Here is a 70,059-nt window from a genome sequence, read left to right as displayed (position 1 = left end):
CACGGTGCCTCATTCCATTAGGAGTAGGCAGCATGACTAGAAACCTAGCGTGTATTGGAAACCATTTTGGGTGGAACTGCATTAGGAGCTGGAATACTAGATGCCACTACAGAGGTACTAGCAAACAAGCACAGCTGAAATACAAGAGTTGGGAAAGCCTGTCAGTGCATGCTTATCAAAATTAGGGATGGGACAACAATTATTTTCTAGAATATTGCCAGTATGTCAATCACAGGAGGAAAAGGAAATGTTACTGTTAGCAGGAACTAGGGGATCAGTACAAGAAAATGTGTCCCTAGGATTAGCCTGTACAAAGGCCCAGGAAATAAATCAGCAATTGATTATTCAAATAATCTGGGAAGGTATCCAAGGAAATTTGCCTTTAGAAATAAGAAAACTGTTGTGGGAAAATGTTACAGAAGGGGGGAGACAATAATGGCATGGTGGAAATTGGTAAGTTTTACCCTAAACAAAGATCAAACCGTTCTACAAGCATATGTAGCAAGTGTATACCCCAGCACAGGGTTGGAGAACCTTTCCGGGGGGGACTGCTGACCCACAAAAAAAATTCAGTTAGGGGCTGCACAAAAGCGAGAAACAAAAAACCAAACAACAACAACAACAACAAAAAGAACCACCTCACTGACATGGTCCCCGAGAAGGAGAAAGTCATTCCTCACATTCCCCTCGCACACCACAGCCTACATGGGCCCAGGCTAATAGATTGTGTAGTCCAGTTCTATGGTGGGGCAGCAGGGAAGCTGGAGCTCCAGTGAAGGCTCCCCAATGCTTGGGAGGGGGGCATGAGCCTTGGGTGCCACATCCAGCCTCCAGGCTTGAGGTTCCCCACCCTTCCCTAGCCTAACTATTAATATCGATCCAGGGGTATCTGTGGGAACCAGTGGACACCCCGTACAGAAGGGGACCCCCCCACCCCACTACCCCGCGCTTGGGCACAGCCCCCCGCACCCTCCCTCCGCCTTCCTATTCCCCTGTACCCGCCTCCCTCCCAGCCCCCGGGGCCAACCCGCCCTCTGAGCCCCCCCTCACCTCGGCGCCTCCGACCCCTCCTGGCCTCCCCCCTTCTCAGACGCAGCCGCGCCAAGGGGGGGGGGGGCCTTCAGAACTCGCTGCGCATGCGCAGTAACAGCGCACGGGCCGGGGGAGGGGGAGAAACTAACGCCTCCCTCTGCCCGCGCGCGGATTCAGATGCTACTATGGACTCGCAATGGGGGTGGGCGGGGCCTGAGCAGGGGCAGGGAGTGACGGAGGGGAGGAGGCCGCGGGACGCACTGAAAAGCGGCCGGGGAGAGGAGGAAAGGGGGGGTAGGGTCTGTAGGTGGGTCTCTGCGCACGCGAGCTGTGGTGCTGCTGTAGCCGGGACTCTGCCCCAGAGGGCAGGGGGGTGAAATCGGGGCTTGTCCCGGGGCCTGAGCTCTGGCGGAGCATTTCTCGCAGCCGGGTGGCTGGGGGCGGGGGCCCTGGAGAGTCTCCGGGAGGAAGCCACGTGCCCCTCTGCCCGGAGTATTTCACGGACCCGGTGGTCACAGCTCGCGGGCACCATTTCTGTCGCGCCTGCCTCAGCCGGTGCTGGTGGGGACCCGGTCTAGTTGATTCCTGCCCGCAGTGTAGGGCCCCGGTGTAGCAGGGCCCCCTCCGGCCCAACAGGCAGCTGGCGAATATGGTAGAACTAATCAGACAGCTCCGTTTGCAGGCAGTGTAGGGAGGGGGCGGGGTGTGTGGGGGCACCAGGAGGCGCTGAAGCTGGTCTGTGAGGAGGATCAAGCCCCCATCTGTGTGATCTGCAGAGAGTCCGGGGTGCACCACACACACAGTGGTTCCTTTAGAGAAGGCTGCCCAGGAGTACAAGGTAGGGAGCTGCTGCCCTGTCTGCTGGGGAATTACCCTGGGTTTTAGTCACTAACCAATTTTCCTGGCCCAATGCCACTCACCAACTAGCTGAAGCCTGCCTTGCCTGGGAGAGGCTGTAAGAAAAGAAAGGTTCTGGTGGCCGGTGGGGAGGGGGAGGGCAACAGCTGCAATATACCAAGTCTTTAAACATACCTGCCCTGGGAAAGTTTTCTCTGAAATGCTGACCCCTTTTCTAAGGCAGCCCCTGCTGTGGAAATGTGGGAACTTTGCACACAAGGGCAGCAGTTAAGTGAGGTGTGGATGAGAAGAGCTGCTGGCTGGGTTGTGACACCGCAGATGGGAAAGTTCCAGTCTCTGGTTTTTAACAGAAGGGTGTTTAAGGGAATTGGCTATTTTTATTTGCATCACAGTTATTGGTCCTTAGGGACCAATGAGGGGGCATAAACCACAATGAGGGGACAACCCTGCCTGGAGCAGGGCACTGCTGCCCAGAGCTGTAGCAGGGAGTGGGGCAGCAGGTACTTTCCCAGGGGGTGTTGCCACTGCAGGGGTTTAGGACAGTGCTTGGCAAGCCCCCCATCATTCCTTATACAAACCTGCATATCTCATTTGGGGGGGTGGAGGAGCTCACTGACCCATCCACAGAACACCCTTTCTCTCCCCCCCCCCCCCCCCCGTGCCTGCCTGCTGGACCCACCCCCACCTGCATTGGTTGGCCTCTGTGGGCCTGTCCCTCACTTTGTCAGGCTATTCCCACCTACAGCATTCTGTGTGGAGGTGCCACCCCCTTCTGCCCCCACCCTCACAGGTGTTCTGCTGCGGCCTCAGTCTCCTCCTGTCCCTTTCTCACCAGACACGTCCAGAGCTGAGTCCCCAGCAGACAGGGACAGAGCCCCACAGAACTGGGACTGTGCAGTGTGAAGCCAGGCAAATCGCCTCCTGACATCTCATGGGGTTTGCCTTAGGACTGAGCTTCCAGACCATAGTTCAACCAGGGTGGTAAATTTAGATCAAATTTGCATTTGTTTGTTAAACCTTCTTTACAACAGGTTTATTGATTCACGCCCATGTGACACGCTGTGCCACTAATCCACCAGTACACACCAATCCAGCTTTATGATGATTGAGATTTCTGTCTAATTAATAAAAAGACCCAACCTGAAGGGGTAACAGTGAGAATATAAAACACACTTAGTCTGTACTGATAGGCTTTCATCTTCTTCAGACCTTGATGTCACCAAGCCATTAGGAAGAGCAGTCATCTTGGGCTGTGAGTGGAAAAATGCCCCATTCCACACCCCTCTCAGCTCTCACAATGAAATCTCCCAGCTCATTTCTGGTTCTTCAGGAAACGTGTTAGGCCCATTTGAAGACTCTGAGGGGAGAGAGAGAAAAGCTGCTGGGATGGAAAGTGAGGGGACAGGGGAGAAGCCAGGAGTATCTAGTAAGTGCCTCTGGCTATCAGTGGTGTAGCAAGGGAGTGGGGGGAGGACACCATTCTATGGGGATGCCAATTTCATCCCCCTCTGCTCCCTCTATCATCCCTCAGCTCACCTGCTTCTCCTCCACCCACCACCTCTGGCCGGAACCTCCTCCCCACCTCTCTGCCCCCAGCCTGGCCCTCCTCCATCTCTGCTGGTGGTTTAGTGCATGCAAAAGCCCGGCCCCAAACCAGAGGGGGTAGGGGAAGATGCAGTACAAGCTCCCCCACCCTCCCAGGTTCAGGCTCAGCTGTGCACCAGGTTCAGGGCCTTCCTGTGCAGCAGGTTGTGGGGGGCCACACCTCTGGTGGCTATGGATCGGCAGGGTCAGGCAGTGTGAGGGCTCTCTGTGCAGGCTCCTTGTGTGGCCTTGAGGAGGTGGATAGCGAGTTTCTCCATGACCATGGATTGCTGGGTTAGATCCATGTGCAGACAGGCCCTGAGCTTCCATGGCAGGAGATAAGTGAATGTCCAGCCTTGTGGTTTCCCCAGAAATCCTCCCCCAGTGACCTGCAATGTCCCTGGGAAGGGCTGTCTGCTGGGTCTGCCCATTTCCTGTATTAACATCTTTGTTTTTTCTCCCCTGGCATCTGTGTCTGGGTGGTGCTGAGTCCTGCCTCCTGCTGCTCTGGGTCTGAATTCCCAGTGCCCAGGAATAACAGAACATGCTGCCCATGGCAGACATGGGGACAGGACTTTCGGGGATAACAAGGTGGAGTTAAATGTTAGTAATCTGAGAGTTTTCAGAGAAGCTCTTCCTGCTGTGCACTCAGCTCCCCATGAAAGGGCCCCAGGCTCCATCAATGCCCCGACCAGCCTTTTCCCTGTTTTCATACAGGGTGTGTCTAGACTACAGAGTTTTGTTGACAAAAGTGGACTTTTGTCAACAAAACTATACCTGCGTCTACACTACTGCTGAGTTCTGTCGACATAACATCGACAGAACTCAGCAGTTTTGTCGACGCTGGTAAACCTAATTTTACGAGGCATAACGCCTTTTGTCGACAGAGTTCTATCGACAGAAGGTGTTATTGCACGTAGGGTTGTGTCTAGACTACAGGGTTTTGTCGACAAAGCAGCTTGCTTTGTCGACAAAACTGAATGTAGTCTAGACGCTCTTTGTCGACAGAAGTTTTGTCAACAGATAGTGTCGACAAAAGCCTGTAGTCTAGACGTACCCACAGAAACAGACACAAGCTGAGAGGCAGAAGGTTATGGCCGAGTTTCAGCAGCTGTGGCAGTTCCTGAAGGAACAAGAGCGACACCTGCTGGCCCAGCTGGAGAAGCTGGACGAGGAGATTGGGAGGCTCCAGACTGATACTGTCGGGGAAACTCTCCGTGCAGATTTCCCATCTCAGCGAGCAGATCAGTGAGCTGGAGGGAAAGTGTCAGAAGCCAGCGAGTGAATTCCTGCAGGTGAGACTGAGGGAGAAACATTCCAGGTCCCCACATGGGGAAGGGAGGCTCTTGAACCACTGGTGCTGGGGTCCAGCCATCAGATCTGAGTGTAACTTGGCATGTGCGTTACCAGGGTTCAACAATGTATGTATTTGTCATGGGCGAGTAGATTATAGTGTGGCACTGCGCCGCAGCACTGTCTGCGCATGCACAACATGGTGAGCCATGTGGCTGGTGAGCAGGGCTTGCTGCCGCTTGGTGAGCCCTGTGCATTACTGCCATGTGAGTGACTGTTTTGCTTTGCAGACACAGAGCTATTAGAGATGGCAAAGCATGTTTTCTCAGGGGATCCATGGCCCTGAGGCCAGGGGAGGACCCTTGTTGCCATGTTTGTAAAATCCCTTCCCTGGATCCCTTGTGTGTGTGATGGGTCTGAGATTCTTTTCTCTCTCTCTCCTCTAGGATGTCAGAAGCACTTTGAGCAAGTAGGTGGCTCTCACTCCCCCTCACACTGCACAACGCAGGGGAGGATCTTGGAACTGGTTTTGCACAACATCTCCCCAGGGGTCTCCAGCCTTTTTAAGCACAAGATCACTTTTTGAATTAAAGTGCAATCCAGGGTCTACCTCAAACCCAAATGCCCTTGCTACACCTCTGAGGCCCCCTCCATTCTGTGGAGATAGAACACAGTGTGGGAGGGGGCACCCTGACATCAACCCCTTCCCTGTACTGCAAGCAGGAGGCTCCTGGGGAGGGGAATCTCCAAGGCAAAGGGCAAGAAATGAGCAGCACTGGGGGGAGGGGCAGCTGAAGTGCTGACACTTGGTAGCCACTTGGCCAAACCCATCAGGATCACCTGTCAGAGACTCTAAAATCTACCAGTAGATCCTGATTGACTGGTTGGTGACCACTGGGCTAGAGCAAAGTGTGTGGGGAAGGTCACATGTTGGATAGAAATGTCTCTGACTCATTTAATTTTGAGGGTCTCCCCCTGGCCCAGCAGACTCTGGAATTCCCCATTCAGGACACAGTCCGACGTCAAGTGTCTCCTGGAGCTGTCACCTCCATGGGGACTGGCTGCCTCAGGGCTGTGGAGTGGGACATGGGCCTGGCACTGCTGGGCACTGGGCACATTCAGCCCAGGGCAGCAGGGACCAAGAGTGTCCCACCCGAGAGCTGTTTGGAGACCTATGGGGATGGAGTTGGGAAGTGGGGAGCTGGTATTTCAGTGTAGTCCCTAGTGGGCAGACTGCTACAGCCCTTCCCTTGGGAACCTCCTGTCCCTCAGCGCCTGGAAGCCAAGGGGTGAGTTGGCCATGGAGACTCAACCCCTTGAACGACAAGCTGTCAACTAAAGGCCATTTCTTAGAACTGTCCCTAGCCCATCTTACTCCTAAAGCGTAAGAGCCAGGATGGCTATATTCGGTGCATGGCTTCCTCTTGTTCTAGCTCAAAGCAAAGTCAGGGTCTGGTTGTGCCAGGACAGTGGGATGTGCACAGAATGGGATTGCTTCCTGTGACACCAGAAAACAGACTCAGTAACCAGGCAGGTGAAGGGGGCTGGCAAAGAGCACAGTCCCCACTCCAGGACTGTCCCACACCGGAGAGTCCCACCACCTAGGTGCCATTTAGTGAGTACCGGGAGCAGGGAGGCTCAGACTCCCTCTACCCCCGATTCATACAGGAGCATTGCTGGCAATTCCCCCTCGTCAGCGAGTGAGGGGGAAGTGCACAGTTTGCTGCACTCCTCACTCCAGCTGGAGCTTCCCCAGCGGGGGGACATGCACCGGGGCTGCAGCAGCCATGGAGAGGGGTTTCTCTTGGCCCAAAGCTAGTGCAGTAAGAGAGGGCTGGGGTTGTCCTCCCCAGGCCAGTCTTCTTGCAGGACCCCTCATCTGCAGCACCGCCCCAGATCAATGATTTAAATGAACCACAGACATTTTCTTTTTATTAAAAAACCCCACAGAAATGAATTAAGGAGCCGAGTCACACCAGTTCTATCTTCTAGTAAAGAATAGTGCACAAAAAAACCAGAAATCTTCTGTTATTGATCACTTCTGTCTGTCTTGGTCTGTTCCTCTGTCATAATTGAAATGCAGTTCTAGCAGTGTGGAGTGGGGGTGCTGTTATGAAAGCCTGAAGTCTCACCTCTCTGATCCCTTCCCCCACCAGACACGCTGCCCTCTGCACTGGAGAGAGCAAGAGGAAAATCCCTGGGAGCTTTCAGACAGGGTGGCTACATCTACACTGGCATGATTTTCCGGAAATGCTTTTAAAGGAAAAGTTTTCCGTTAAAAGCATTTTTGGAACAGAGCGTCTAGATTGGCATGGACGCTGACGGAGAATTTAATCCGAGGGTTTGGATGGGGGCCCAAAACCCCTACCAAATCAATTCCAGACACCCTTCTTAAGCAACCAGCTTTATTCAGGAATGCATTCCAGGGCAAAAATCTTCAGGATACTCAGGAAAAGTTTCTGCAAAGTTTCTGCAACTGCCCAAACAAAAGGCAAGATCTTTTGTACTTTCTTACATGGTAATTACCCCTCTTTTACTGACCACTTACAATTGCATGCATATACAGGTCATGCCCCTTTGCACCAAATTCCCTCCAATCATCATTTGTCCCCTCACAGTTCTTTTGCAGCCGTAACAACAGGTTCAAACCAGTTTCACCTGTCCCCTCCTTTTGTATACCTGTGTTCAAGCACGTACCTCTTTACAAAGACCAGACTTAACATCCAGGTCACAGCAGGGGTCATACTGACAACAGTTAAGTTTATCCTTCAACACTTTTCCGCAAAAAAGCCCCAGTTGCCATTTTCGTGATTGGGGCTTTTTTGCGGAAAACAAATCTGGGCTGTCTACACTGGCCCTTTTGTGCAAAAGGACTTTTGGCCGAACGGGAGCAGCATAGTATTTCCCCAAGAACACTGACAATCTTACATGAGATCGTCAGTGCTTTTGTGGAAATTCAAGTGGCCAGTGTAGACAGCTGGCAAGTTTTTCCAGAAAAGTGACTGATTTTCCAGAAAAACTGGCCAGTCTAGACACAGGCAATGGGTTTGCAGGTGGGGATTCTTTAAATGAGAAAATTCCAGTGAAAACATCTTCATGGGATTGAAGCTAAAGTTACCAAACCCCCAGTGACCACGGCACACAGAGTCCCAAAACTAACCCGTTTATTGGTGAGGCGACCCAGGGGCACGGGATCCGATGTGACCGGGGGGTTGTGGGCTTCCCACTTGAAGAAGTGAGATGACCAGGCCACCCTATTTCCTCATATGGAGATAGTTTGGGGCCCACAAACTGCAGCCCTTGTCCATGCTTTGAGCTTTGCAGGCTGTGGCTGCTCTTTGTGGTGGGGCCCTTGATCAGCTTCCCACCACAAAGGCAGCCCTGCCTGAGGCAGCACCTTCTTCCCTGTGATGGCCCCTCCCACTGGCCACACCCCAGCTCCTCTTTCCCTAAAGCCCTGCCCCCCATCTTGGGCCCAGCTTACCCTTTGAGCCATGGACCCTGCACCTACTCTGAATGGTGCACCCCAAGGAGCCTTGTACCAGGCTAGGGGCAGAGCCAGGGGGTCCCCACAGCGGCCAAGGCTCCCTGCCAGATCAGGAGGCAGGGCCTCACTCACAAGAGGAAAAGGGAGCAGGGCCATGGAGGGGTAGGGCCACAGGCTGTGGGACCTCCCCTCTCTTCCCCCCCCATTCTACCAAGGTTCTGAAACTGGGGGAAATCCCCAGCTGACATTACACGAACACGCCTGACACCAGCCCTGGGGCTGAGTTCCTGCCCAGGTTGCTGCACAGAAACTCCCTCCCTGAGCAGCTGTCAGCCGATGGTCAGGGCAGTGTGTGTGTGTGTGTTTCCAAGAAAAGGTTTAATGTCCGTGTCTTTACTGCTAGGACCGGGGTCCCGTCACAGAGGGTGGCCAGCAGGCCAACAGACGCCCCTTTATATAGGAAGAGCTTATTACACCTTAGATTTTAGCTGCTAGAACACAGGGTTCCTTTGCAGTGGGCAGCCTGAGAAAGGCTGAAAGGTGCCCCAATGGATCTGTCACCTGGGAGTGACACAGATCCAAACGCCCAAGCTCTTTCTATGCCTGTCCCTTTATGACCGGCTGAAGTTCTTTTAAATTGTGCTTGGTTCTATTACAGCAACTGAAGGAGTCAGGTTAAAATCTTAAACAGTTACAGGTTTATTAAAAAGACCTATAAAAGCATATGGTTACAATGGCTATTGCTCTCTTTCTTAACTGTTAGCAAATACAGATTTTAAAAAATAGTTACAAAGAAAATAAAGATAGAAAATAGAAATAATGGTACCAAGTGACAGCTTAATCTTTAAAGAGCTCTAAGTCTATGTGTACACTTAAGACAAAGGACCACATCCAGGTACAACTGTTACCCCTTTCTGTGCCTCTCGACTCCAGCGTGTCAGGCCAGGGCCGGTCTCTCAATTCCTAGGAAAGACGAATACAAGGTGGGTGTCCCTTTGGAACCTCGGGAGATCAAACACCTAATCCAACCAGCAGATAGATTGTAGATTGAAACTCAGAGTAAATATGCTGCTGGACCCATCTTTATACCCCTGGGGGCCCGTATCCTCTTTCTTATCTAAGATGCCGAATTGTACTGGTCCGTTTTGTGGCACCAGTTCTTACAAGCAAGTTTCAAGTTAATTTACACTTACAAGAGAGATAACTGAATTGTGCATACTAGACGTTTTTTTACTGGGCGAGAGATTCCTCCCCCCGCGGACGGCTGTGTGTTCGTATCAATATGGGTTAAGTCAAGGGCACTCTTCAGCAGCCTCTTGGTCAGCAATTGGCATATCTCTGTTTATAGCCATTCACGGTCACACAGCCTGGGCCTTCTGTTCTGTGTGCCCTGCATGCTCCAGGCAAGCAAAAATGGATGTTACAAGGGGGGGTTCCTGTTTGGCTACGGCAGCTCCCACATGGAGCCCTGAGTGGCCACCTCCCTCTGCTGTACCCCCCATTGATCTTCTTCCCCATCCAGCCTTTCCTCTGGGCAGGGCTGGGCTTTCCCATTGGAGCTGCTCACTGCCTTGGGGTGATGCTCTGCCTGATGCTGGCAGCTCCTCCTTTCTCTTGGGGCTGCCCCACCCAAAGCCACCCCCTCCCCTCTGTGCCGAGCCAGCTCTTTTCCAGCACTGCCCCCCTCCCCTCTGTGCCCTGGCCTGGGAGTGGAGGCTGCAGTAGGGGTGGGTCTCAGCTCCTGGGGCCCAGACCTGTCCCAACCAGAACAGGGCTGCTGGGAAGGGTGAGAAATGGCCCCATTCATCCCCAGAGCTGAGCTCTGTCCCTCACACTCTGATTCTCTCTCCCCAGCGACTGTGACTCTGGATCCAGACATGGCAAATCCCCAGCTAGTCCTGTCTGAGGATCGGAAACATGTGAGCTGGACAAATACTCCACAGCGAGTGCCTGATGCCTCTCAGAGATTTGACTCTGAGCCCTGTGTGCTGGGCTGTGAGGGCTTTGGGGAGACATTACTGGGAGCTGGAGGTGGGGTACTGGGAGCTGGAGCACTGGGTCATGGGGGTAGCTAGAAAGTCTGTGAGCAGGAAGGAACAGATCTGTGTTAGGCCTGAGCAAGGGATCTGGGATGTGGAGCGGTTGTCAGGTCCTCTTTGTGCTCTCACCATCCCTCTCACCCTCCTGCCCCTGTACCTACGCACCAGCAGGATCCGGGATTGTCTGGACTATGACTGGGGGCAGGTGACATTTATCGAAGCTGTTTGAGGCCCCAATCTTCACTTTCCCACTGGGCTCCCTCCCTGAGGAGAGAATCCGACCCTGGTTCCAGCTCTGGGTTACAGACGCCTGCCTCAGACTGTGCCCCTGAAATGAGGGGGAGGGCAAAAGAGAAAGAACATCCCACTGAAGACCCTGAAAGCAGCCTTGCTAGGCCCATGCAGTCTCCATGGCCTCTTCCCCTGGACTTTTTGCCCTGCAGTCTGGGCGACTGGAGGTTGTGTGGGGTCTCTACCTGGGGTTATCATTGGGGGGCCTGGTGCAGGGTGGGGGCAGGAGTTGGGCTCCCCTGCACTCACAACCCAGAAGCCCGCACTGCAATGCTGCCATCTCCCATCCTGTTATGCTCTGCTTTACTGCAGCCAGCTGCTGGGTTGCTCCAGCTCCTGCTGTCGTGGTGAGTGTGAGGGGTAGACACCTGCTGCCCTGCACCAGGCCCCAGGTAACCCCCTGGCTCTCATTCACAGAGAGAGCCTTGGCGAGGGGATACTGGGGGTAGGAAGGGGTGGAGCTGTGATGGGGCAGAGTTTGGGGTAGGGGTGGAGTGGGGGCCCCATGCCCAACAACAAATGGCCCTGGATGGATGCAGTCTCTGCCCTGGAAACCACAGACTGCGCTGCTTGCTCCCGGGTTCAGACAGTGTCACTGAGACCGGGGGAGGGGGAACAGCCACAGGAGTGAAGAAATGGGCTGCTCCAGACACAGCCCTGCCTCTTCCCTGATGTCTGGCCCAGCTCTGCACCCCAAAGGGCTCCTGTCTCCCCAGTTGCTGATCTATGATTACCCAGAGGCCCTCCCCTTCCCTGCAGCCCCAGGGATGTGGGGAAAGAACCCTGGGAGGGACAGAGGGGCCCTGAGGGGCAGAGATGGGGCTGCTGGGTTAGAACTGTCAGAGAGGCTGGGGAAGAAGTGATGTGAGTGGGGGTAGGGAAGAAGCCCCAGCTGGGCTGGAGACAGCCAGATGTGGGGGGCAGGGACACAGAACCATTCTCTAGGGTTTGGAGAGAAGCTGCTCCTTGTGTTGCCATTGCCTATCCCAAGGGAGTGGAGAGGAGGGTCACTCTCCTTGGCTGCAGGAGTTGCAGAGGTTGCACTATTTTGAAATAGCAGGAGTGTGGACACTCCACTGCTGCTATTTAGAAATAATTACTCCCCCAAGTCATTTCAAGTAATTTGTGCCCAGTGTTTCAGGGGCTCTATATTGAAGTTGCATGTTCACATTAGGGGAGCTGGCCTCCAACTAATTTTGAGGCTTCCCTGTAGTGTGGATGCACTATTTCAAAATAGCTATTTTGGGAGCTATTGTGTGAGACTCTCGTAATGTTGACATTCCCTGAGTGAGTAGAGGTGACCCAGGGGTAGCATAAGCCCTGCCAGCCAGCAGTGACATCACAAGGGCCTTGTGCAGCACCTCAGCTCATTGGTTGGGAGGCAGTGACCTAACAGTGGGACCATGGCAACAGCCAGGTGGGACAGGCTGCAGGGCTGGGGTCATCTCAGAGACCCCCCATGTCCTGGCATCTCCTTTGTGAGGTTTCCCCTTGAGGGCTCCATCTGGGAGTGTCTCTATGGAGATTTCCCCTTTCCCCTGGCTGCAGTGAGAGGGGGCTGGGGCAGGCAGGGTTACAGGTGGGGCTGGTACTGAACTAAAGAGAGTTCTGGGAGAGGTAAGACACCAGGTTGCAAACACCAATGAGGGTGGGATTTGAATTCAGGCATGAGGAGCACAATGGGTTAGTAGTCCATTGCCTAAAGCACTTGGCCATGAGGCTCCATCATGCACAGACTCTGTGCAGGGCCAGACTGCTGGGAGGAAGCTTTGGCCATGGACTTTCCTCCTTTCTCTGTTACCTCCTGCACCTGGGGCTGAAAGGGACTTGGGCTACAGAGCAGTTCTGCCCAGTTGCCTTCTCCAGTGGAAGCAGAAAATGCTTATGGGAGCGCTCACACATTGTCCCCAATGCAGTGGCCTCAGGGACTGAATTCTTGCTGTCCCCGAGTGCACCCAAATGCCCCTTCTGGGGAGTGGGCAGGCTCCCCAGCTCACACCCCTCCTGTCACACTTGGTGCCATGAGAACAAAGCTTGCAAAGGGGTTTGAATTTCCTCCATCTCCCCTTGCTGCTGCGCTAAAAGAAATCCTGACACTGGCCCCTTCTCCTGTCACTGGAGAGATGGAAAAGGGACCATTCCTTGTGGGGAAAGAAGTGGGTGTGTCAGGAGTGGGATTTGAGCTCAAACCTCCCCACAGATCAGAACTCCCCCTCTTAGGGGCAAGACAGAGCCTTGAGTCAGGCAGTTGAGAACACTTGGCTCCTTCTATGCTATGATCTAGTATTAGGAGATCAATTGCACCCAGTGTGGCTAGCTCAGCTGGTAGGGCGTTAGACTTTTAATCTCAGGTTCATGGGTTTAAGCCCTATGCTGGGTGATGCCCTTCTTTAACTCACATTCACAGCCTACAAGCAATTCACTGTCAGCTTTCACCAGGGTTTTAAAAGAAAAAGTCTAGTCCTGGGGGTCCAGATTTAGTAGAGCCAAAGAGAGAACAAACTTCAATTTCTATCTTCTGAGGAGAAGGGAAAAGGATTTTCTTCTTCTCAGTTCTATCCACATCAGCCCAGGGAGGAGAAAAATTAACCCTCCGCCCACTGATTGTCCCCCATCAGCTTGTGTAGCTTCACCTCCTTCCACAGCAGCTCCAGATTTGAGCTACAAATATCAAGGGGCTGGTGAGGAAATGGGGAGCTGGTAGCTTGCCCAAGGAGGTTGCAAGGCAGGAATGGGGCAGAGGAGGGAAGCCAAACTGAAGGGGCAGGACAGAACCTCAGCACCTCAGTGAAGTGAACAGAGCCCCACCTTGTTCTGCCAAAGCCTGTGGGGTAGGGCTGGCTGTGGGGAGGCAGAGTCCTGTGCCTGTCTCAGGGATGCTCCTTACAGCCCAGGAGAAGAAGGGGGCTCTAGGTAGAAGGAAAACAAGCAAAGTTGGTCCCAGTGGGCCTGGGCTAGGGATCCAGTTCGGCCCAACTAAGGCAATACCAATGGTTGTAGGTCCCACAGTATAAGGGGCAGCACTCTGGACTCTGAGTCCTGCAAGCTGAGTTCAAATTTTAGTGGAACCTGCTGGGGATGGGTTGGTTGCAATAAAACCCTCACAATTCTTCTTTGGCTTCCTTTTCTGCAGGCCCCCCCAGAGAGGAATTTGTGCCCCCTGCTGTACATATACCAGTCCATGTTTCCTCATATTCTTTTTTAAACTCATATGGTCCTTCTTTTTTAGCAATCCAATGGGTCCATATTTCAACAAAACCTACCGGGATTTTAAGGGAATGTAGATGGGGGTTACTTAACTCGTGATTTTCTTCCATTTTAGATGTTAGATTGCAAACAGATAAACAGAACTGTTAGCCTTCTTACCAGATCAAAGGTCGGGGTCACCAGTGTCGTACCTCGGTGTTTTCGTACCTTGGTACCTTCGGTGGTCTGGACTGTCAGTGTCAGCGTCGTCTGGTCAGGGTTGTCCCGGCGTGCTCCTGACAGGACCTCTACTCCATCGGTGATACTAAACTTTCGGCTGCGTGTGTAACAATCGGTACTCCCTTTATCTAGAGTGTTAGACCCCGTGCACTTGGGTCAACACAAGAGATCTCTGAGGCGCCCCGGAAATGACAGATGCAGGCAAGGTTTGAAATCAATTGAGCAGGTTTATTGTCAAATGCGAAGCTCTACCAGTTGGTAACAGAGATCAGTACAATGTTATACCACTGGGCACTATGGCCCGCGTTGACAAGGTACCAACACCGGGCAGGCCTATTGCCATATAACAGCAGTTAGTCAAAGTTAAGCTACTGTGCATTCTGTGGCTACGTCTACACTGGCACCCTTTTCCAGAAATGCTTAAAACGTTATAAGTATTACCGGAAAAAGCGCGTCTACATTGGAAGTATGCTTTTCCGGAAAAGCACTTTTTCCGGAAAAGCGTCCGTGGCCAATGTAGACGCGCTTTTCCGGAAAAAAGCCCCGATTGTCATTTTTGCGATCGGGGCTTTTTTGTGGAAAAGACTACTGTGCTGTCTACACTGGCCCTTTTCCGGAACGGTTTTTCCGGAAAAGGACTTTTGCCCGAACGGGAGCAGCATAGTTTTTCCGGAAAAACACTGACAATTTTACAGTAGATTGTCAGTGCTTTTCTGGAAAAGCAAGTGGCCAGTGTAGACAGCAGGCAAGTTATTCCAGAAAAGCAGCTGCTTTTCCGGAATAAGTGGCCCAGTGTAGACACAGCCTGTAAGTTTAGGCAATGACACCTGCTGTTCAGGCGCCTAGTGCACCCCCCAAGGTCAGCCGGAGAGCACCCTCTGCATTGTCCTTTTATAGACAGGTACAAACAACTTACATCATTTCTTTATGTACCACCCTCTGTTGTCTAGGGTATGTCTAGACTACACGCTTACGTCGACATAAGTTTTGTCGACAGAATCTGTCGACAAAACTTATGTCGACATAGAGTGTCTAGACTACATCCAGTTCTGTTGATAAAGCAAGCCGCTTTGTCGACATAACAGTGTGGACGCAAAGGACAGTGTAGATGCAATAATGACTTCTATCGACAGAATTCTGTCGACAAAAGGTGTTATTCCTCGTAGAACGAGGTTTACATACGTCGACAAAACTGCTGAGTTTTGTCGACGTTATGTCGACATAACTCAAAGGCAGTGTGGACGCAGGTATAGTTTTGTCGACAAAAGTCCACTTTTGTCGACAAAACCCTGTATTCTAGACACAGCCCTAGTTACCACCCCTCACCTTATGGAAGAGGGGCTTACTTACTATCCTTCATGCTGTCAATCTCGACCTGGTCCTGAACCTAGGTTGATATGTGCATTAGTTTTTAGGGAGTTTTTGTACCAAGACATTTCTTATTAAGATGTTCCAATACTCCCCTTTGGCTTACAGTCTGTACCCAGTACCTCCCTGTGTCCTTCCATGCTTGACCTAACTTACACAATCACACAATTTATCAATAGGGCCTCTTTCTTGGTTCCTGTTACTGAACCAAAGTTTTGCTCACTAGATTGCAGGTCTGTTGCTGTTTTCATGTTATAGGCCTCTATTTAGGCCTGCTGACTCCATGTTACTGACCTCAACTTACTACATGGGTTACCAACCCCTCATCTAAGATATTTGTTAGTAATTGGCGTGTGCCATAGGGCACACATCTGAACAGGTGCCCGTGATCTCAATATTGGTGCACAAGACAAAACTCACCTCACGGATGGAAACTTTTAGAGGGAACAATAATCGGGAGTGTCTCAGGGGTTGTGTAGCTTGTTGCCCTGGTTAGGGGTGTGGCCAAAACACAGGCCCCACTGTGATCAGGGTTTGAACCTGTGCAGAGACACCTTAACCACTTGGCCCTCACAAATATGAAGTCAACATTGCTACAGGGCCAGGGAAACTGGTAAATAATCCCAGTGCCCAGGCCCGATGCTACCTGCCACACAGAATTCACACAGCAAACCTGGCTCCCTGAGCACAGGGGGCTCATTGCTGGGCAATGGGGTGAACCATCAAACTAGCATCCTCCTGTGGGGCCTGTGAATGTTGCTGTCCCTGCTGTAGAGACAGGGCCATGGAGACAGGGAGAGGTTCACTGAGCAGGCCAAGGTCACTCAGCAAGTTAGAGCCAAGATCTGCCCCAGTTCCCTGCTCCACCCACCAACGTGCTGACTCCCTTGCTGCCATGGGGTTCTTTGCATTGGCCTCTTCTCTCTGGAAGCAGGTTTAAGCCATGGCTGAGGTTCTGGGCAAAGGGCAGGGTATGGAGAGGTCTGAGTGTAGGAGGGGCTGTGTGTATTCCCTTGCTGCCATGCGGCTGTTCACATTGGCCTCTTCCCTCTGGAACTAGGGTTAAGCCACAGCTGAGGTTCTTGGCAGGGGGTGAGGCGGGGGGGGGGGAGGATTTGTGTTCCTCTCAATCTCAGCTGCCCAGGGGAGATCAGAGGGATACAGCAGGCTCTGCACATTCCTTTACTCCCTAGTCACAGGAAGCACCTCACAGAGGGCCCTGCATGTGTGGATGTCGCTCTCAACCCATCTCTGAAATGGTGTGGGGGGGGCTCAGAGGCAGGGGAGTCCCAGAAGAGGGGGGCAGCTGAGCATGGCAGCCTGCAGGAAGCTGGGACCTGGGCTGGGAACTTGCCACTCCTCTCCTCTCTTCTTGCCGGAGACCCGGCTACTGTCTCTTCCCAGCCACATGCATCTCTTCTGCCTGGGGAGGTGTCTGTAATAGATGCCTAGAGTGACATTACCCTTGGGTTTTACCCCTTGTAACCTAACCTAGAGACTCCCGACAGGTTTGTCTCCTGTGTCCATCCCCACCTCAGGTCAAATATTTTCATGTTTCATAGATAAAGGAAACCCTCCTCCCTTTTTCCCTGTCTACCTTTCCTGAGCAAGCTCTACCCTTCTGTGACAATATTCCAGTCCTGTGTATTATCCCACCAAGTCCCTGTGATACCAACTTCTTCCTGCTTATTACTAATCGTTCCTGTGTGTCTATACCAGCATCTAAGACACAGGTTAGATTTTTCTTTCCAGTGGTCCCTCGTCCCTCCTTTATCTCTGCAGTTACAGCCTGTGCTCTCTCCCATTTCTGGCCTATCTCCCAGGTGCCCATGTTATTCACTTACCTGTGGGCTTTGGACACCTACCCCGTCAAACCGGGTTTAAAGCCTCCTTATTAGGTTAGCCAGTCTGCATCCAAATACTCTTTTCCCCTTCCTCCACAGGTGAATCCCTTCCCTACTGAGTAGCCCTTCCTTCAACAACATCCCATGGTCAAGGAAGCCAAAGCCCTCTGCCCATGGAGCTGTAGCTTTCTATGCCCAGGGAGCCAGACACTGCCAGGGCTGGAAGGCTGGAGGGAAATGGCTGCATTTTGGGAGTCAAAGATGTTGTTTGGGACCACAAGTAACTGTTTTAAAGAGCTATTGGAAGTTGGCACCATGGCTTTGCTGGCTAAAGCACCTGCCTCATGAACAGGTGATTCTGGGTTCAACTCCCAGTGGTGCCTTGTGATAGCCTTTGCTCATGCTTTCCTAGGTCATTCTGGGACACAGAAGAGGTGTCCCATGGAACTGTCTGTTTAGGAAATGGCTGACTGAAGAAGAGCATTGAAAAGTAAGAAACTACAAGGCTGGAGTGGGTGCAGAGGCTACTGGCACTAGCACTGTTAAGGCAGGGCTCTTGCTGCAATTGCTGGAACAGGAGCTCCAGTGCCTTACACCCTTGTGATTCCCTAGGGATGTCAGTGCCCAGAGAACCTGAGATGAACTGCAGATACAGGACAGCAGCCAATGGATCAAATGTTGCTGTGTCTGCAGCTGGTATTGAGAACTGGCAGGGAGCAAGAGACTTTTGTACAACTCACATCTCAGGAAGGATAGACTCTCACTGAGCCCAGATTGTGACTGGTCCTAACAAGGAATGTGCCCTGAAAGCAGCGGAGCTGGGGTTGGGCAGAAAGACATGAGAGATGAAGAAGCTGGAGGGAAGCCAGGAGAGGCCAGCCTGAGAGCTGAGGGTCACAGGTGCCCACCAAAGGCCCCAGCTGTAGGTCTCATGGTGTAATGGGAAGCACTCAAGGCTCTGAATTTTACAAGCTGAGTTCAAATCTCTGTGGGATCTACTGAGGATGGACTGGTTTCTGTAAAGTCCTCCCACTTCAGGTGCTTTGGCTTCCTTGTTCTCAGGTTCAGCAGAGAGAGGTTTCTGCCTCCTGCTGGGTGTCTGACAACCACTGGATCTTGGTCTCCTGACTGAGCAGACAGGCCTGATGCCATCACAGCTGCAGCGCAGGCCACTAGCTCAGTCTATGCTGGAGACAGCCAAACAATATGAGTGGAACAGAGGGTCAGGGGATGTGTATAATGGGGGAAGGACCCTGAGACCTGGCTCCCAGCCATATGCTGAGGCACAAAGACCAACAGCCCCTGCACAAAGTGCATTGAAGGAATAAGAGTTGGGGCAGCAGGAAAGGGCTGGCCCATCAGCACCAGAGAACAAGTGGGAGCAAATCCTTCTACCTCTCCTGTGCAAAAGCAGCACTTTTCCAATGGAGCTAACTTTGTTCCACCTGCCTCCAGTGCCCCTTCTCCTGCCCCAGCCTGGGCCTGGGGTTCAGCAGCTTTCATTCCTGGCTTTGTGGGAAGCCAAGTAGGAAGGGGGCACTGAGCCCCCTGGCCTGCTATGTCTGTGAAAAGGAGGGAAGAGAACACTCCTGTAACTGGGGAACAAGGGGAATTGATCCCACTCTTTCCTGTCTGCTAAGCACATGCTCTGCCATTTGAGCTAATGCCCCTGTCTTGGTAATCTACCCTCCTGCCCCACCCTTCTCATTCCAGACCCCACACTAGCCCTGCAACTGCCCAGAGTGCCATTTCAAAGGGGTCACTTGTGGAATATTTTCCCTGTGGGCTGGCTAGCTCAGTGGCTTAGCATGGTCTGCTATTAATGCCACGGTGCTGGGTTCCACTAGTCACTTCTTGAGCTGACTGTCCAGGACAGAAACAAAAAATGAACCAGGCAGAACATTTTGCAGAGACCAGGCCGGAGTCCTGCTTTGAGAGGCTTCATTATGCATAGACTCTGCACAGGGCCAGCCTGTTGGGAGGAGACTCTGGCCATGGACTTTCCTTCCCTCTCTGTTACCTCCTTCACCTGGGGCTGAAAGGGACTTGGGCTGCAGGCTGCTCCTGCCCAGCTGCCATCCACAGTGGGAGGAGACAATGTTTATGGCAGGGCTCACACATTGCCCCAATACACTGGCCTAAGGGCCTGAATTCCTGCTGCCCCTGGGGTGCACCCATCTGTTGCAAAAGGGTTGCTAGTCAAATGAATATCAATACTTGACTGACAATGCACCTCAAGTGGTGCCAATCCACAGCCGAAGAGTTTGATGTGTAACTTCAGACCAGTGTGTAAGCCATGGCTGTTTGTCTAAAAGGACTGAGACAAACTCCATTTTGGGAAGTATTTTCACACAATGGCTACGTCTAGACTGGCATGATTTTCCACAAATGCTTTTAAGTTTTTCCGTTAAAAGCATTTGCAGAAAAGAGCGTCTAGATTGGCATTGATGCTTTTGCGCAAAAGCACTTTTTGCGGAAAAGCATCCGTGCCAATCTAGATGCGGTTTTGCGCAAGAAAGCCCCTATCACCATTTTCGCCATCACGGCTTTTTTGCACAAAATGGTTCTCAGTTGTCTACATTGGCCCTCTTGCACAAAAGCATTTGCGCAAGAGGGCTTTTTCCCCTGAACAGGAGAGTCATTGTATTTGCACAAGAACACTGACGATCATACATTAGATTGTCAGTGTTCTTGCGCAAATTCAAGTGGCCAGTGTAGACAGCTGACAAGTTTTTCCTCAAAAGCGGCTGCTTTTGCAGAAAAACTTGCCAGTCTAGACTCAGCCCATGAGAACAATGGAATTCCCTCCTCATGGGCAAGGGCATAAAAGGATTCCCTGGGGGTTTCCCATCTTCATTCCAGCTCATCACTTCAGGAACATCTTTGCCATGAATTGAACCCAAAAGGACTGGTGACCCACCCTAACAATGGGACGTGCTCCAGAAAGATTTAAGATAGTGATTTATTCCATCTCTGCTGCAATTTTGCACCAGAAACAGTGCAATTAGTGTATTCAATGTTTCCTTTAACAATTTTAGTCTCAACACTTTCTTTCATTATTAATAAAACTTTTGGTTTTAGATTCTAAAGGACTGGCTCAGTGTGCTCTTTCAGATAGGATCGAAAGTATAAATTAATCTGGAAATGTGGCAGATCTTTGGGATCATGCAAACCTGCTTGGATTTGGTGCAATTGGTTTTATAGCCTTCATTTATGGAAGATGTGGTACCGGACGTGGCACAGGAGAAGCTGAAGGGTTGCTCTTTGGTGTGGATTCTCCCATGTTCAACAAGTTCTGAACTCTCACTGAAGGTTTTCACACACTCAGGGCAGTTACCTACAGTGTTCTATTGATTTTTTTCCACACGTGCAGAATGAGTTTTTTAGGGGTATGTAAGGGGGTACTTGCACCCCACACTGCGGTCAGGGGAGGTGCCACAATCTGGAGCAAGACAGCTATGCCTCACATGCTCCCAGGCCACAGAGGTAAATCTACCTCCTTTTACTACCTGGAGGAGGGCAGTGGTAGAAAGTACATGTGCACGCCTGGTGGCATTCAGCTACACCAGTGTTCCCCTGGCAGGAACTATAAATATTCCCAGACTTCTGGGGGAGGGGAGAGAGTTGGAAGGAGGAGCACTTGGCAAGGAGGTGGCAGGGCTATGGAGACCCATCCTGAGTGAGCCAGTCTGATCCAAAGCAGGGATCACCTGGCGAGGGATGCCAAGAGTGCCAGGGGAACTAACACCCCTGTCTCAGACATGCCAGGACCTCCCAGACCTGTCTGAAGCTGAGAGAGGATTTGCAATATCAGCGGGGGTCAATCCCCCCCAGGCCACAGTTCCTTGGTCGGGTAAGGGTTGCAGTGAGAACATGGCAGTGAGGATCACTAGACCAAGCTGAGTGTTCCTCACCCTGGTCATTGCTGAAGTGTTCATCCCAACCAATAAGCCTGGCTATGACCCCAATCCCAGTGATGGAGAGCAACTATGGGTAGGCAGCCGCTGCATGGTGTGACGTAGTGGGGGTACCTGGCTGGTTTCTATGCTGCTGGCTCTGGGGTAACCCCCCCGGCTGCCGTGGGTACCACGACCCAGCAAAACAGGATGAGTCACTATGCAAAGGGACCTCTCAACCGGTATGGCCAGACACCCCCCCATGGAGAGGAACAAAGGAAGGTGGAATGCTGCCCTGGCTGGGGGGCAGGGCTGGAAGAGGGTTAGTTAGTTGCTGTCTGGGAGCATGGAGGAGACAGCCTAGGGAAAGGGGCTGGAGTTTAGGGGCCCAGTCTCCCCCATCTCAAGGGGGCCTGAGGCATCCTAGCCCAGCTCTGTGACCAGATTACATCTGTGCTGTGCTGTATCCTGGAGAGGCAATAAACTTCCTCTATTCCACCGGCTGGTGCAGTATGTTTGTGCCATTTTGGGGTGCAGGAGACGGGGGAACCCCAACGCGCCGTCACACATGGTAGGAAGTGGTCCAGGGTGGGGATACTTGAATTGCCCCATGGGGGTTGGTGAGTTTTGGCTTATCCCCACCAATTCTAGCAGTGGACTGTTTTCCTGCCCTTAGGGCCCTGGGTCAGGACACAGTGTCCCCCATCTCCAACCCAGGGGCCAAACCCTTTGCTAGCCAGTGCTAAGAGTACCCTGTTATTGAACTTGAGCCAAGAAGGCTGTATACTTGTGAACAAAAGACACCTGTGGACTTGAGCAGAGAAGGCTGTGCACTTGTTAAGTAAGGATATTTTCCAGGGGACCTTACCCTGGAAGGCTGTGTTGCTGTTGATCTGAGCCCCTCACTGGGGAACCCCAGCAAGGAGAAGGCTATGCTTGTGTTAATCAAGGACCCTACTCATAAACTTTAGTTGAGAAGGTGGTGCTTCTATTAATTAAAGGGCCAGGTTTTGTTAATAAAAGGGCCTCTGCTGGAAATTGGAAACAAGGTGTTAGCATTTGTTTTTGAGAGATACCTGGGCACTGCTTGGGCTCAGCCCAACTGCATGAAAGGATATGCATAGGCAGGGAATGTGTGACACACCATCTCTGTATTGGTAAAAAAGTAATTTAATGTGACAGGAGTGAGGCTCAGAGGATTTGGATTGTGGGAAGGGACTAACGGCTGGGGCAGAGATGTGAGGGCTCGCTCTGGGGTGGGGCTGGGGACGAGAGCCTCAGGGAAGGGTTGAGGGCAGGTTCCCTGTAAGGTTCAGGCTCACCCACCTCCAAACCAGAGCTGCACAGTGACTACTCAACAGCTCCAGGGTGGGCCGTTTGGCAGACAGTGCTTGTTCTAGAAGCCCAGGACAGGGACAGGGCAGGAGCCACAGTGGGCACCTGCTCCAGCAGCATGCTTTGGCAGCCTTGGCCAGGGCCTGAGCTGCAGCAGCAGCGAGTGCTTCAGCAGCCTAATGAATATGCAATTGATGATGACATATTAAAGGGACTTTTCTATCAGTCATAGGGGTCTACAGCATGCAGATATTATAAGAAATAATCTACTTATTGATTATATGTCCTATATACAGTGTAGTAATGTGGACTGAAGAAATAGCGCTTCTGGCACTATCCTTACATTCATCTTCTGACTGTCATTAACTTGCAACTGCAGAATGAGCTTTAGAGTCAATGACGAGGTATGGTGCATTTGTTTTTGTGCTTTGTAAATTACTACACTTTGACTGGATTAGATTGGGAAGAAAGTGCAGGGCTTAGGAGCAAAGGGGGCACAGTGCAGGCTTGGTGGTAAAGGGTGCACAGGATGGGGAGCTCATGGCTCAGGAACAGTGGAGCAAGGCTATGTGGGAGTGAGACTGGGTGCCATGCTGGGAAGTTTTCAGGGTGCATGTGTGCACAGTTGTGCACCTTGTTAATTATCCTGTTTGAGTATTTGTCTTCCATGACAATTTAAATTGTGTGTGTATATTTATAAAGTGTGTGTGTGTGAGCGTGCGTGCGCAAAAATTCTCAGTAACTCATATGCCACGGTGGCACACATCTGAACAAGTGCATAGGATATCACTCTTTGTGCACAAGAAAAAACTCGCTCTACTCCTGGATTGAAAACCTTCAAAGGAATACTGGTTGAGGGCTTCAGCTGGGGGTGTGATCTTAAAGATGGAGGGAATTGACATGTAGGCCACTAAAAGGCTACATCGAGGAGAAAAGAATCCCACAAGCTCTCACTCCCCCAGATTAGGTGTCACACACTGCAAACCTCTACAGGTGAAACACCTCTCCCTGCCATGGTAGTTCTGTGACTAGGGCCATGGAATAGCCACCTGTCCTCTGGTTACAGCAGGTTTGGGCCGGGGTTGAGACCAGTGGGTAGATATATCTCTCCCCACCAAAGCCCAATAAGCTTGCATGGCATTTAATAGGCTACAGCACAACCACCTGGCCACACAGCTTAAAAGGAACTCAGGTTATAGGTTTCACCCCTCTGTGGGTCCTCCGAAGGCTAATGAGATTTGACCTCTGACTGAAGCTTTCCCCACACTCAGAGCAGCTGAATGGTTCTCTCTCCTCTGTTGGTTGTCTTATGTTTAACAAAGTCTGACCTGTGTTTGAAGCCTTTCCTACAATCAGAGCTGTTATGAGGTGAGACTCTTGTATGTATTATCTGATGGCTAGTAACACAGGAGCACTGACTGAAGGTTTTCCTGCAGTCAGAGGAGCTGAAGAGTTTCTGCCGTAAGGGTTCTCCTATGGGTACCAAGATGTGAGCTACTATTGAAGCTTTTCCCACAGTCAGAGAAAGTGAAAGGTTTCTCTCCTGTGTGGGACCTCCTATGTCTAACAAGGTGTGACTTCTGACAGAAGCTTTTCCCACAGTAAGAGCAGGTAAAGGGTTTCTCTCCTGTGTGGGTCCTCCTATGTCTAACAAGGCATGACTTCTGACTGAAGCTTTTCCCGCAGTCAGAGCAATTGAAAGGTTTCTCTCCTGTGTGGGTTCTCCTATGGTGAACAAGGTCCGAGCGCCTCATAAAGCTTTTCCCACAGTCAGAGCAATTGAAAGGTTTCTCTCCTGTGTGGCTCCTCCTATGGGTAACAAGGTCTGAGCTCTCCCTGAAGCTTTTCCCACAGTCAGAGCAGCTGAATGGTTTCTCCCCTGTGTGGGTTCTCCAATGGATTACAAGGTGTGAGCTTCTACTGAAGCTTTTCATACAGTGAGAGCAACTGAAAGGTTTCTCTCCTGTGTGGGTCTTCCTATGTCTAACAAGATGTGAGCTGCTACTGAAGTTTTTCCCACAGTCAGAGCAACTGAAAGGTTTCTCTCCTGTGTGGGTCCTCTTGTGTTTAACAAGATGTGAATTCCGATGGAAGCTTCTCCCGCAGTCAGAGCAACTGAAGGGTTTCTCCCCTCTGTGGGTTCTCCTATGGTGAACAAGGTCTGAGTTCCTTATAAAGCTTTTCCCACAGTCAGAGCAATTGAAAGGTTTCTCTCCTGTGTGGGTCCTCCTATGGGTAAGAAGCTGTGAGCTGCTACTGAAGTTTTTCCCACAGTCAGAGCAATTGAAAGGTTTCTCTCCTGTGTGGGTCCTCCTGTGTTTAACAAGATGTGGATTTTGACGGAAGCTTTTCCCGCAGTCAGAGCAATTGAAAGGTTTCTCCCCTGTGTGGGTTCTCCTATGTCTAACAAGGTCTGCACGTCTACTGAAGCTTTTCCCACAGTCAGAGCAGTTAGGGGGTGTGTCTCTTGTATGTATTTTCTGACAGTTCATAAAGTGAGAGTGCTCACTGAAGGTTTTCCCAGAGTCAGAGCACTTGAAGAGCTTCTCTTCTGTGTGGGCTCTTTGATGTTCAATAAGAGTTTCACAGTCACTACAAGTGCAGGGTGACTGTTGATGGGGGATTTTCTGTTGAATGGTTTCTGTGTTTTTCTCCCCTCTGCTCCTGTGACTGGAGTTACCCTGTCCCTCTCCTGGATGGTTTCCCTGCTGCCTTTCTGGGCTATGCTGTCTCTCACAGCTTTCTCCTTGCTCATCTATCTGGGAAACATGCTCTTCAGATCTTCCCAATAACCTCCCACATGGAGCCACTTGTTCCAGTCCTTCCTGCTCAAGACACTTCTCATGGTTCTCAGTCAGTGTCCCATCACCTGCTGGGATAGAGAAAGAATCCAGACAGGAGTTAGTTTCCATGATGAGCTGAAAGGAAACTCTGAAAGAGGAATAGAAAAGGGGTCACACACTCAAATAATGGTCAAATTATCGTGAGCTGAGTTCATCCTCCTCCTCCTCAACTCTTCCACAGAGGAGAGAACCCAGCCTTTCCCCACCCACCACACTCTTGACTCGAGTTGAAGACAGGCTGAATAATCTGTTAGACTTCATGAAAACACACAAATTACACCTGCTATAAGGTGACAGATATTGGTTTCTGAGTCAGTTTAACTGATTGCTCACCTGTGTGGGTGTTGCTGATGATCACTCCTTCCTCACAACTCCGGGGATCTGGAACCCAGAACTCCTCCTCTCGCTCTACCCAGGAGATCACATCAGTTTTGGAGACTGGAAATCCTGTTTGGAGTTCAATGAACCAAGTGCTGATTTTGTTCATTAAGGTCTGTGCCATTACTGCATCCAGAGGATCTGAGTCACCCACCCAGAGAGGCTCCTTTCCCCACCTTGCAGAGACTAGGATCTGGCTAGTACAAGATCCCAGGATACACTGACCTGCAGTAAAGGTGCATCATCCTCCCCCTCCCTCCCCCCAGCCTTGGGAATGGCCCAGCTCATTCCCCAGGGGAGCTAAGTGCACTGCTGAACTCTCTAGGGTACAACTCAGTCCCCCTCACAGCCCATTCCAACCCCCTGGAATCCCAGGGCTAGATAGGAGCACACTGCTCGGAAGGGGAGTGCTAGTAAGGGCTTGCAGGTCTGAAACTAAGGTCCCCAGGCAGGGCTCAGATTGCAGCTGCCACATGGCAGGTCACTAGGACTTGGAGAGGAAGGACCCAGCAGAGCTCTAGCTCCCCAAGCCTCTGTCCAAAAAACTCCTGGCTGGTGGGCTGGGCTGGCCCTGATCTTTGGCTCAGATGCTCTACTTGGGCCAGAAGGAGGCAGAAGAAGTTGCCTGATCATCTAAGTTAATCCTTGGCTGGTTGCTTCAGGTCCTGCCTATGTTCCACACTCCTGATCCCAGTTGCCTGTGTCTGGGTGGGCCCTGCCAGTGTAGGTAAATCTCTAACATTTCCATATGACCATGTATCATTCTCATATAACTTTGTATTAAGATATTATATATATATTGTTCTTTTAGATATATCTTTGTTAAGCTTTCTTATAGAATCCTTGTATTAAGAGAAACCTTGTATCCAGTCTTTTCCATAAAAACTTTATATCAAGCTCTTTATGCTATAGGTCTTAGAAATAGTTAAGGTAAAGAAAAATGTCTTTTGCTAGGAATAGAATAGAACTCTCCCCTTTTTTTGGTTGCCCTGTTGAAATGAATGAGGTGTGAATGGAGAATGAAAAGTGAGCACATCCAGCAACAGTTGCAAGGGTACAGAGGGGCTGGGAGCCAGATCCCAGACAATACCTGTGAAGTGAGCTCATTGAATAGAAGACTGGACATACAGACTGCCTTGGAAATCAAGCAGCAAGTGCCTGCCCTTCAAAGAACTCTCTTTCAAGAAGCATTAAGAAAGACAAGGTGATAACTAATTGGCTGCATGAGAGGGATAAATATGAGGCATCTTGCAGAGGGACCCCAGGTTTCCATCTCATCAACACTGGAGCATGGATCCAGATTGAAAGAAGCCCAGCACCACCCCTCCCCCATCTAATGCACCTGGCCAGTGCAGATGGGGGAGCAACTATTGGTAACAACAAGACGGAGCGAGAGAGAGAGAGAGTGTGAGTGAGAGAGCATGCGCATAAGTGTAATGTATCATATACATATGACAAAGTATTGATTAATCTATGTATGTTCAATAAATGTGGCGTGTTGCCTTATCCCTCTGAAAAAGATCCTGGGTGCTTCTTTTTAGCACAGCACCAGCTGCCCACAAAAGTTGCCATTCCCATTGCTGCCAAGGATGGCACTGGGCTTCTCTCAGGGCAAGCCAGGGCAGAGCTGGGCCATGTTGCTTCTCTGGTGCTAGTGGGCATTCCTCAGCTCCCTCTGCAGCCTCAGTTCTACTCTACCAGCAGCAGCCTTTGTGTAGTTTCCCAGTCTGGCTCCTGTGGCAAGCCTGGCCTTTGATTTGGTGCCCCTCCAGGGCTGCACAGAATCTATCACCTTTACACTTTCTGAGCATGTTCCCCTTGGCTTCGGCCCCACTCCTTCTCAGACCTTCATCTAGAGTTCAGAAGATCCACCTGTGACATTACCATGGAGAGCATTGTGCTACTGCTGTTACACAACTGCAAGAATCCTTGTGCGAAGCATACTGTGTGCCATGTCATGGAGAACGTTCTGACCTGATGACTATGATTATCTTGTTTATGGTTATTATTTTTGAACTAGAACAGGCTGGGCTTTGCCAGAAGGGTGGGGCACTGTGTACCAACTAACCAGGCAAGCACATTCCTGAGCAGGAGGAGGCCAATCAACACACCGATCTCTGCAGTAACTGCAAACACACAGTCCTAAGAGGTGGCTCAGGAACACACTTACCTTTCTGCACATGAGCAGAATGTGGTGATAATGGATACGGATGTTTTGTTCAAACAAACAGGAAGAAGGCTAAAGGGGTAGCAACACATGGAACGCAACATGCATCTCGTTTGTGTCAATGTATGAGAGTCACAGAAGGGGCATGTTGATGCTGGCTGAGGGGCACTGTTCTGATTGCTGACTGACCTGATACCATTATTGGGTTGGGACAAGTCTCACTATACCTGTGCCTAAGAAGCTGGGACAGTAGCATCCTGCTCCTTTTCACAATAAACTTGGCTGAGTTACTTAGCCTCCGAATGGAGCCTGGGCCTTTCTTAGTGGCAACTCTGAAGTGTGCTGAATGGATAAGCCACACACTTTTCCAGTGCTGCTGGCATCAGAGCTCCGGAAAAAGCTGCCCATCCTGAACAGCCGTAATGACTCTCTGTGGCGCTAGCAGCAACTTATACAGCACTGCAGTCACTATGGAAAGCAAAATTATCAATCACAGCAGCACCTGGGAACTATGGTGTAAATCAGGATCCCACCGTGCTATCGGGGTGCTCATATGGAGCTAAGCATCACCCCTCTTTAGCGTAGCTATCCTTCCCAGCCCTGAAAAACACACACACACTATAACAGCTATTAAAGAGAGAGGTGACTACACACAGAAAGTCTAAGGGTATGTCTACACTAGAAAGTTAGTTCGAACTAACGGACGTTAGTTCGAACTAACTTTCCTATGCGCTACACTAGCGCTCCGTTAGTTCGAACTTAATTCGAACTAACGGAGCGCTTAGTTCGAACTAGGTAAACCTCATTTTACGAGGACTAACGCCTAGTTCGAACTAGCTAGTTCGAACTAAGGGCTGTGTAGCCCTTTAGTTCGAACTAGTGGGAGGCTAAGGCTTCCCAGGTTTCCCTGGTGGCCACTCTGGCCAACACCAGGGAAACTCTATTGCCCCCCTCCCGGCCCCGGAGCCCTTAAAGGGCCACGGGCTGGCTACTCACTTTGTGCCAGTTGCAAGGCTGCAAGCACCCGTGCCTGCACAGCCTGCACCTGCCACACAATGAGCCAGCCATCCGAGGGCTCCCAGCCCTCCACTGCTCCCCACGACCAGCCTGGCGGCTCCCAGGAGCCTGCCCGGGGGCGCAAAAGGCGGGCGCCCGCCTGGTCAAGTGCGGAGATCGTGGACCTCATCGAGGTTTGGGGGGAAGCCTCCAATGTCCACGATCTCCGCACTAGCCACCGGAATGCGGCCGTCTATGGACGCATGGCTGCCAGCCTGGCCGCCAGGGGCCACCAGCGCAGCCGGGAGCAGGTGCGCTGCAAGATTAAAGACTTGCGGCAGTCCTACTCCCGGGCCTGCCTGCCAGGGGCTGACCCGGAGGCCTGCCCCCACTTCCATGCCCTGGACCGCCTCCTGGGGGCTCATGCCGTCCCTGCCCCCCGGGACGTGATTGACCCCGGGGCAGAGGGACCGCTCCTGGACACCGAGGAGGAGCAAGAGGGCTCTGAGAGCCAGGAGCCTGCTGCCAGCCTTCCCAGGACCCGGGACCCCCGAGGCACCCCACAGAGCCGCTCGCCTGCATCATCAGAGGCCGGGGAGGCGTCCACCTGTGAGTACCCTCGTGTTCCCCTTATGTGTACGGGGGGCTGGGGCGAGAGGGAGCCCCGGGACCGTGCGCCTGGGCCTTGCCCACCACGGAGCAGCAGCTGGGGATCCTGCAGGGGCCCTGGCCTTGCAGAGGGGAGCTGGGTTTCACACACCTGGGCCCCTGGGGTCATTGACCGCTGGTCTTCTTGCACCACAGCTGCAGCACCGGGGACTGCAGGGCGCACCACACCGCCTGCAGCAGCCGCCCGCGCCCGGGCAAGCAGGACAGCCAGGAACCAGGAGGACTACCAGAGGCGGCATCTCCGGTTCCTGGACCGACAGCTCCGTCTCCAGGACCACTGGGTCCAGGAGGACCTCAGGCTGCGCCAGAGGAGTCTGGAGGCCCTGGAGGAGCAGGGCCGTGCCCTGCGAGGCCACCTCCAGAGCCTGCTAGACCGCTTTCCATTTCCTCCTCCCCCTGCTCCCCCTCTTGCTCCCCCTCTTGCTCCTCCTGCTCCCCCTCTTGCTCCCCCTGCTCCCCCTCTTGCTCCTCCTGCTCCCCCTCTTGCTCCTCCTGCTCCTCCTGCTCCTCCTGCTTCCGCTCCTGCTTCCTCCACACCCCCTGTCCTCTCTGCCCCCCCCTCCACAACCATTCCCCACCGACGCCCCCGGACCCGCAGTGTGGCGAGACGGGAGAGGCACCCAGACTCCCACCCCTGAGCTTTCCTTTCCCTTCCTCCCTTCCCTCCCCTCCCCTTCCAGCTCCCTCGTCCCAGGTTTCCCCCTCCCTTCTCCCACCTTCATTCCTCCCTCCCCCACCCCAGTTCTGTGAAATAAACAGACGTTTTTGTTGGAAAAACAGGTGTCTTTATTTGACAGTAGGTAGGGAGGGGAAAGGGGAAGGGGGGGGTAGGGTGGAAGAAGGCCCCGGTGGGGCATGCAGGGAGAGGTCAGTCCTCCTCCTCCTCCACCTGGAAGCTCTCCCGCAGGGCTTCCCGGATCCGGATGGCCCCCCGCTGGGCTTCCCGGACGGCGGCGGTGCGGGGCTGACCGTAGTGTCCAGCCATGCGGTCAGCCTCAGCCATCCAGGCTGGCAAGAAAGCCTCCCCCTTCCGCTCACACAAATTGTGGAGCACACAACATGCCGCCACCACGGGAGGGATGTTGTGCTCGGCCAGGTCCAGACGGGTGAGGAGGCATCGAAAGCGGGCTTTCAGTCGCCCGAAGGCCCCCTCCACCACGATGCGGGCCCTGCTCAGCCTGTTATTGAAGGCCTGGCGGGAGGGATTGAGGTGTCCCGTGTAGGGCTTCATGAGCCAGGGCTGCAGTGGGTAGGCGGCATCCCCCACCAGGCAGACGGGCATGTCCACGTCCCCGACCCTGATGTGGCGGTCGGGGAAGAAGGTCCCGTCCTGCAGCCGCTGGCACACGGAGGAGTTCCGGTACACCCGGGCGTCGTGTGCTTTGCCGGACCAGCCCACATTTATGTCCGTCAACTGTCCCCGGTGGTCACATACGGCCTGCAGGATGACGGAGAAGTACCCCTTGCGGTTCACGTACCGGGACGCCTGGTGTTCCGGGGCACGGATGGGGATGTGCGTCCCGTCGATGGCCCCCCCGCAGTTGGGGAAGCCGAGGGCGCCGAATCCCCGGATGACGGCATCCGGGTCGGCGAGGCGGACCACCCTGCGGAGCAGCACCCGGTTGATGGCCTTGACCACCTGCGGAGAGAGACACAGCAAAGCGTCAATCAGTGGGGCGCCCGGGTGGCTGGGAGCGTGCGTGCCCTGGCAGTGCCCCGCGCCCCACTCCCGGAAGCAACCCCCCTGGCGGCGTGTAGTACGGCCGGGACAGCCCGACCCCTCCGGTGCGGGGCGCTTTCGCCTCCTCCCGCCCCCCCCTTTGTCCCTGGGGCGGCCCATCCCCTCCTCGCAGCCCCCCTCCCCCCCGGCTCGGTGGCCGACGAGCGCCGTACCTGCATGAGCACTGCTCCGACAGTGGATCTCCCCACGCCGAACTGGTTCCCGACGGATCGGTAGCTGTCCGGCGTGGAGAGCTTCCAGAGGGCGATGGCCACCCGCTTCTGGAGGGGGATGGCGGGCCTCATGCGAGTGTCCCTTCTTTGCAGGGCAGGGGCGAGCCACTCGCAGAGCTCCAGGAAGGTGTCCCTCCTCATCCTAAAGTTCTGGGTCCACTGTCGGTCGTCCCAGCGCTCCAGGACGATGCGGTCCCACCAGTCGCTGCTGGTGTCCAGACGCCAGATGCGGCGGGGCACACCGGTGCCGGGGCGCCGCCGCGGCTCCTCCACGGCCCCCAGGGCGGCCAGGCGGAGAGGCAGGGGGCTGACGTTCCCCAGGTGGTGCCAGGCAGCCTCGAGCCATTGCTGGCAGGCTTGCAGCAGCAAGTCCAGAACGTGCACCAGAAGGTGCAGGGCGAGCCGTGGCTCCATGTTGCCACCTGCGGCGGTCCCCCCCGAAGGGAAGCACCGACACAGACGGGCACAGAGACCGACGCTTTGCTGTCCCTCGGCGAGGTTGGCAAGCAAGCAGGAAAAGCTGAGAACCGGCTGTCCAGGGGGGGTCCCTTTAAGCACGAGCCTCAGATAGCCTCAGACAGCAGCCACACAAAGCAACTGCTGACCTGATGCCCTGCCAGAACCGGTTTCAGCTGCCCTTAAATGCCCCCCTGCGTCCAATCAGTGTGGACGCGCTAGTTCGAACTAGCAAAACGCTAGTTCGAACTAGTTTTTAGTTCTAGATGCGCTAGTTCGAACTAGCTTAGTTCGAATTAACTAATTCGAACTAAGTTAGTTCGAACTAGCGCTGTAGTGTAGACGTACCCTAAGGGACTTGATCAAGGTCACACAGGAAGTCTGTGACATTCAGAGAACTGAACACAGGTCTCCTGAGCATGAAGCCAGACATTCACACAGGAAGAAAAAGTCCCTGCCTGAAGATATTTCACTCTAAAAAGACAACACAGACGACTTGATTATCTCCATTGCACACAGAGGCAAGTGAGCCCCAGAGAGAATGAAGCTGAAGTTTTAGAAGGAAACCCAGCCTGTGCCTGAAATGCAAGGAGAGCTCTGTCCGTGTTTCTATACTACAGAGCTACCCCTGAAAAAACACTCCAAGAGTGTGAACTACCTCATCCACTCTCCCTCAGCCCCAGTATCCAGCCCCTCACACTGGCAAAAACCGGCATGTCACAGAGATTAGCCACAGGCAGGGAAGAACTCTGGGAACACTCAAGGAGCTGATAGAGGATGTATCTGAGCCTCTAGTTATCTTTGGAAAATCACGGGACACAGGAGAGATTCCAGAAGACTGGAAAAGGGCAAATATAGTGCCCATTTATAAAAAGGGAAAAAAGAACAACCCAGGAAACTACAGACCAATTAGTTTAACTTCTGTGCCAGGGAAGATAATGGAGCAGGTAATTAAGGAAATCATCTGTAAACACTTGGAAGGTGGCAAGGATTTGTAAAGAACAAATCATGTCAAACCAATCTAATAGCTTTCTTTGATAGGATAACGAGTCTTGTGGATGTGGTATACCTAGACTTTTGTAAGGCATTTGATACGGTCTTGCATGATATTCTTATCAATACATGGGGCTAAGATGGGGCTACTATAAGGTGGGTGCATAACAGGCTGGATAACCATACTCAGAGAGTAGTTATTAATGGCTCACAATCCTGCTGGAAAGACATAACAAGTAGGGTTCCTCAGGGGTCTGTTTTGGGACCGGCTCTCTTCAATATCTTCATCAACGATTTAGATATTGGCATAGAAAGTGTGCTTATTAAGTTTGCAGATGATACCAAGCTGGGAGGGGTTGTGTCTGCTCTGGAGGATAGGGTCATAATTCAAAATGATCTGGACAAATTGGAGAAATGGTCTTAGGTAAACAGGATGAAGTTTAATACTGACAAATGTCAAGTGCTTCACTTAGGAAGGAACAATCAGTTTTACACACACAGAATAGGAAGCGACTGTCTGGGAAGGAATACGGCAGAAAGGGATCTAGGGGTTATAGTGGACCACAAGCTGTATATGTGTCAGCAGTGTGATGCTGTTGCAAAACAAACAAACATGATTCTGGGATGCATTAACAGGTGTGTTATGAGAGAGACACGAGAAGTAATTCTTCTGCTCTACTCTGCGCTGGTTAGATCTCAGTTGGAGTATTGTGTCCAGTTCTGGGCACCACATTTCAAGAAAGATGTGGAGAAATTGGAGAGGGTCCAGAGAAGAGCAACAAGAATGATTAAAGGTCTAGAGAACATGACCTATGAAGGAAGGCTGAAAGAACTGGGTTTCTTTAGTGTAGAAAAGAGAAGATTGAGGGGGGACATGATAGCAGTTTTCGGGTATCTAAAAAGGTGTCATGAGGAGGAGGGAGAAAACTTGTTCATCTTGGCCTCTGAAGATAGAATAAGAAGCAATGGGCTTAAACTGCAGCAAGGGAGGCTTAGGTTGGACATTAAAAAAAAGTTCCTGTCAGGGTAGTCAAACATTGGAATAAATTGCCCAGGTAGGTTGTGGAATCTCCATCACTGGAAATATTTAAGAGCAGGTTAGATAAATGTCTATCAGGGATGGTCTAGACAGTACTTGGTCCTGCCATGCGTGCAGGAGACTGGACTCGATGACCTCTCAAGGTCCCTTTCAATCCTAGTATTCTATGATTCTATGAACCACACCCTCCTTCCAGCGGCTCAGCCCACTGCCACAAGGGGACTCTGCAGGCACTAACAGCAGCCAGACCCAGACCCACAACTCTGGTACCTACCATTCCTGCCTGAGTCATTCCACTCACACCTCCAGCCAAGGCATAACATGGGCAAAATGGTGGGAAGCACATGGAGACCTTGGTTGTAGGAAGAGCAGCACCACTGTTATGTCCCTGAACCTGCATCTCCTGGGAGTGGGTATGGAGGGGACAGTTTCTCACACAGGAGCCAGGATTATTGGGGCAGGTATTCCTGATATTGGGGGCAATGAGCAGGGCTTGACAAACCACTTGCCAGCTCCGTACTGCATGCAGGCGCCGCCAGTGAACGGAGTTTGTCGAGCCCTGGCAATGAGGGACCCTAAACCAAACCCAACCCAGCTGCTCCAGAGCCCACCCAGGATCCCATACCTGAGGGACAGTAATCCTTACCCAGCCAACTCACAGCCTCATAATTCTCCTGCATCACATCCCGGTAGAGGGCTCTCTGGCCCGGGTCCAGCAGAGCCCATTCCTCCTTAGAGAAATACACAGCCACCTCTTCGAAGGTCAGCAGCTCCACCACGGCCATGTCCTGTCCCTGGCTCTGAAGGCCAGGGGATGAACTGGGGGAAGACATGGGTGTTCTGCAGCCTGTCAGGAGAAGAGCTTCACTGGAATGTACTGTAAAACTAGATGTAGCACACAGGGAAACTGGCACCAGAAAATGTGATTAGAAGTACAAATACACAAATAAAATGCAAAATATTTGTATATACAATAAAGTAAGAGAAAAGTAAGGTGGGTACTTCAGTGGCTGTAGGATAGGGAATTACTTACAGAAATACGGATCTTGGTAATAAGTTTGCAAATATAAAATCATTTTCAAAAGTATCTGAGAGCTTTCACATTTAAACCCTGGTCTAAAGTGAACATTCAGGAAGCAAAATCTACCCAAGTAGCTGGCGATGTGAGAAAGCACCAGGCTGAGGGTGACCGTATTTCCCTATGTTGGATGCTGGACCCCAGGTAAAACGACTCGTATTCAAGCAAGCTCAGCTGCAATACCTCAGAACTGAGCAGCATAAAGGCTCAAATTAAACCAAATTCCTGTTAAGCATAATGACTGTGTAGTTGTAGCCTTCTTATCTTTAAGTCTTTAGGATTCAAAAGGGAAGGGAGACACCCCGCATACCTCTCTCACATGATTTGGTGCCTGCCAAAGCTGACATGGGATGTTAAATATCAATTAATTGAATAGTCAAGTAACCTCAAGAATTCTTATGACTCACTTAACTATTCTATAGCCCCTGGGCATGCGGACGACAGCCAGTGTGTTCCAGCCTGACTCCACACTGCTGCCACTCCTGTATATCAGAGGCAGTAGTGCAGAGTGCCAGGCGGGACCTGATCTGAGAGGGGAGCCAATTTAAAAAGCAGCTGTTCTTGCAGACTAGCTGCCTGTCACCCTGTGCTGCTACCTCTGATAAAGTAGCACGGGGTGCAGCAGCTCCTGAGCTCTCTGCCCTGTCTCCTAACACACTTTAAATGCCGAGACATAGCGGGGTAGGTCTCAGATCCATTTCAAGCCAGGACTGGCCAGCCTGTTACAAAATTTACTGGCAAGTGTGTGGGTGGGAGGGTGGGCGGGCAGTGGGAAGCAAAGCATGTTGTCTATAGCATTAACCTATATGTTTTTGCTTAAGTGAATAGAGTATTACAGCTCTAGAACTGAATCTGGTGCTTTCCTCTGAGTCCAATCTGGCAAGGAGGAAGGACACTCCCTGGGGTGGCCACTGGACCCACACTCCCTATTTGTGGGCAGGCAGCTAGGGAGCAGGGATCTGGCAGCAGCAGCAGGATCCACCAGCTCTGATGGGGAAGGAAACAGAAAATATGGGACAATTTACCCATTTTTAAGAACAAGCCAGAACCTGCAGCAGGCCTTTAACCTGGGACATCTGTTCACACCCAGTGGAATTATTCAAAAGTCTCCTCCCTATGGGTCCATATGAGAAGCTGATGCCAATGTCGTGTAAGCAAAGGGGAGGTGCATGGGGGCAGGAGAGGAGGAAACGTTGTTCTAGGTCAGTACAACTAGCAGAGGCTGCACGGATGGACCAGCTGGGGGAGCAGCCACTGGACTCCCCACTTCCTGTTGGTGGGTGGGTGGGCAACTGAGGAGCAGAGATCTGGCAGCAGCAGAACTCACCAGCACTGATGGGGGGTGGGGGAGGAAAATACGGGACCATTTACCCAATTTAAGAACAAGCCAGGACTCTGCAGCCGGGCTTAAATCCAGCCATGTTCCTTTAGCCTGCTCCCTAACTAGAGTGCTGGGCAGAAGGCAAAACAACAGCTCTCACAGGCAACCCCAGCAGCTCAATTGCACCCCCTTGGGCAGCATCCACATCTCAAGTAGGAAAGGGGCATCTTCTCCAGGCTCTGGCCACCCACACAGAACAGGGAAGTGGGTGCTGTCCCCTCTCCTGTATTTTTTACAAATGCTGCAAATGCCCCCATCCTCAGGTGCTTTTCCTCTGATCGTAGTCTGGAAAGGAAGACAACAGGGCATGATAGGGCAGAGCAGGGAGGTCGACAGCAAGGAGGGGGAATGGAAAGGACTGATGGACAGGCAGCAGAGGGAACAAGACACTGGCTTGCCGCCTGGCACTTGCTCACATGGATCAGCCATTATTGTGGGCAGCACAGTCAGTGCTGGACAGAAACGAGGGGGGGTGGGAGAGGGGAGCCCTGGCTGGCTAATGCTGAGACACAGCAGAGGCTGAGCAGATGTACATGCCAGGGGGAGGAGAGACTGGCCCCCTACTCCCTGTTGGTGGATGGGCAGCTGGGGAGCAGGGATCTGGCAGCAGCAATACCCACCAGTGCTGATGGGGAGGGAGACAGAAAATAAGGGACAATTTACCCATTTTTAAGAACAAGCCAGGATCCTGCAGTCGGCCTTTAACATGGGACATCTGCTCACAAACCAGAGTGCTGGGCAGGAGGAAAACAACAGCTCAACCTGAATCTCACCCTTGTGCAGTGCCCCCTTCTCTGGTAGGGAAGAAGCGCCTTCTCCAGGCACCGGCCACCCACACAGTCTGGGAAAGTGGGCACTGCCACCCCCTATCCTGGTAGGGGGAAAAACCCTCTGTCCCCTCACCCGTATTTTTACGAATGCCCCTCCCCTGCCACATTTTTTTCTAGCAGGGCCCGGAGCCTGTTCTTAACCCTGCTGTCTGTCCCAATGTTACCCTTTGGCCCTTCTCTTGGCCCTGCAGCCAATTGTGGGATCTCCCTACCCACATGGCCAGTTTGGCCCCTGCTCAGACTTTGCCTCCCCTATAAACAAAAAACAAACTGGGGTGCGGGGGGGACCATTCTGGGGTCAGTGGCATTCAAGTGAGAAACAAAAACACACCACACCCAAAAAATCCCACAAAACCAAAAACCAAAACCCCTTACTGACATCAGCCTTGACTCCCCACATTCACCACACACCAGGGGGTCCAGCCTAATATATTTTGTATGCTGCAGACAGTGGGAGGGGGGCTAGAAAGCCAGGGCAGGCTCCCCAATATCTGGGGGGGGGGTCCCTGAGATTCAGGGGCTAGATCCAGGCAGGCCAAGGGTCACATAGCGTAAACAGAGGGGACATATGAGGGGGCGGGAGAGGAGGAAATGTTGTTCTAGGTAAGTACACCCAGCAGAGGCTGCACAGATGGACCAGTTGGGGGAGCTGCCACTGGACTCCCTACTTCCTGTTGGTGGGCAGGTGGCTGGGGAGCAGGGATCTAGCAGCAGCAGGACCCACCAGCACTGGTGGGGAGAGAGAAAGAAAATATGGGACAATCCACTCATTTTTAAGAACAAGCCAGGACCCTGCAGCTGGGCTTAAATCCAGCCCTGTCCCTTTAGCCCAGGACCTCTGCTCCCTAACTAGAGTGCTGGGCAGGAGGCAAAACAACAGCTCTCCTAGGCAGCCCCCAACAACTGAATCTCACCCCTTGGGCAGCACCCACCTTTCAGGTAGGAAAAGGCACCTTCTCCAGGCACCGGCCACCCACACAGCACCAGGAAGTGGGTCCTGCCACTACCTATCCTAGCAGGAGTGAGGGAAAAATCTTCTGTCCTCTCTTCTGAATTTTTACTAACACTGCAAATGTCTCCCCCCACCTTGATTGGGGTATTTTTTATTTCCTGGCATGGCCTGTTCTTAACCCTGCTGCCTGTCCCCATTTTACCCTTTGGCCCCTCTCTTGGCCCTGCAGCCAGTTGTGGGATCTCCCCACACTTACAGTGAGTTTGGCTCCTGCACAGTCTTTGCCTCCCCTGCAATTTCATGAACCATCTTACCTCCACAAAAGAAGTTTGGGGGAGAGGGTTTTTTGGGGGTCAGTGGCTGCACACATGCATCCAAGTGAGAAGGGAAACCCCTCACTGATGTGCCCCCCAACTCCATACATTCACCACGTGGGGGGGGGGGGGGGAGTGTCCAGCCTAATATATTTAGAGTGTCCGGGCCCCGGGGAAAGGAATCCAGGGCAGACTCCCCAATATTGTAGGATTCCTTGAGCTTCAGGGGCCATGTCCGGGTCCCCGGGCAGTAGGTTCCCGGCCCCTGCCTGCCAGCGCGAGCCAGGCCACCTGGAGCAGACGCCGAACAGGGATTCTCCGGCCCTAGAGCCAGGCCGGGCCGCGGCGGGTTTGTAGGGGCTGCAGCTAAAACGTCTCCCCGCCTCCCCCCCCCCGGGAAACGCCCGCCGCGGCCCCACGGGCCGGTTTGCAAACACCGCGGATGGGACCCCGCTCTACCCTCCCCGCACGGTCAGTTCGGCCCCGAGCAGCCCCGCCCCGCACGCACCGGGACTGCAGTGGACCCAGCAGCTGGTCTCACGGTTCGCTCCTTAGGGCGCGGCGCAGGCGCTTATGGGCGGAGCATGCGCAGTAGCCGCAACTGCTCCGCGAGGTTGCAAGTGGGGGGAGTGGAACGCTGGGTGCGCGGCTCGGGGCTAAGCCCCAGCGTTGGCCTGTGACTGGAGTCACCGACCCGCTGCGCACGCGCGGTTGGATCCCTCCTTGGCCGTTTTTTCATTTCGCTCCCCCCGCCTCTACTCAGGCCCCGCCCACCCCGCTGCGAGCGGGAGGTAGGAGCCCCGGCTGCATCGTGAGGGACGAATTCTGAGGGAGCTGTTACTCACCACGCCGCTACTTCCGCTTCCGGCAATGCTGGGAAGGGAGGGGGAGCAGAAAGCGGTGAGCCGGTGCCGGGCGGTTAAATCGCTGCGGGGGGCTCCTGATACCAGCCTGGCTGGCGCTTTGGGGACAAGGGTTCCAACTGCCGCGGGGGCAATGGTGGGAAGGGGCGGTCGCTCCCTGATGCTCCCGCCGGGCTGAGGGGGCTGAGCGCTGGGTGGAGGGGAAACGGTCGGGCGGGGCGGTCGCTGAGAGGGGGGGCTCGGAGCGAACCGGGGGCTGTGTCGGGGACGGGATTTGAACACAGGATGAGGAAGGGTGCAGAGACGGAGGGGGCGGGGGCTCTGGCTGGGGCAGGGGGCTGAGGGGCCCAGTGGAGGCCCTGGTGGGGGCAGTGGGTGAGCAAAGCTTTTGGCTTTTTGCGGGTTTTAATTTTTTTTTTAATTTTTTACCGAGGAGTGCTGGTACCTCAAACACCCGCCTTTGGACCTGCCCTTCCGTTGCTGAGCTCAGGAAAGTGACACGGCCCCTGTTCCCCAGTCCGGAGGCAGCTATGGCTGCAAAGGGCCCTGTGGAAAGGCTCCGGGAGGAAGCATCACATCCAATCTGTCTGGAGGATTTCACAGCCCCTGTCGCTCTGGAGCGTGGGCACAATTTCTGCCAGGCCCCCCTCAGCCCTCAGTGCAGAGACACCGAGCAGCAGGGACCCCTCCCGCCCAACTGGCAGCTGGCAAATGTGGTAGAACTAGCCAAGCCGCTGAGTTTCCAGGCAGCAAAGAGAGCAACATGGGACAGGGTGTGTGGGGAGCACCAGGAGGCTGTGAAGCTGTTCTGTGAAGCGGATCAAACTCCCATCTGTCTGGTGTATGACAGATCCCAGGCTCACATGATGGTTCCTTTTCAGGAAGCTGCCCAGGAGTACAAGGTACAGAGTTGCTGTCCAGTGTAATGGGAAATAATGTTGCATTTTAATTACAGGCTAATTTCACTGACTGTTACCTGGCACAAGTGTGACACGGCTCTTTATAGCCTTCATGGTACAAGACATGCTGTAAAAAGTAAATGCTCTGGCTGTGGGGCAACTTACATCAAGTCTTTACAGATACGTGATGTCGGAAATGTTTCTCTGAGGCTCTGAATCCTGAAACCTAGCCTTCATTGGTGACAGGAGGGGTTTTAACATAAAGGAAGGTGTTAACAATCAGAGAGGTTTAGATCAGTGTTTTTCAACCAATGGTATGAGTTCTCTTAGGAGAACTTGAGAGAAGTGTGGGGAGGTACATCAACATAACTGAAATTTGGAGAAAACGGAATTTTTGTTTTAAGTTTTACAGGACTTTATTATTTTTGTACTTCTTACACCCAAAAATTTCATTGCCTGCCCTGCTACAATTAAGTTATTTAAACAAATGTGTTGCAACGGTAGAAAAAAATGGTGTGTCTGAAAACTGCAGGTACTGGGGGTACTTATAATTTTTTTTAAAGGAGGACTTTATAAAAAAAAGAGGTTCAGAAACACTGGTTTAGATAACAGGAGCCTGCAGGCCAGTCTATGGGAGAGAGTTGCCTTAAGATTGGAGTAGAGGAGGTTACAAGCTGTTACTGATTGCTACTGATTCTCAGCCAATCTGTCATTTGCCTTATAAACCCACAATGACATCTGGGCCCTGCACAACAGCCAGAAAGGGACAGAGCCTGGCCTGAGCAGGTCACAGTCTGGTTAGACAAAAGGTGGGAAGGGAAAGTGAGGAAGCAAGTTCCCTCATGGTCACCAAGCATGTCAGTGGGAGAGTATAGCCACGAACCCTGTTCTCTCCAGGCTCAATCCAAGGCTACACTAACCACCAGGCTGTGTTCCATCCCACCTCTCCGCATCACTGAACAATGTGGCCCTTAGATGGGAAAGACACTTTGCTACAGGCCCAGCAGGGAGAGGAGGTTTCCGGCTGAGATGCTGAACTCCTGGGCTGCTGTATGACATGTTAAACTCAGATGCGGCAGCCAAGAGGAGGTAACTGGGCTGGATGGTGTGGGGCCCCAAGCGCCTTGAGTCCACCCATAGCTAGGCTCCAGGCAGCGCAGGGCCATGCCAGACCCACTGGGATTTGACTGGGTTGTAGCCAGGGTTCAAATTGGTTAACTGATGAGCGAATGCTTATCAGTGCCAGTTACCAGTTAAACTCCCCACTGTCCCTGGCAGTGCCTGCTTGCCCCAACAGCAAATATCGGCCTGGAGCTGCTGGGAGTCCCCATCGGCTGGCAGTCTTGGTGGCCACCCTCAGCAGACATCACGAGAGAGCCCCGACCCCAGGAGATCTCGTGTCTGATACTGGCCTTGTCTGTCAGTGGATTCAAAAATACTGTAACTGATTAAATTATCGGTTACATCATTCATATTTTTAACCCTTTTTACTCCCTCATCCCCCACTTGCGTCATTCTTTATGAAGGTGCCACCACCGATCTGTCCCGCACTCTCACAGGCATCCTGCTGCATCTGCCATCTCTTCCTGTCTCTTTTTCTATGGACAAAGCCATGTCCAGGGCTGAGTGCCTGCCAGAGAGGGACAGAGCTCTACAAAACTGGGACTGTGCAGCTTAAAGGCAGACAAATGGGCTCCCAAAATCTCATGGGGTTTACCCTGGTGCTTATTTCTGTTTCTTGAGGAAAAATTGGAGGCCCATTTGAAGGCTCTGAGGGAAGAGAGAGAAAAGCTGCTGGGAAGGAAAACGACAGCCGAAGAGAAAAGTCAGGAGTATCTGGTAGGTGCCCATGGTTATGAAGTGGCAGGGACTGGCAGTGGGAAGGCTGTGTTAGGAGGCAGACTCATTTGTGACTTTGGTGAGGTTGGGCTTGTCTGTTTTTCTCCTGGACCATGGATTGCTGGGTTAGATCCATGTGTAGACAGGCCCTGAGGTTCCATTTCAGTGGATGAATTAATGTCCACCCCTGTGACTTTCCCAGAAATCCTCCCCAGAGGAAATGAATGTCCCTGTGAGGGGCTGTCTACTGTGTCTGCTCACTTGGTGCATTAACATCTTGGTTTCTTTGTCCTCCCTGGGTATCTCTGTCAGGTTGGTGCTGACTCTCAGCTGTGCACTCAGTTCCCCATGTAAGGGCCTCAAGTTCCATCCATGTCCCCAACCAGCCCTTTCCCTGTTTTCATACAGAAACAGACACAAGCCAAGAGGCAGAAGATTGTGGCCGAGTTTCAGAAGCTGCAGCAGTTCCTGAAGGAACAAGAGCGACTCCTGCTTGCCCAGCTGGAGAAGCTGGATGAGGAGATTGGGAGGCTCCAGACTGATGCTATTGGGAAACTCTCTGGGCAAATTTCCCATCTCAGCGAGCTGATTGGTGAGCTGGAGGGGATGTGTCAGAAGCCAGGGAGTGAATTCCTGCAGGTGAGACTGAGGGAGAAACGTTCCAGCTCCCCACACAGGAAAGGGAGACTCCTGAATCACAAGCGGGTTTCAGCTGTTAGATCTGAGTGTAACTCAGCATGTGCATTGCTGACATGTGACTGACTATTGTGCTTTGCAGAGTTACAAGTATAGAGCTATTAGAGATGGCAAAGCCCCATTCGCTTAAAGGATCCATGACTCTGGGGCCAGGCCAAGGTTTTTCTTCCCCATGTTTGCAAAATCCCTTCCCTGGAATCCCCTGTATGTGTCCAATGGCGCTGAGATGCTTTTCTGTCTGTTTTCTCTAGGACATCAGATGCACCTTGCGCAGGTACGTGGTCTTGCTCCCCTTACACTGCACAGTGCAGGGAAAGAGCTTGGAGCTGATGTTGGCACCGCATCTCCCCTGCAGCCAGATGCTGGATAAGGATGGACTCATTTAATTCTGAGGGTCTCACCCTTGCACAGCAGACTCTGGAATTCTCCATTTAGGGCATAGTCTGACCTCAAGTGTTTCTTAGAGCTGTCACCTCCCTGGGTGCTGGCTGCCTCAGGATTATGGGGCTGGAACATGGGCCTGTCACTACTGGGCACATTCAGCCCAGGGCAGCAGGGACCAAGAGTCTGTCCCACCCAAGGGCTGTTTGGAGACCTGTGTGGAAGGAGCTGGGAAGGGGGCAGCTGGTGGCTTATTCTAGTCCCTAGTGGACAGATTCCTTCAGCCCTTCACCTGGGAACCTCCTGTCCCTCAGTTCCTGGAAGCCAAGGACTGAGATGACCAGGAAGACTAAATTCTCCTTTTGTCCCCCAGCTGGTCTCTCCAGGCCAGAGGTGAAGAACAGCAATGGGACCTTTCAGGGGAAGGTTGCACACCCATGGGCTGTTTTGCCCCTGCTCTAAGGCTGGGAGAATTGGAGGAATTCTAACGCCAGACCTGTTAGAGCTAAGACTTACTAGCCAGAACTTATAATCAGTAAATGAAATACAGTCACATGAAATTGTTTCTGTCCAGGTGTGAGACGGGGCAGTTCCAGCTGCCAGAGGAGATTTTTCCTCAACTGGAACAACAAGTCAGCAGTTTCTCAGAGAAAACGATTGTGCTGTCGGAGACTCTGAGGGAGTTCAAAGGTACCTAGGAGGGATGCAAGAGGGGAAAGTGGCTTAAGTATCTGAGACTATTGAATCTGGCCTCTGAAGCCAACGTTCCCCTACCTCAATTCCCATGGGGAGAATGACGGCCCCATAATACTACTCTCCTTAGAGACACTGAGCGAACAGACCCAACTGCTTGCAGATAGAGCCAGGAGTTTGCAAACTCTGAACCTCCCGTTAGTGTCAAATGGCTCAAAATGAGTAAAGTTAATGTCATGGCAACACCTTCCGCCACCACAGCTTATGGTAAGACGCGGTAAGTGATTGAGAGAAACTAAATGGGAAGGGATGAGGAGGGAAAAGTAAATTTCATTTGCAGCTTGTCTTTCCTGGGGTGGGGGTAAGGCTGCGGGGATGTTGGCTCCATTGCTGGGAGGTGCCTGAATGAGAGGGGAAACAGAAGATTTCAGATCTTTTCATATTAAACACTTGAGTGTGTCTCTGTCTGGTCTCTGATACAATTGAAACGCAGAGTTCAGAGTGGGGACATTATTATAAAGAGGAGAGCCTGGAATCTCACCTTCCTTATCCTTTTCCCCTCCAGACACTCTGCCCTCGGCACTGGAGAGAGCAAGAGGAAAATCCCTGGGAGCTTTTGGACAGAGTGAGTTTGCTGGTGGAGATTCTTTAAATGATAAGAAAATTTCAGTGATAACATTTTCATGGGATTATCATTGAAGTTACCAACCAAACCCAAGGACCATGGCACACACAGCCCTAAATTTCACTCACTGATCAGTGAGGAGCCACAGGGGCACTAGATTGGGGATCTGCGGACACTTTAAGAAACACTGGTCTGTGGGGTTTGATGCTAAAGGGGTGAAGTTAAAGCACACAATGGACTTCAGGCTGAGATTTCACTGTTAAATTAGTTTCAGTCTGGGATTGGTTTCAAACAATAAATAGGCTGAAAGGCTGAGAGCTGACCTGCTTCCACTGTATAATTTTGTTCCTGGCAAGAAACTGTTGGATACCTAAGGGCTCTTCAGTCTAGTGCAGGCCTGGGCAAATGCAGGCCATGGGCTGAATCCAACCTGCCAAGCCATTGGATCCAGCCCATGGATGCTGGGGGAGCCATGGGCTTGTTCCATGCTTGACATGCCTCATCTTCAAGCCACTCACAAAGCGATTGTGAGCCTGGGGGCGGGAGTGGAAGGCTTCAGATGCTGCTTCCACTCCCAGAGCAATCCCATTGGCAGGTTTCTGGTCAGAAACTGAGCACCATGCCCCCTCCCCTCTGGCTCTTAATTATTCACACACACACGGCCCTGCAGCCTGTGCAAGGGTTGGGCAGGCTCCCTTCCTGCCTGGGATAGGTGGATGGCTGCAGGGCAGGAATCAATAAGGTAAGTCTCCTGGCCAGAGCTTGTCTCTACACCCCAACCCTTCCTTCCCCTTCTAATCTCTGCCCCTGCACTCCACATACCCAAACTCTCTGTCCTCCTCCTATATCTATATTTGCAAGAAGTTCTCAGTGGTCAGAAACCCACAGCCCCTTAGTGTCCACTCAACCACTTCTCTAAATTAAATTTACTTTAAATATCTGAGTCCAGTCTAATCCAGTGCCCAAGGTCACACCTGCCTCTCTCACCCAAACTCTCCCACTCCCCTCTCTCCCTCCTGTATCCCAATCCCTTACCCCCAAGCTCCCTTCTGCTTCCAATGCCCATCCTAGACCCTGCATTTCTTCTCTTAATATCATGGAAGAGTGCTGCTCTCAGCCACTTTCCAAAATCTTGGAGTGGCTCCCCATGAAAATGTGTTGCCCACCCCTGGTCTAGTGGATACGGCTCAGGAAGAGCCAATATCTGAAAGCTAAAGCCAGACAATTTCAGGCTAGAAAAGAGGCACAAATGTTTGATAAGGAAGAGGATTAGCTGCTGAAACAAATGAGCAGAGAACTGGTGGATTCTCCATCTCTTGATGTCTTCAAATCAACACAGGGCAACTTTCTAGGAAACATACTGTGGGGAAACAGAGCTTTGTGCCTGCGTAACTGGGTTTAGTGTAATGGCTTGTGCCACAGAGGAGGTCAGACTGCATAACTATGGATATTTTCTGATCCCATGAATCCATGAATTTTAAGATCTCATCCTGCAAACACTCAGCACACATGTTTAATAAGCACCTGAATACTTGTATTAACTTCACTTAATCTCTGTTGTGGAGAGGGTTTATAAAGTCTCTGTCAGATGAGAGGACCAAAGTTTGTGCTGCAAATCAGTGAATGAAGACTAAGGGTTTTAAATACATCACCTAAATTTAACCTACGTCTGTGTTCAAGCAGTTAAATATGTGGCTTGTTATAAAAAACACTGGGTGCTGAGAACCGAATCCCATTGTTGCAGGTGCAGTAATGTTGAAACTCAAGCCAGGTACGGAGAGAAATTAATATGGATTTGAGATCTAACTTGTTTGTGGTGTTTATGGAATATCTAGACTCAAACTTTTGCCCACAGTGGCAGAGTCTAGCATGTGTCACCAGGGAGAGTCTGGGGAGAATGGGCATGTGGAAAGGATTAAAGCCCCTTCTGAAATGTCTTCATTTGCTCCTCTTCCCCCGACAGGCTTTAGAACTCACATGTCTGTCTCCAGCTCAGCCCCTGACCTACAGAGCCAGGTACAGGAAATGGCTGTGGTGGAGCCAGTGAGTTTCGAGGAGGTGGCTGTGCATTTCTCTGAGGAGGAATGGGCTTTGCTGGATCTGGGCCAGAGAGCCCTCTACAGGGATGTGATGCAGGAGAATTATGAGGCTGTGAACTGGCTGGGTAAGGATTCCTGTTCCCTTGGATATTAGAAGCTGGGTTGGGCTGCGGAGCAGCTGGGTTGGGTTTGGTTGAGACTCCTCAATGTCCTCTGACCCCCAGTGTCAGTAGTGTCAGCCCCAGTAATCATAGAATAGAATCATAGAACTGGAAGAGACCTCAGAAGGTCATCAAGTCCAGGCTCCTGCTCTAGGCAGGACCAATTCCAACTAAATCAACCTGGCCAGGGCTTTGTCAAGCCGAGACTTAAACACCTCTAGGGATGGAGACTCCACTACTTCCCTAGGTAACCCATTCCAGTGTTTTACCACCCTCCTAGTGAAATAGTTTTTCCTAATATCCAACCTGGACCTCTCCCACCACAACTTGAGACCATTGCTCCTTGTTCTGCCATCTGTCACTACTGAGTCAGCTTTTCTTCATCCTCTTTGGAAGCTCCCTTCAGGAAGTTGAAGGCTGCTATCAAATCACCCCTCACTCTTCACTTCTGCAGACTAAACAGACCCAAGTCCCTCAGCCTCTCCTCATAAGTCATATGCTCCAGCCCCCTAATCATTTTGGTTGCCCTCCGCTGGACCCTCTCCAATCCTCCACATCCTTTTTGTAGTGGGGGGCCCAGAACTGGACACAATACTCCAGATGCGGCCTCACCAAAGCCGAATCAAGGGGAATGATGACATCTCTGGATCTGCTGGCAATGCTCCTCTTAATGCAACCTAATATGCCATTAGCCTTCTTGGCTACAAGGGCACACTGTTGACTCATATCTAGCTTCTCATCCACTGTAACCCCCAGGTCCTTTTCTGCAGAACTACTACTTAACCGGTTGGTCCCCAGCTTGTAACTATGCTTGGGATTCTTCCGTTCCAAGTGCAGGACTCTACACTTGTCCTTGTTGAACCTCATCAGATTTCTTGTGGCCCAGTCCTCCAATTTGTCTAAGTCATTCTGTACCCTATCTCTGCCCTTAAGGGTATCTACCTCTCCCCCCAGCTTAGTGTCATCTGCAAACTTGCTGAGGGCGCAATCCATCCCCTCATCCAGGTCATTAATAAAGATATTGAACAAAACCGGTCCTAGAACCGAACCTTGGGGCACTCCGCTAGAAACCTACCGCCATCCTGACATCGAGCTGTTGATCACTACCCGCTGGGCCCGGCCTTCTAGCCATCTTTCAATCCATCTTACCGTCCATTTATCCAATCCACATTCCCTTAACTTGCTGGCAAGAATATTGTGGGAGACCGTATCAAAAGCCTTGCTAAAGTCAAGGTATATAACATCCACTGACTTCCCCATGTCCACCGAGCCAGTTACTTCATCATAGAAGCTAATTAGATTGGTCAGGCACAACTTGCCCTTTGTGAATCCATGCTGACTATTCCTAATCACTTTCCTCTCATCCAAGTGCCTCAATATGGATTCCTTAAGGATCCCTTCCATGATTTTTTCCAGGAACCGAGGTAAGACTGACCGGCCTATAGTTCCCTGGATCATCCTTCTTCCCTTTTTTGAGGATGGGCACTACGTTTGCCTTTTTCCAGTCACCTGGGATTTCTCCCGATCTCCACGACTTTTCAAAGATAATAGCCAAAGGCTCCTCAATGACATTTGCCAACTCCCTCAGTACCCTCGGATGCACTTATTCCGGACCCATGGATTTAAGTAAGTTTAGCTTTTCTAAATAGTTCCTAACCTGTTCTTTACCCACCACGGGCTGTCCATCTTCATCCCATCTTGCGTCACTTGGCGCAGAAGTCCAGGAGCCGACCTTGTCCGTGAATACAGAGGCAAAGAAAGCATTGAGTACTTCAGCTTTCCCCACATCATCTGTCACTAGGTTACCTCCTTCATCCATTAGGGGCAGCACTCCCTCTCTGATCACCTTCTTCTTGTTAACATGCCTGTAGAAACCTTTCTTGTTATCCTTCACATCCTTAGCCAGTCGCAATTCCATTTGCGCTTTCGCCTTCCTGATAACCCCCCGGCATTCTCGAGCTATACCTTTCAACTCCTCCCTGGTCATTTCTCCAAGTTTCCACTCTTTGTAAGCTTCCTTTTTGTGCTTAAGTTCACCCTGTAAGCCAGTCCGGTCTCCTACCATGTTTGCCTCTCTTGCTACGCGTCGGGATGGTTTCTTTCTGTGCCTTCAATAAGGCTTCTTTAAAATACTGCCAGCTGTCCTGGACTCCTTTTCCTTTCATGTTAACATCCCAGGGGATTCTGCCCATCAGATCTCGGAGGGAGTCAAAATCGGCTTTTTTTGAAGTCCAAGGTGTGTATTTTACTACTCTCTTTTCTTCCTTTGGTCAGGATCCTGAGATCTACCATCTCATGATCACTGCTTCCCAGGTTGTCACCCACCTCCACTTCCCCTATTAGTTCCTCCCTGTTTGTGAGCAGAAGATCAAGCTGCGCACGGCCCCTGGTCGGATCCTTCAGCACCAGTGTCAAGAAGTTATCCCCAACATTCTCCAAAAACTTCATGGATTGCCTGTGTACTGCCGTATAGGTTTCCCAGCAGATGTCAGGGTGATTAAAGTCCCCCACGAGAACCAGGGCCTGCGATCTGGAAGCTTCGTTCAGTTGTCCGAAGAAAGCCTCATCTACCTCATCCACCTGATTCGGTGGCCTGTAGCAAACACCAACCACAACATCAATGCTGTTGTTTGCTCCTTTAAACTTAACCCATAGACTCTCAACAGGTTTTTCTCCCTCTTCATACTGGAGTTCAGAGCAATCGTAGTGCTCTCTTACGTATAGTGCAACTCCTCCTCCTTTTCTCCCCTGCCTGTTGTTCCTGAACAGTCTATACCCTTCCATGACAGCGCTCCAGTCATGCGAGTCATCCCACCAAGTCTCTGTTATCCCAATTAAATCATATTTCTTGGTCTGGGCCAGGGCCTCCAGTTCTTCCTGTTTGTTGCCCAGGCTTCTCGCATTAGTGTACAAACACTTCAGGTAACCAGTTGATCGTCCTATCTTCTCCATTCGAAACATGGGTCCTCCTTTCTTGCCCCTTCCTCTCTGCATTTCTTCCCGGTATCCGACTTTCCCACTCCCCTCAGGGTTTTGGTCACCGTCCCCCGACGAACCTAGTTTAAAGCCCTCCTCACTAGGTTTGCAAGCCTGCCTGTGAAGATGCTCCTTCCTCTCCTCATTAGGTGGATCCCATCTCTTCCTAACAATCCTTGCGTCCGGAACAGAGTCCCATGGTCGAAGAAACCAAAGCCCTCTCTGCGACACCATCTGCGCAACCATGCATTTACGTCCTCAATTCGACGATCCCTGCCCAGTCCTTTCCCTTCAACGGGGAGGATGGAGGAGAATACCACTTGTGCTCCAAATTCTTGGATCCTTCTTCTAGCGCTACATAATCCGCAGTAACACGCTCAAGATCATTCTTGGCCGTATCATTAGTTCCCACATGGAGAAGCAGGAAGGGGTAGCAATCCGAAGATTTGATCAGCTTGGTAAGCCTCTCAGTGACATCCCGAATGCGAGCTCCCGGTAAGCAGCATACCTCTCGAGATTCCAGGTCTGGACGGCAGAGGGATGGCTCTGTCCCTCTTAGAAGGGAGTCCCCGACCACCACCACCCGTCGTTTCCTTTTGGGCGTGGTGGCCGTGGAACTCCCATCCGTAGGACTACGCATCCCATGTTCCCTTCTGGTTTCTTCCTTGTGAGGTTCCTTCCAGAGCTTTCAGCACTGCAGAGCCTGTGGAGAGAGCTTGAAAGCGATTGCTTACCTCTATAGCATTGGGGGATTCCTGTGCTGGCCTTTTTCCCCTTCTAGAAGTTACATGCTGCCAGTTCTCTTCTTGGTCGTGTACTGCCCTCTCTGGCTCTTCTGCCTGCCGTGCTTGAAGGATTAAATGCTGCCTTCTATCGAGGAAGTCTTCATCCTCTCTGATCAAGCGTAGGGTTGACACTTGGGCCTCCAGTCCTCTAATTTTTTCTTCCAAAATGTCGACCATCTTGCACTTGGTGCAGATGAAATCCGTTCTTTCTTCCAGGAGGAAGACAAATATGGCACACGTTGTGCAGGTAACAACAGCAGACCCATCATCAACCATTGCTGCTGTCCTGGAAAAGGGATTTAAAAAGAAAGGCAAGAGAACCTCCCGCCCTTGCGAACTCCCTCTCAAAACTCCCTGTTAGCAATCACCTGTTCGCAAGCTCCTTGGTCGCTTGCCCACTACCTTATAAAGCCCCTCCCCCTACCAAGGCTCAGCCAATCAGCAGAGGCTTCTAGAATTCAAACTTTAATTAGAAGCCAACAGTTTCCACCTGCCAATCACAGCCAATCATGGGGAGGGGGGAGGGGAAAAAAGCCTCACTCTCAAACACAGGGGAAAATAAATAAACAAAAAACCAAAAAAGAACACACACCAACCCTCACTCACAAACACAAGCTCAGCATACAGCAAGAAAGCCCCAAGAAACACCCACTTCCCACAAGACTCCTGTATCTATTTCTCCTCTACCTGGAGAACTCCCCCTCTAAAGCCTCACTCAAACAGGGAAAGGAGAAAAAAAAAACACAGCACCACCACACACCAAACAAACACAAGCTCTGCACACAGTAAGAAAGCCCCAATAACAAAACACACTTCCCTCAAGAGTCCTGTATCTGCTTCTCCTTCACCTGGAGAACTCCCTCTCAAAACTCCCTGTTAGCAATCATCCTGGCTCCTGTGTAAAAGAGTGTCCCCTCCATGCCTCCTCCCAGGGGAAGCAGGTTCAAGTTCATAACAATGGTGCTGCCATTTCCAAGGTCTCAATGTGCTTCCCACCATCTTGCCCTTGTTGTGCCTTGGCCAAAGGTGTTAGTGGAAGGGGCCAGGCAAAATCAGGAGATGGGTCTGGGTCTGGCTGCTGGCAGTGCCTGTGGAGTAGCCTTGTGCTACACTGGCAGAGTGTGCAGCTTGTCCATGCTCCATAGCTCAGGGTTGTTGCTGTAGAAAGACACAGCCTTTGTTCAGGAGCTAAGGCTCTCGGCTAGGTTTATTGTTGAAGGAGCAGGGTGCTAGTGTCCCAGCTCTGCTAGCACAGGTACAGTGAGATGTGTCCCACCCGACAAAGGTAGCAGTTCAGTCAGCAACCAGAGTGCTGCCCTCCTCATTCTGCCCCATGGAGTGAGGGAGCTGCCATTGTATCTTCTCCATCTCCTTCTGTACGAGCCCTGCCCTTTATGTTTCCCTTCCCCAGGCAGGCTGCTCTTGCTCCCCCAAGATTCCTCCTGCATTCCCTTTTCCCTCTCTGTGACCCCCCCCCCGAGAGTTTCCCTCCATTGCACCCCTGCCCCCCCGATGGATTGCTTTCCCCCCACCCCCCGCAAACCTTGGGAGCTGGTGGCAGCTTCCCTGGGCCCAGGCAGGGATTGCAGTCCCCTCTGCTGGGAGCATCCTGGGGACAAACCCTCCCCCTGGAGCACTGGGGCCCTGTTCCCAGAGGGACAGGAGCGGGGTGTCTCTCTGCCCTGTCCCCAAGCGCTGCCTGCCCTGGGGCAGAGGCTAGGCTGGGGGGACTGCCCTGGGAGGGGATCCCTAGGTGCAGCTTTCTAAATACCACTGGCCCCGCGGGTGATTTTTCCCGCTGAGCTGCAGCCTGAGCTGTGGGGCCCAGCAGTGCCACCGCCCCCTCTCCTCCCAACCCAGGCTCAGGGATCCGGCCTTTGTCAGGCCTCATAATCTTAGCAGGCAGTGGCTGTGAGTCCCTTCCTGCTGCCTGGACGGAGCCAGGGATTGCTTCCTCTTGCTTCTGGGTCCGATTGAGTAATAGGCTCCCAGACTCCTGCTGGCTGCTGCTGAGTTCTAGCGCAACACCCACCCATGTGCAGGCAGTGTATCTTGGCCCGGCAACCAGCAGTTCACGGCCCACCACTGGTCCGCGGACCAGCAATTGGGAACCACTGTTCTAAGGTGCCTGCACAGCTGCACGTGAAGAAGTAAATGGGCACAGACCCAGTGGGTGGAGCCACGAGGCAGGGTTCCACTAAAGAGGTGCCTGCTGGACCCTGCAGAGGATGTGGAAGATGGTCATGTGATGTGGAAATAGGGAGTGGGTGGGAGTGGGGTAGCTTGGGAGAATAGGGGAAGGAGTGACAGGGTCAGTGGGATGAGATGGTGGAGGGCTGTTTGAAGCATCCCAGCACCAGCTGGGCTGCCAGCTGCTGGTGTTTGCTAGAGCCTATGCTCAGACTGGGCAGGGGGGAGCAGGCTGCACTGGGGGTGGGGTGCCAAGCATGAGGTCAGTCCAAGCTCAGCTTTCCTTTACTTCTTGTTGAGGCAGCTCTGAGGCTGGGGTGAGGAGCTAGTGTTAATTTCCTCCTGATTGTCAGTGTTATTCCTGGCATATCTCACACGTTGTGATGTGATGGGGAGGAGGAATGCGGTGCCCCCACTGTGTTCCACTGCTAGAATTATAGAGCAAACCCCAAGCTCTGATTTCTCTGCAGTTCTAAGCCAACTGGTGTGTCGCCTCCTATCAACAGGGACAGAGGAAGCGCTTGCGTTTGGCCAAGGTGAGTTTCGGTTGACAGCTGGTGGACATCTGTCGGGAAAGGTTCGTTTGATGGGAACCCTTTTATATAAAACCCTTTTATATTTAATATCTAATTTTTTAGAAGTTACCATACGGCTAATCAGCCCAGTCAGGACAGGCTAGTTCATTCAGCACTCACGACTCAGAGTTAAATGCAAGTGCAAGAGATGTAAAAAGTATTGAATGCATAGACCAGACAGATTGTTAACATCCACACTTGGAAAGAATAAAATGACATGTTATATGTGTGTTATCGGTAGTGCCAGGCAGTAACAACAGTAATAGAGTGATGTTCTGTGAGGTGACTGTGTGGAGATACAGAGATGATGTTTACTTTCCAACCACATGGGTGACAGAGAGAGAGAGATTTTGTGTGTGCTGGATGACACTGGGGAAGTTTCTGGACCAGGCTGTGTCCTCTCTGCCATGCTCTGTGGAGATGGGGTACAGGCTCAGGGGACATCCTGAGATCAGCACTGACTTCCCCCCCCACTCTTTGCAGTTAGTAGGAGGTTTCTTCCTGGGAGCAACTGCAGGACAGTGCAAGGTGGCTTAGCAGCACCTGAGCACGTGCTGCCAGCCATGCACACTCTGCTGATCTGCTGGGCAGCCGCACGTGTACGCAGCTGACAGGGCGCACAAGTGGAGGGGACTCATTGTTCCATGCAAAGCTCCCAGTACTGTGAGTAGAAACATACAGGGGCCAGATGGAGTTTAGTGACATGAGCTGGTCACATGCCCTTTCCTGCTCTGATGAGCCATGGCAGCATTGCCCACCACCTGGCTGAAAAGTCCATAGGAAAGTCTGTCCGTGGGGGATGAGCTTTCCAGGTCCTGCATGTTTTGTGGATGGACCATCCCTCTGAATGCTCCACTCACAGTGCACTGGCTGGATGGGATGGAAATTATATTTTAGGTGTTTCCACATCAGCAACTACATTTGAAATTCGACTGCATGGTCAGTATTCATAACTTGAGGTACAAAAATGATGTCCACGTGCAGACAGGATAATCAAAATCATCACATCTGAACATTCCCATTGGCGGACCGCACATGACACACATACACAATTACAACAAATCTTGTGCTAACAGTGGGAGTATGACCTACATGGTCATATTTTAATCCTATAACACCACAGGGAGGATTTCCCCTTACTAAATGAAAGTCCAAGAAGGAGTCTGGCTGACAGTGTGAGGAAGGCGCCAAAAATGTGAATGGTTGATTCTGTGCAGCCAAGGGGGACAACAAATGGGAGGCTAGGCTGGCCACGAGGAAAGCTGGAATCCACACACAGAGGGTGGTGGTGGCAGAGTACAACCGAGGCAGCAGAAAGGGAGCTGAGCTGCAGGGACAAGGTAGCTGTGTGCCCGAGACACCCCCTCCACCCCCACCCAAAGAAGCAGCACAGCCAAATGACCATGGCCAGCTATGGAAGCAGCAGCTATTGTGGGCAGTGTCAAGGCCCACCCAGCCATGGGCAGAGGGCAGGAGTCTGGAGTCTAGGTAGGGTCTGACACTAAATACTTGCCTCATCGTTCAGGTAAATACGTCTGCTTCCACCTGGTTCAAATAGAGCATCCAAGCCAATGAGCAGGAGCTTTCTGGACAGAGCCCTTACAGAGCTACAGCTGGGAAGCTGCTGGGTCCTTTCCACATTCTAGGGACCTGCCATGTGGCTGCTGCAGTCTAATCCCTACCTATGGCTCTTGAGCAGCATGTTCCTGTCCTGCCCTGGGTGGGTGAGGGGATGGAACAGGCCATGAGGGAGACTTAGTTGTACCCTGGAGCTGTGGTTCTCAACCTTTTTAGACTATGGCCCACACTGCTTAATGCAGACCTTTCCACAGACTGCGGCTACGTCTAGACTGGCATGATTTTGCGCAAATGCTTTTAACAGAAAAGTTTTTCTGTTAAAAGCATTTGCACAAAAGAGCATCTAGATTGGCACGGATGCTTTTGCACAAAAAGTGCTTTTGCGCAAAAGGATCGGTGGCCAGTCTAGACACGATTTTGTGCAAGAAAGCCCCAATTGCCATTTTTGCCATCAGGGCTTTTTTGAGCAAAACAGTTCTTCCCTGTCTATACTGGCCCTCTTGCGCAAAAACATTTGCGCAAGAGGGCTTATCCCTGAGCGGGAGCATCATAATATTTGCGCAGGAACACTGACAATCTTACATTAGATCGTCAGTGTTCTTGCACAAATTCAAGTGGCCAGTGTAGACAGCTGGCAAGTTTTTGTGCAAAAGCAATTGCTTTTGCGCAAAATCTTGCCAGTCTAGATGCGCCCCACAAGTCAACCACCTGTGATGACAAAATGGGTGTAGAAGAGGATAGTTTGAGTGGGAGATTGGGTATAGGAGTGTGCTGAGAGTGGAGGTCTGGGGATAGGGATGTGGAATCTGAGATGGGTGGGGGTCACTTACCTGTCTCCATACTTCCTGCCACTCCTAGACATGGGAGTGTTTTTCAGACAGAGAGAGGGGGAATGGCAGCATGGAGCCATTTCCTTCTGCAAGTCATATTCTGCTCCCAAGGCTTGATCTCTTCTCCGCCCTTCCCCCCACATAGTAGGGACCTGGTGCTGGCACTCCAAACTTGGGGGTGCTTAGAGCCATAGTGCCAGCATTGGCTTCACACTGAAGGCTCGGAGGCAAGTCCCAAATTTGTGGCCCACCTACAAGATGTTCACATACCACTAGTGTTCTATGGACCACACTTTGAGAACCACTTCCCTCAAGGGTGCAACAGAGCACTCAGCTCCCCTGGGGAACCAAGTGGGCCATACTTCAGGCACAGGCTGTTGGGATTGGGAGTGTGGAACATAGGCAGGGCCTGAAGCAACTAGCCAAGGGTTCATTTTGTGCTCAGACAACTTCCCCTGCCTCCTGGCCCAGTAGAGCAGCTGAGCCCCCCAGCCAGGAGCTTTGTGAACAGAGCCCTTGAGCTAGAGCTCTGCTGGGTCCTTTCTCTCCAAGCCCTAGTGACCTGCCATGTGGCAGTTGCAGTCTGAGCCCTACCTGGGTGACACTGTGTCAGACCTGCCACCCCTCAATAGGTGCTCCACTTCTGAGCAGTGTGATCCTGTCCTGCCGTGGGATGGGAATGGGGGATGGAAGGGGCCATGACAGAGACTTAGTTGTACCCTAAAGAGTGCAGCAGGGTGCTCAGCTCCCCTTTGGAATCAGCTGGGCCATTCCCAAGACGGGGGATGCATCTTTACTGCAGGTGAGTGTGTCCTGGAATCTTGTACTGGCCAGAGCCCAGTCTGCAAGGTGGGGAAGGAGCCTCTTTAGGTGGGTGACTCAGATCCTGGCTCTGGAAGCAGTAATGGCACAGACCTTAACGAATAAAATCAGCACTTGGTTAATTGTTCCCCAAGCAGAATTTCTAGTTTTGAAAGCGATCTCCTGTGTGCAGCAAGGGATGGAGCTGCAGATCCCAGATCTTTGGGGCTGTGAGGAAGGGGAGATCATCAGTGACCCCCACATAGGTGATCAATCCACTAACCTGACTCAGAAACCAATTTCTGTGTCCTTGTAGCAGGTATTACTTGTACATTTTCATCAAGTCTCACTGCCTCTTCAGCCTGTCTTCAAGTCCGGTCTGAGTAGGGGGCAAAGAGTGGGAGCCAAAGGTTGGGCTCACTCCTTTGGGAGATGGTTATGGGGAAGGAGGATGGACTCAGCTCATGATTATTGAACTTATTAGGATGATTTGGGTGTGTTCCCCTTTTCTGTTCCCTGTTCAGAGTTTTCCTTTCAGCTCAGCACAGGGAATGACTCCTGTTTGGATTCTCTGTCCCAGCAGGTGATGGGATGCTGAGTGAGAACAATGAGAAGAGTCTTCAGCAGGAAGCACTGGAGCAAATGGCTCCAAATGGAATGTTACTGGGAAGATTTGAAGGGAATGTTTCCCAGATATGTGAGCAGGGCGAGATCTGTAAGAGTCAACATAGCCCAGATAGGTGGCTGGGAAACCATCCAGAGAAGGGACAAGGTAAATTCAGTCACAGGAGCAGAGAGGTGAAAAGAAACATAGAAACCATTCAACAGAAAATCCTCTATGAACAAACACCCTCCATGTATAATGACTGTGCCACTCTTACTGAACACCAGAGAATCTACACAAGGGAGAAATGCTTCAGCTGCTCTGAGTGTGGGAAAGGTTTTGGTAGAAGCTCACACCTTTCTAGACATAAGAGAACCCATACAAGAGAGAAACCATTCAACTGCTCTGATTGTGGGAAGAGCTTCAGTAGACGCGCGCATCTTGTTACTCATAAGAGAGTCCACACAGGGGAGAAACCCTTTTATTGCTCTGACTGTGGGAAAAGTTTTAGTAGGCGCTCACATCTTTGTAGACATCAAAGAACCCACACAACAGAGTCATGTTTCAACTCCTCTGGCTGTGGGAAAGACTTCAGTGAGAGATCAGACCTTGTTAGACTGAAGAGAATCCACACAGGGGAGAAACCCTTCAACTGCCCTGACTGTGGGAAAAGCTTCAGTTGGAAATCACATCTTAATATACACAGGAGAATCCACACAGGGGAGAAACCCTTCAGCTGCTCTGACTGTGGGAAAAGCTTCAGTAGGAGCTCATATCTTGTTACACATAAGAGAACCCATACAGGTGAGAAACCCTTCAGTTGCTCTGATTGTGGGAAAAGCTTCAGTGAAAGATCAGTCCTTGTTAGACACAGGAGAATCCACACAGGGGAGAAACCCTTCAGCTGCTCTGAGTGTGGGAAGAGCTTTCGTGGGCACTCACATCTTGTTATACATAAGAGAATCCACACAAGAGAGAAACCTTTCAACTGCTCTGACTGTGGAAAGAGCTTCAGTAGGCACACAAATCTTGTTACACATAAGAGAGTCCACACAGGGGAGAAACCCTTTTTTTGTTCTGACTGTGGGAAAAATTTTAGTAGGAGCTCACATCTTTGTAGGCATCAGAGAACCCACATGACAGAGCCATATTTCAACTCTGACTATAGGAAATGCTTCAGTGAGAGATCAGAGCTGCTCTGACTGTGGCAAAAGCTTCAGTTTGAAATCACATCTTAATATACATCGGACAATGCACACAGGAAAGAAAACTTTCAACTGATTTTAGGAAGAGCTTCTGATTTTAGGAAGAGCTTCAGTAGTTGCTCAAATCTTGTTACACATAAGAGAATCCATACAGAGGCGAAACCCTTTGATTGTTCTGACTGTGGGAAAAGCTTTGGGGAGAGATCAGGCCTTGTTAAACATTAAAGAATTCAGAGGGGAAAACACCATGACTGTGGGAAAACCTTGATTTACCACTCAAATTTCAACAATCATATATATAGTAGCCCAATGTCTGTGACTCTGTAACACTGAAATGCTTCTTGTTCCCTCTGGGTGGCGCTGTTGCTTCCCTGGCTGTTCCTTCTGGGTGGCACTGTTGCCTGAGTCACGTCTTTCGCCTCCTGCTGTGGTGCTCAGCTGACTTCTGCACCGCTCAGCCAGGCCGCTGCGGGAGAGCAAGCACTGCAAGCAGCCATTTGGGTGCCGTGGTCCCCATGCAGCATGGGGAGTTCGGGGCCCAAACAGCCTCTTGCTCCCCTGCGGCAGCCTGGCTGAGCAGCACAGAAGTCAGCCGAGCACCACGGTGGGAGGGGAAGGGGGCAGGGCCAGGCTGTGTATGTCACCACCCCACCCCCACTTCGTGCCCCCCTTTGCCTCTCTCAGTGGTGCTAGGCTGAGTTCTTGCACATGGGAGCAAGTGACGCAAGTGACCATTTGGGCTCTGCGGTCCCCTGAGTGAGAAGCAGGAGGGGGAGAAGCAAGACAGAGAGGCAGGAGGCAGAAGAGAGCTGAGGGGGGGAGGCAGGAGGAGGAGGAGGGAGAGAGACCAGAGGCTCAGGAGAGAAGGCCAACGTGGAGGAGAGACCTGAAAATCATGTCTTATGATGGGCTAATTGGCTAATTATGATATAATACACACAGGAGCATAGAATCATAAAATCAAATCATAGAGCTGGAAGAGACCTCAGGAAGTCATCAAGTCCAGCCCCCTGCCCAAGGCAGGACCAATCCCACCTAAATCAACCCAGCCAGGGCTTTGTACAGCAAAGACTTAAACACCTCTAGGAATAGAGATTCCACCACCTCCCTAGGTAACCCATTCTAGTACTTCACCACTTTTCTAGTGAAATAGTTTTTCCTAATATACACCTAGGTCTCCCCCACTATAACTTGAGACCATTGTTCCTTGTTCTACCATCCATCACTACTGTGAACAGCCTTTCTCCATCCACTTTGGAACCTCCCTTCAGGAAGTTGAAGATTGCTATCAAATCCCCCCCTCACGCTTCTCTTCTGCAAGCTAAAGAAACCCAATTCACTCAGTCTGTCACAGGTCATGTGCTCCAGTCCCCTAATCATTTTGGTTGCCTTCCCCTGGGCCCTTTCCAATGCATCAACATCCTTTCTATACTAGGGCAGAGGGGGAAGACCTGGACACAATACTCCAGATGTGGCCTCACCAGAGCCAAATAAAGGGGAATCATCACTTCTCTAGATCTGCTGGCAATGCTTGTCTTAATACATCCTAATATGCCATTAGCCTTCTTGGCTACAGGGGCATGCTGTTTGACTCATATCCAGCTTCTCATCCATTGTAATCCCCAGGTTCTTTTCTACAGATCTACTACTTAGCCAGTCTGTCCCCAGCCTGTAACAGCTTGGGATTCTTTCATTCCAAGTGCAAGACTCTATGCTTGTCCTTGTTGAACCTCACCAGATTTCCTTTGGTCCAATCCTCTAATTTGTCTAGGTCACTTTGGACCCTATTCCTGCCCTCCAGTGTATCTATTTCTCCCTCTAGCTTAGTGTCACCTGTAAACTTCCTCAGGGTGCAATCCATCCCCTCATCTAGGTCATTAATAAAGATGTTGAACAAAAACAGTCCTAAAACCAATGCTTGGTGCACTCCACTAGAAACCAACTGCCAACCTGACTTCAAGCCATTGATCACTACTGATTGGGCCTGACAGTCTAGCCAGTTTTCTATCCATTTTACAGTCCATTTATCCAATAAATAATCCCTTAACTTGCTGTCAAGAATATTGTGGGAGACCGTATCAAAAGCTTTACTAAAGTCAAGGTAAATCACATCCATTGACTTTCCCATATCCACAAAGCCAGTTTCCTCATCATAGAAGCAAATCAGTCATCAGGTATGACTCACCCTTCATGAATCCATGTTGACTATTCCTGATCACTTTGTTATCTTCCAAGTACTTCAAAATGGATTCCTTGAGGAACCCCTTCATGATCTTTCCAGGGACTGAGGCAAGACTGACTGGTCTGTAGTTCCCTGGATTTTCCTTCTTCCCTTTTTTAAAGATGGGCACTACATTTGCCTTTTCCCAATCATTTGGAATCTCTCCCAATTGCCATGAGTTTTCAAAGATAATAGCCAAGGGTTCCTCAATGACATTTGCCAACTCCTTCAGTACTCTCGGATACATTAAATCCGGATCCATGGATGTTTAGCTTTTCTAAATAGTTCCTAACCTATTCTTTCGCCACCAAGAGCTGTACACCTCCTTCCCATACTGCGTTGCCCAGTGCATTTGTCTGGGAGTTGACCTTGTCTGTGAAGACAGAGGCAAAGAAAGCATTGGGTACTTCAGCTTTTCCCACATCATCTGTCACTAGGTTACCTCACTCATTCAGTAAGAGCCCCATACCCTCTTATTGCTTACATGCCTGTAGAAACTTTTCTTGTTATTCTTCACATCCCTTGTTAGCTACAATTCCAATTTCACTTTCACCTTCCTGATAACTCCCCTGCATTCTTGAGCAATATATTTATATTCCTTCCTAGTCATCTAAGTTTCTACTTCTTGTAAGCTTCTTTTTTGTGTTTAAGCTCACCTAGGCTGTCCCCGGTAAGCCAATCTGGTCGCCTACCATATTTGCTTTTCTTACAGTGCATCAGGATGGTTTCTTCCTGTGCCTTTAATAAGCAGGTGTCGACAGTTAGGGAAATCTACTCACCCGTGGTGGGTAGATTTTAGCCCGGTGTGGCCTCACAGCATGGTCAGCACATGTGCAGCACGGTCTGTGCATGCGCAGCATGCGCTTCTGCGTGACTGGTGAGCAGGGCTCACTGGCGCTTGGTGAGCCCTGTTAATAAGGGTTCTTTAAAATACTGCCAGCTCTCCTGGACTCCTTTCCTCTTCGTGTAAGCATGCCAGGGAATCCTGCCCATCAGTTCTCTGATGGAGTCAGTCTACTTTTCTAAAGTCCAGGAAGTGTATTTTGCTACTCTCCTTTCTTCCTTTGGTCAGGATCCTGACATCTACCATCTCATGATCACTGCTTTCCAGGTTGTCACCCACCTCTACTTCTGCTACTAGTTCCTCCCTATTTGTGAGTAGCAAGTCAAGCTGCCCATGGCCCCTGGTCGGTTCCTTCAGCACTTGTACCAAGAAGTAATCCCCTACATTCTCCAAAAACTTCCTGGATTGTCTGTGTACTGCTATATTTGTATCCTAACAGATGCCAGAGTGGTTAAAGTCATCCATGAGAACCAGGGCCTGCAATCTGGAAGCTTCTCTCAGTTATCCAAAGAAAGCCTCGTCTACCTCATCCACCTGCTCCAGTGGTCTATAGCACACACCAACCACAACATCACTCCTGTTGCTTCCACTTCTAAACTTAACCCATAGACTCTCAACAGTTTTTTCTTCCTTTAAATACGAGCTTTGAGCAATCATACTGCTCTCTTACATTCAATGCAACTCCTCCTTTTCTCCCCGCCTGTTTTCCCTGAACAGTTTATACCCTTCCATGACAGTGCTCCAGTCATGCGAGTCATCCCACCACATCTCTGTTATTCCAATCAAATCATAGTTCTGCGACTGGGCCAGGGCTCCTAATTCTTCCTGTTTATTTCCCAGGCTTCTCACATTTGTATATAAACACCTTAGGGTAACCAGTTGATCTCCCTATCTTCTCCATCTGAATCAGGGGTCCTCTTTTGTTGCTCGTTCCTCCTTGGGATTCTTCCTGGTACTCGACTTTCTCACTTACCTCAGGGCTTTGGTCACTGTCCCCCAACAAACCTAGTTTAAAGCCCTCCTCATGGGGTTTGCAAGCCTGCCCGCAAAGATGTTCTTTCCTCTCTTGGTTAGGTGGATCCTGTCTCTTCCAAACAATCCTTGTACTTGAAACAGTATCCCATGGTTGAAGAAACCTCTCTCCGACACGACCTGGGCAACCACACATCTAGTCCCATTGATACCCTGAACACATACACACACACAGTCGTAGCCTCAAGCTCCCTCCCCCCACACACATCCCTAATCCTGTGCCCTGACTTCTATACCCTCCCAGATCCTCACCCCACCCCTGAGCCCCACTCCCAGCATACACTCCCCAGATGAGTGCCCTGAGTCTCCCACACTCCACTCCACACTGTAATTTCTTACAGGTACTGTCCTATCACAACCTCTCCCTCAATTTCCTGCCTTTAGCCTCCCCCTGCCCAAGAGGTGATGCCTAATATGACAGATGACAGTACCTGTAAAAATGTGTAATTTTCATCCTTGGGAGCAGCTCAGCCATGCAAAGGGACTGCCTGGAGTAGGAAATTAGCCCTGGAAGGCCAGAGTGGGTGAGGCAGTGACATCACAAGGGCTTTTTGCAGCATCTTAGCTTATTGGCAAAAGAAGATTGGGAGGCAGTGACCTCACAGAGTCCATGACAATGGCAAGGTCAGACCGGCTACAGGGCAGGGGCAATCTTAGAGACCACTATGACTTTCTGCAGGGAGTCTCCTTCCTGAGATCTGCCCACAATGTCAGAAAAAGAATTAGGGTCACAAACATGAGTGTGAGGAGAAGCCTCATTGGAGCGTTTTCCTTTCCCATGACTAACTGGTGTAGAACAGGGTTTCCCAACCTTTTTTTAAATAAAATACTCTTAAAAAAAGAAAAGTAAGTACTACCTATTTAAAACAAATAAGTACCCCCAGTTCCTATAATTTTCAGACGCACAAAAATTTTCCACCATTGCAACACATTTGATTAAACAACTTAATTGTAGCTCGGCTGGCGATGAAATTTTGCAGTGTAAAAAATACAAAAATAATAAAGTGCTGTAAAATTTAAAACAAATTCAGTTTTTTCCAAATTTCAGTTATGTTGTGGTACCTGCCCCAGACTTCTGTCAAGTACCTCTAAGGGTACTCATACCACTGGTTAAGAATCACTAACCTAGAAGACAGACATCCCTGTAGAGGAGGTAAGAGTCACCAAAAGGTCTTATGCTGACAGAACTGGGGAATTAGATCAAGTGGTAGCATGTTTGCTTAGCCTGCAAGAAGTAGTGGGATTAATACTCACATTCTCCAGTGATGGGGGAGTCCCCTTTTTTCTTTTCCCAGCAGAGTCAGTCAGATGGCCAAATGCCTTCAGAGGCCCCTCCCTCTTCCTATGTGTTCTCCTCACAAGCTAGCCACGGCTTATTTACAAATCTGTAAACCCCATTGCACGAGGAATAATACTTCTTCAGAAATAGCTATTTCAAAATAGCCATACTATGGATGTTTCACTGCTGCTATTTTGAAATAGCTCCTGCCCAGGGCCATTGAAAGTAATTACTCCCCTGTGTTTCCTGCAGCTCTAAACTGAAGTAACATGTCCACATTAGGGGAGCCTTCCTTGGACTAATTTTGAGGCTTCCCTGTAGTGTGGACATGCTATTTCAAAACAAGCTATTTCTTTCTTTTCAAAATACCATTTTTCGAAATAAGTGTGCTTTGTAGATGTACCCTGAGGCTATGTCTAGAGTACAGGCTTCTTTCAGAAGAAGCCTTTTTTAGAAGGGAGCTTCCAAAAAAATACTTCTTCCAGAAGAGAGCATCCACACTGCAAAAGTGCATTGAAAAAGCGATCTGCTTTTTCAAAAGAGAGAGTCCAGGCTGACTGGACACTCTCGCATGTAAGCTGTGATTCTTATAGATGGCATGGCCACCAGGGCACCTGTGCTTTTTCCCCTTTTCTTTTTTTCCAAAAGAACTTTCTTCTCCAACCACACACACCTTTTTCTGAAATAGCTCTTTTGCAAAAAGGCTTCTTCCTTGTAAAATGAGGATTACCAATGCCAGAAAACCCCCTCTATTCCTTCGATTTTCTTGCAGAAGAACACAATTGCAGTGTGGACGTTGCTCAAGTTTTGTCAAGCAAAATGGCCATTTTTACAACAGAAACCTCTGTAATATAGACATGTCCTGAGAGCTTAGAGAAGGGGAGGGAGGCAGGATCAGGGGGAGAAGGCTCCATTACTGTGTAAGAGGGAGGCTCTTCCCTGACCAGTGGGGAATTGTTGCCTCTCCGATGTGCCCAGGTCTGGTGGGTCATTTCCTCAGGTTACTGAGTGGGGGCTGGAGCCAGTTCCGTGTTGTCTCCTTCAACAACAAAACTGAGCCAATGGATCTCGTGTCAATCTGACTTGCACTGGGCTAGTGCTGTGTGTGCCATGGAGCTTCCTGCAGGGCTGCCCACATGTAAGAGGAGGAGGGCAGTGTGAGTCTCAGAGCTGTGCCCTTTCTGAAAGACTTGTGTCAATGACAGGTGTTGTCTTGGTGAGGTTGGAAGGAGGACCCCCCATAAGCCACCATTGTTTCACAGATGGTATAACATGACCTGTTGATGGAGAGGAAAGACTTGGCAGCTTGCATGGAAATAGATGCGGTTGTTTTCCCTGGCTGGGAATCAAACCCCAGCTATAGCAGTGAGAGTACTGAATCTCAGCCACTAGACCACCATGGAGATGCAAATGTTTTTCTGAGTCTAAAGTCACCTACCAAACAGAATTTAACCTACAACCCTGGCTTCCAGAGCTCAGGGAGAGTGTGGGGGGTCTCATAGTTGATCTGTGGGGTTCAGCATCAAACCAGCCCCCACATGTGGGATGTGTAATTGTGCTGGAATCTGGTTACTCTTCTACCATCCCTCCATAAGTAGCTGGGACAGCTTCCTTCCGTTGAGCTTAATGGTTCCCCACTCCCCCCCAGCAGGAAGCCAAAGGGAGCAAAGAGCAGAAGTACTGGAAGATGATGGGGGAGCCCTGTCCCTCTGAGTTTGATTTGGTGAGTCTTAGTTGGACTTGCTAAATATAACTCCAGAAAACTGATTGCCACCATTCCTCCCCAGCTGGATGTGGATTTTGTTCTTTTACCCAGCCCATGGAGCAAAGGCAGCACTTTCCCAAGGGGACTAATTCTGCTCCACCTGCAAGTTGTCTCCACGATGTGGCCCAGCAGCTTTCTGCCCCAGTGGGGCTGGCTTTTGAAGAGAGTAAGTAGGAAGAGGTCACTGGAGACCCTTAGCTCCCCAGCTGGTTTTGTCTGTGAAAGGGAAAGTGGGGATTCCACTATTCATGGACAACATGGGTGTTGATCCTACTGCCTCACATATACTGAGTGGTGATAGAAATGTAGCCATGTTAGTCTGGTGTAGCTGAAACAAAATACAGGACTATGTAGCACTTTAAAGACTAACAAGATGGTTTATTAGATGATGAGCTTTCGTGGGCCAGACCCACTTCCTCAGATCAAATAGTGGAAGAAAATAGTCACAGCCATATATACCAAAGGATACAATTAAAAAAAATGAACACATTTTTTAATTGTATCCTTTGGTATATATGGCTGTGACTATTTTCTTCCACTATTTGATCTGAGGAAGTGGGTCTGGCCCACGAAAGCTCATCATCTAATAAACCATCTTGTTAGTCTTTAAAGTGCTACATAGTCCTGTATTTTGTTTCACATACTGAGTGAGCACTCTGCTACTTGAGCTAATTCTCCCACCTATAAGGAGTTCTTCTGCCCCACCCACCTTATTCCAGAGCCCACATTGTCCCTGCTGCTTCCCAAGGCTCCTTTATGAAAGGGCAATTCATGCAGCTGTTTCCTGTGGGCTGGGTGGCTGCCAATGCGGGGGGAAGAGAACGGGCAGCAAGACCCAACTGGCAGGAGGGTCTGGCTGGCTGGGAGAGTTTAGCTGCTGCTGTAGCTGAGGAGGAAGTGTCCTTCCTCCAGCCAGGCAGCACCATGCACGGAGTCCTGAGCCTCTGGCTGGGTGAGATCATTAAGTAACTGCAGGGCTGAGCTGCCACACAACTTAGAGGGAACCTGGGCCACTGAACCCCTCAGAGTTGTCCCCACCTCAGAGCCTGAGCGGGTCCACAAAATCCACCAGCTCTGGAACCCCAGGAAAGTAAATCTGAACCTCAGTTTTCCCTCTCCCTTCCCCTCACGCCATGGGGACTGGAATGCCAGAGGTGTGAGGTGTCTAAGTTGAGGGCCACATCAGTGAGGGCTGGGGGCCTCTGGAAGAGTTTTTTTGTTTCTCATTTTTGTGGCTCCCATTTTTTCTGTGAATCAGTGCCCCCTGACCCAAAAAACATTCCCCACCCCTGCCATAAATAAAGCGACACTGAAACCTTTTGTGCTGGCTGTAATGTTTTCCTTTATTTAACATGAAGTTTGATCAACTAACATGAGACAGTTCAAATGCTTAATCTGTTTAATTATTTCTCCCCAGCTGCAGCACTAGCAAAATGTCTTGGGTGTAATTATGTCATTAATGGTGAATGTCCATTAGCAACGAATAGTCCATGGAAAGGTTTGGACAGGGCAGGGGCTTAACAAAGGGATGGGGTCTTGAGGAAGGGATGGGATAGATCCTGGCTTGCCATGACATTTAAAAAGTGACCTTGGGAGCCTGCGGCACCGTGAGCAGCCCCTGATGTTCCCTGTTTGAGCCTCAGAACCAGCCCTGAGTGACTGGGGGGGACACAGGGAGAGCAGCTGACATGCCAAGGGGCTACCCAGGGGAGGATATGAGCCTGAAAGGCAGCAGTGACATCACAAGGGCCTTTTGCAGCACCTCAGCTCATTCGTTGGAAGGCAGTGACCTCACAGAGGGTCCATGGCAACAGCCAGGTGGAACAAGCTGCAGGGCTGGGGCATCTCAGAGACCCCCCATAGCCCAGCTGCCTGCCTTGAATCATCTTTGTGAGGTTTCCCCTTGGGGGCAGAAGGGATTGAGAGTCACATCTGGGAGTATCTCTGTAGAGATTTCCCCTTTCCCCAGGCTGCAGTGGGAGGGGGCTGGGACAGGAAGGGTTACAGAAGAGGTTGGCACTGAACTTCTGGGAGAAGCAAGAGGAAGGACTGCAGACACCCGATGAGAATGGGATTTGAACCCATGCATGCAGAGGACAATGGATTAGCAAGCCATCACCTTAACCACTCAGCCACTTCATCTGTGTTGCATAAGATTTGGTTCAACCACATAAAGTCAGCACTTCAGGGAACCTTTCTGCCACTCACTGGCTGGCCAGGGACACCCAGGGTGGGCAGATTTTGCCTTTTCACAATGTTCCCTGGGCTACTGTACAAAGCTTAGTGCTAGTAACAAACCCAAACACCCCCTGGCTACATCTACTCTGCAGGCTTCTTCTGCAAGAACTGTTTTGTGCAAGAGTTCTTGTGCCAAAGTTCTTGTGCAACAGCGCACTCACACTGCCATGTGCTTTTGCACAAGAAAAGTGCTTTTCTGCAAGAGCGCCCATGGCAGTGTGGATGCTCTCCTGCACAGGAAAGCTCTGATGGCCATTTTAGCCATAGGGCTTTCTTGAGCAAGAAACCCCTGTTGCCTGTCCACACTGCCTTCTTGTGGACAAGTTCTTGTGCAAGAGGGCTTATTCCTCATGAGGAGAGGAATAACTTTTGTACAAGAAACCCTGTTTTCTGAGGCTTTACTGTAAATTTCCTTGTACAAGAATGTGTGTGCAATATAGCCGCTCTGCAAGTTTTTGCACAAGAACAGCTACTCTTGCTCAAAAAGCCTGCAGCGTAGACACAGCCTGAGAGAGGAGAGGAAAGGAGATGCCCAGAGCCTCCCCCCAGCAGGCTGGCTTTCAACAGGCTGGATGTGTCTACACAGCACCTTCACCTCAAAGTAAGCTGTGCAATGTGAGTGGGCTGCCCACTGGTCCCAAGGGAAGGTCTGTGGGGAGTTTCAATGACAACAACAGCAACAAAGTTCCATAATCTACGCTCACGTGAATGAGATTTATTCCTCCACTAACAAGTGTCTCTGAAGGGCTGAGAAATGCAGGGCCCAGGTGCAGGAGCCGGGTCACATTCTCCTGCCTGACAGTCTCAGTCCTGGCTGAAGCCTGGCTACAGAGAGACAAGGCCAATGCAAACAGCCCTATGACAGCAACGGAGTCAGTATGAGGATGGGTGGAGCAGGGAGCTGGGGGAAGATCTGGGCTAACTCACTAGGGATACGTTCCATAGCTCAAAATAAGCGATACAAATGTGTAGCTTTTTTTGGGTCAATTTTGAAATAGCTTATTTTGAAATTCGGCGCTGGCTACACAGCAATTATTTCCAAGTAAGTCACTATCCCAAAACATCCCTCACTCCTCATGCTATGAGGTTTACAGGGACATCAGAATAGTGAGCCCGTTATGGTTTGAAACAAGGGGCTTGCTTTTAAGACACATATGTGTAAAAGGAGAACCACATTCTGGACCTCAGAGCTAGCCCACAAGTGGCCCTTTCAGAAACGAGCCTTGGGCAGCCTCAGGGACACTGGGGGCTCTGGAACAAGAGGACCAGACTTCAAAGAGAAACTGCTGAACTACAGTTCATCTTCAAGTTTGACACAATCAACTCTGGATTAAACAAAGACTGTGAATGGCTTGCTAACTACAAAAGCAGCTTCTCCTCTCTTGGAATTCACACCTCCAGATCAGCTATTATAAGTGGGCCTTATCCTCCTTGATTGGATCCACCTCATCATCTCCAGCCTGATTCTGGCCTGCATATTTATACCTGCCTCTGGAAATTTCCACTACATGCATCTGACGAAGTGGGTCTTTGCCCACGAAAGCTTATGCTCCTATACTTCAGTTAGTCTATAAGGTGCCACAGGACTCCTCGCTGCTTTTGCAGATTCAGATTAACACTGCTACCCCTCTGATATTTAATAAACCTGTAACTGTTTAAGCCTTAACCTGACTCCTTCAGTTGCTGTAACGGAACCAAGCACAATTTAAAAGAGCTCCAGCCGGTCATAAGGGACAGATACAGGCAGAGCTGGGCATTTGGATCGTGTCGCTTCCAGAGGACAGAGCCATAGGGGCATCTCTCAGCCTTCCAGGCTGCCCACTGCGAAGGGATCATGTATCCTAGCAGTCAAAATCTGAGGTGTAATAAGCTCTCCCTGTAAACTCTGGGGCATCTGTTGGCCTGTTGGCTGCCCACCACGAAGGGACCTGGTCCTAGTGGTCAAAGACACGGACGTTAAACTTCTCGGGGCAACAGTCAACCTTCCTAGGCTGCCCGCTGCAACGGGACCCTGTGTCCCAGCAGTTGAAAACATGGGTGTAACACACACACACACACACACACACACACACACACACCCTGCCCTGACCATCGGCTGACAGGGGCACTTGAGCCCTTCAGCTGGATTCAGACCAGGCCGGTTGGAGCCTCTCATGCTTGCCAAGGGGGATTTTGCACTTGCTGCCTTGGGAGCCAGAGTCACATTGCAGAGCTCCCCCAGGGCCGTCCCATGGCATCTACAGGCCAGCCCCAGCCGCTCTCTCTGCCCTCAGCAATGTGGCTTCATTTTATCCTTCCCCTTCAGTAACAACCGGTCATTCCCAACCAGCCCCAGCCCCTGTGGGTTTTGCACTAGAACAGCGGTGGAACAGCATTGCGCAAGAGGGTTTTTTTATGCAAGAAGGGGTAGTATGGACAGCTCCTTCTTGAGCAAAAGT

The 70,059-nt window shown here is 51.1% G+C and overlaps 2 protein-coding genes across 4 annotated transcripts; both read left to right on the top strand.

Moving 5' to 3' along the window:
- Window positions 1–28,545: 28,545 nt before the first annotated feature.
- LOC142821448 (uncharacterized) lies at window positions 28,546–30,295 on the top strand. Its single transcript, XM_075912432.1, has 2 exons — window positions 28,546–29,446; window positions 29,642–30,295. The coding sequence occupies exons 1-2, from the start codon at window positions 28,897–28,899 to the stop codon at window positions 30,142–30,144; spliced, it is 1,053 nt and encodes a 350-aa protein (XP_075768547.1). The 5' UTR covers window positions 28,546–28,896; the 3' UTR covers window positions 30,145–30,295.
- An 8,807-nt stretch (window positions 30,296–39,102) lies between these two features.
- Window positions 39,103–65,759, top strand: LOC102448098 (uncharacterized). Of its 3 annotated transcripts, none has more exons than XM_075912338.1 (10): window positions 39,103–39,402; window positions 39,802–40,267; window positions 42,008–42,103; window positions 42,512–42,742; window positions 43,051–43,073; window positions 43,755–43,870; window positions 44,439–44,498; window positions 46,462–46,662; window positions 53,120–53,185; window positions 57,014–65,759. In XM_075912338.1, the coding sequence occupies exons 2-10, from the start codon at window positions 39,896–39,898 to the stop codon at window positions 58,237–58,239; spliced, it is 2,391 nt and encodes a 796-aa protein (XP_075768453.1). In that variant the 5' UTR covers window positions 39,103–39,402; window positions 39,802–39,895; the 3' UTR covers window positions 58,240–65,759. The 3 variants fall into 3 exon arrangements, with proteins under 3 accessions (XP_075768453.1, XP_075768452.1, XP_075768454.1); XM_075912337.1 differs by having other exon boundaries at window positions 39,799–40,267; XM_075912339.1 differs by lacking the exon at window positions 39,103–39,402 and having other exon boundaries at window positions 39,572–40,267; window positions 57,017–65,759.
- The last annotated feature ends 4,300 nt before the right edge of the window (window positions 65,760–70,059 follow it).

Source organism: Pelodiscus sinensis, chromosome 31 (genome assembly GCF_049634645.1).
Source record: "Pelodiscus sinensis isolate JC-2024 chromosome 31, ASM4963464v1, whole genome shotgun sequence".
In the NCBI taxonomy this organism is placed as follows: domain Eukaryota; kingdom Metazoa; phylum Chordata; order Testudines; family Trionychidae; genus Pelodiscus; species Pelodiscus sinensis.
Note: the sequence above shows the minus strand (reverse complement) of the source record. Positions and strands in the feature narration are given on the sequence as shown.

Bases quoted from the DNA above. Each gene is read 5' to 3' on its own strand.
- LOC142821448 (XM_075912432.1), top strand. From the start codon at position 28,897: ATGAGCCAGCCATCCGAGGGCTCCCAGCCCTCCACTGCTCCCCACGAC. The intron at 29,447-29,641 runs GTGAGTACCCTC...CTTGCACCACAG, and splicing joins GGCCGGGGAGGCGTCCACCT to CTGCAGCACCGGGGACTGCA.
- LOC102448098 (XM_075912338.1), top strand. From the start codon at position 39,896: ATGGCTGCAAAGGGCCCTGTGGAAAGGCTCCGGGAGGAAGCATCACAT. The intron at 44,499-46,461 runs GTGAGTTTGCTG...TTCCCCCGACAG, and splicing joins CCTGGGAGCTTTTGGACAGA to GCTTTAGAACTCACATGTCT. The intron at 53,186-57,013 runs GTGAGTTTCGGT...TCTCTGTCCCAG, and splicing joins AGCGCTTGCGTTTGGCCAAG to CAGGTGATGGGATGCTGAGT.